Consider the following 72,089-nt stretch of genomic DNA (forward strand, 5'->3'; position numbering starts at 1 on the left):
ACTATCCACTACAGGGCCCTCTAGTCCTCTATCATGCACCTGGAGCACCTCGCTGAATGGCTGCTCTTCAGGACATTCTCAAGCACAGCTCAGCAGAATGTTGTTAGGATGCTGGTAAGGAGTGATGCTTATTTCAGGGTCCTCAGAAATGCAGTCTTTTCTGGGGCTGTTTCACTATTAGTGTTCTTTGAGTCAAGGTCATCAAAAATTTGCACACCAAAGTACTTAATGCTGTCTACTCTGCGTTTTGTGATGGGAGCTATAAGCTATAAGTAATTCTGACACCTTGTGGCTCAAATCGGTACAACAGCTTGCCAATCACAACAATCTAATGAGCCGTTTTTAAATGGTGTGAAACCCATGTGAAACCCACATGATTGGTCTGTGATGTTGTATGTTGTTCTGCTTCTCTGACTGGCTGCCATGTTTGCAGGCTGCAGCTCTTTTGCCAAAATAAATACCAAATGCCGCTCTCTGTTTTGGGAACCCTGGAAACTCTCATATGATTGGTTCAGGAACCAGGAAGTAAACACGGGATACACGTTGAACCGAAGTAGAACCAAACCATTTCTTTTCCAGCAGGCTCCCACCACCCACCTGTCAGTGAGAACAGAGAGGGACTGTGATGCCACACATCCTTGCGACCGCCTGCTTGGAGCAGCTCGGTGCATCAAGCTCGCTGTCACATAGAAAACAGTTTGATGTAAAGACTTCTTGCCTCTGAGAAGTTTATAGTGTCAGGCAGTCTTGTAGACTGCTCAGAGGTCCGATCAGGTAGTGACACAGTGTGCCGTAATGCTCAGAATATCCATTGAGCGGAACAGCGTACTTACACATTTTAACAGATTTTTGAGGGCATTGTTACCACATAAAATCGGTCAGTAAGCACTTTAATCATATATAAGGTACACCAGATTTTAAGACGGACCATGAATTTTGAGAAGATTTAAGGATTTTAAGTGTGCCTTATAGTCCAAAAAACAAGGTATTTAACCCAGTACATTGTGGTTTATAGAGACATAATGACAGTAGTTGTCATTACAATAGCAGCAAGCAACAGATGTAGCTGCCCAGAGGTGGTATAGCAAGAAAATGCTGTTTGATACATATATTGTGAGACCACCAAAAGGTAGCTTCTTTCTTTTAACTACTTTTACATTTAAACAGTCCCAAATGTGATCCAAAGACTTATACATTCAAATATCCAAGTCTGTTGGATAGACACCCTCTCACTCCTCTAATTTCACAGAACAACCCAGGCCAGCCTTAAAGGTGATGGGCTGAAGTTCCTTTGCCTGAGAAATTAAGAGATGGACAATTATCTTGCCTGGATGGCTAAGAACCTGACAACTAGAAAGCATGAGGCAGTTGTTTCCAATTGAACTACAGTGGGAGAATTCTTTATTAATCTGCTGACCTGGAAATTGAAAAGAACAGATGTAGGTCAGAGATCTGTAAACCCAATATCCTGCATTCTTGAGATTGAGCAGGTGCCTGTCCCCAGTGGTTATTTGGCAAGAGGCAGGGTACAAGAGGCAGGGAAAAGTTAGACTGGCCATCATAGGACAACACAGGACACACACGCACTAAAACCAGATGGCAATTTAGAGGGACCAATTAAAAAAACTAAAACAGTGCACATGAATTATAGGCAATGTTAAAGAACAAGATTTTTTTTGACAGTGTGTCATGGACGTTCATTTCAATGTTGGATTATTACATCTCTAATATTCTTGCTCCAATCTCATCCCTTTGAATTGTTCGGAATGTTTTGTTTCCAAAAAAAAAAATCCATATTCTTCCAACAATGTTTCTGATCTGGGATTCTCTCTGTATTTTACCACATGACTAGAGGGAGAATCCAGAGTTGGTATCCATCAAAGGCGTTGCTGCACAGCTGAACGCCTCATAGGCAGTAAAACATAAGAAGCCAGCAACTATCTCCTCTAGCTTTCCTGCTTGGGAGAAAAGAGTGATGTTGTAGGGAATGGTCATTATTTCTTTCACACTTTGGTAATCATGCAAACAGGCCAGAGGCTGGCAGCCCGGTGTTATCCTGAGGGCCCTCCAGCCAAGCCCACGAATTGTGACTAACAGCTCACTTTCATGGCTCCTTCTCTGTACAAATGTCACCGAAGTAACATTCCTTCATTCTTACAGCTGTGTTTCACTTGGATGAGAATAAAGGAGTATTGTTAGGATTCATAACAATATGAATGGACATAACATGTCCAAAGATAAAGAATGAGTTAGTTTCTACAGTCACCTTTACTCATAAGTAGAGTTTCATGGGCACAGCCCTGACTAAGAGCTTATTTGATAATAATTATTACTCCCCCTACAGCATGGGGATCTTATTTTGCCTTGGTATGTTGATGGGTCAAATTAAAACAGTGATTTACTTCTACTGCAGTCATGTCTTGATGACATCAAAAGCTGGATGACTTTAAATTTCCTGCATCTAAATTCTGACAAGACTGAAGTTGTAATCTCTGGGCCAGAGTCCTCAAAAAATAAACTTCTTAAGCAATCACTTAATCTGGGTGGCATTAACTTCTTGCCTCTGGTAATAAAGTAAAAAATCTTGGTGTTATTTTTGACCAAGAAATGTCATTTAAATCCCATATTAAACAGGTTTCCAGGGTTTCCTTTTTTCTCCTCAGGAATATCGCCAAAATTAGAAACATTCTGTCCAGGAGTGATGCTGAAAAACTAGTCCATGCATTTGTTACTTCAAGGCTGGACTATTGTAATGTGTTTACTATCAGGAAGTCCACAAAATGCAGTTCAAAGCCTTCAGCTGATCCAAAATGCTGCAGCAAGAGTTCTGATGAAAATCAACAAGCTGGATCATATTTCTCCAATTTTAGCTTCCCTTCATTGGCTTCCTGTTAAATCAAGAATAGAATTTAAAATTCTTCTTCTAACGTATAAAGCCCTTAATAATCAAGCTCCATCATATATCAGAGCTCTGATTACCCCGTATGTTCCTAACAGAGCACTTCGCTCTCAGACTGCAGGTCTGCTGGTAGTTCCTAGAGTCTCTAAAAGTAGAATGGGAGGTAGATCCTTTAGCTATCAGGCTCCTCTCCTGTGGAACCAACTCCCAGTTTTGGTCCATGAGGCAGACACCCTGTCTAATTTTAAGACTAATCTTAAAACTTTCCTTTTTGACAAAGCTTATAACTAGAGTGGCTCATGTTACCCTGAGCTACCTCTATAGTTTTACTGCTATAGGCTTAGGCTACTGGAGGACATCAGGGTCTAATTTTCTCACTCTATAGAGTTCTACTGTTCTTCAATTATGCATTACGTGTTGTCATTTCTGCTTTACCTTTCTGTTCTCTCTCTTTTATCTTCATAGTAGGTACACCTGGTCTGGCGTTCTGTTAACTGTGACATCATCCAGAGAAGACGGCTCACCCGCTATTACCATCTAATGTAGAACAGATTACTGGATCAATGTGTGCTTCTGTGCTTTTTGTCTCTCTTGTTGTGTCTCTGCTCTGTCTTCTGTAACTCCCAGTCGGTCGAGGCAGATGACCGTTCATACTGAGCCCGGTTCTGCCGGAGGTTTTCCTTCCCGTTAATGGGGAGTTTTTCTTCCCACTGTCGCTTCATGCTTGCTCAGTATGAGGGATTTCAGCAAAGCCATGTACAATGCAGACGACTCTCCCTGTGGCTCTACGCTTCCCCGGGAGTGAATACTGCTTGTCAGGACTTTGATGCAATCAACTGGTTTCCTTATATAGGACATTTTTGACCAATCTGTATAATCTGACCCAATCTGTATAATATGATTGAACTTGATTTTGTAAAGTGCCTTGAGATGACATGTTTCATGATTTGGCGCTATATAAATAAAATTGAATTGAATTGAATTGAATATTATTGAACCGTTAATTTATGTCAGAAACTTAATTCACTAAGGGAAACACATTATATAGATTATTACTGACTGATGAAGCTTTAAAGCCTTTATTTCAGTTAATCCTGATTTTTTTTTCACCTCCAGCTAAAACACGGCATTTAAGATTAGAATATTCCATGATCAGACTAATACAAAACAGCATTTTTCATGCAGAAATGGGGGTTTAAAGAAATGTCAGTTCACTACCAGCTTAAAGTTGTTGCTTTTTTTCAAAAGGTACTTTTAATTTGAGAAACGAGCCTCGCAGAAACGTATATTTGAATTTATTAAATAAGACTGTAGTATTAAATAAAACTATTCATATTTGAATGCATGTTTAAACTGACTTTTATAATAACCAGTTCAACTCTAAAGCATTGTGAAACATAACCCTATTTATTTTTTCGTTAATAATTGCTATTTAAGATATAGCCTTTTTGCACTGGGGAAATCTTGCTTGTATTAGCAGTGATTCTTGTTTTTTTCCTGAAGGTCATCATATGTTATCAGGGTTAGTTACCTGTTTTACATACAGTGAAACTATGAGCATACTAAGGTCAGCATAGGACTGTATATGTCAGCCTCATTATTTTCTAGATTCACAACTTGATATTTGGACCTGATCCTGGCCCAACGTTTACAGGAACCACACTGCCAGTTACCACAGCTCCAACAAATGCAGCTTGTTTTCTCTACAAGTGTACATCTGCAAGTCTGTCTTTGAAATCACTGGAATTTCACCTAACTTTAGATGTTGTGAGGAGGTGGAAGGTGAGCTTACCTTATGATGTTTAGGGGCCGGTGTCCCTGCCTGTGTGTTTGTGCATCATCGCCGCACTTTCACTGCTAGCTGAGAATTTTCCTTTAGCTCCTCCTGTGGTGGTGTTTAGCTCTACCTCACATTGCAATCAGCAGACGTGCAGTTCCTAATGAAATCTCAGAGCAAAAACAGCAAGCTCGAAGCTCTTTGAAATCTTTTTATAGTCCACACTGCTTTGTAGACTTCAGTTGGAGCTTCTGTTTTCAAATGTTCTAAAATGCCAGCGAATTCTGGGAGTCTGGAATCATCAGGAGCTCACATTTCCTAATGATTATTCTCAACCTGCTCCACAGATAATGAAGAGCTGAAAATACATTTATAAAGCTGCAAAACTTTCTCACGTGCCACTGATTAGTTTTGTTTGTTTCTTTGTTTATCACTTTTCAGTGGCGTAATAAGTATTCAAATCTTTGACTTACATTAATTTGCAGCCACCTCAGTGACAACTCTGAATTTTATTCTACTTACTCAGACTTTCCAGTATTTTTAAATGGGCTCTGGCTAAATTCTAAAAGTCTTTTACAGTTTTTCTATGTACTTTACTTTCTTGTCTCATTTTGGGCCTCTTTACCAAGAACTTGTGAGGCAGGGTAAAAAAATAATAATATTGGAAACTGGGAGAAGTGTTGGACCAACTACAGGACCCTGTATATGCAGCCCATATAAAGAAAAGCATTTAAATGAATGGGGCTTTGATCAAATAATGTCACATTTGCCCGGAGACAGCTCGAGTTTGCAGGATGGTCGGACAAATTATGTACAAACTAGGATGACATTAACTGCAATACCAATAATTTTAGAAGATGACGACCAGCCAATTTTGCCGGGGCTTCAGCCCCGAATGTTTTGAGTCAAGCCCCGGATGTAATGACCACGCCCGCCGACAGGGGGGACAAACCGGTCAGTTGTCCCGGTCCCAGGACAGGGGGGGGGGGGGGGGCAAAACTGACACTGACAAATGGTCAGAGTGTCAGTCAGCGCGCGCGCGCGACTGCGGCAGCTTCACCAGTCCCCCAGCAGTCGTCACGGCACTCTGCTGCTCCCCCTCCCCTCTCATACATGGCTCAGCGGCGCCAGCCAATCAGCACGCAGGCTCAGCCTGGCCCGCCCACTCAGCTCTCACACAAACTCAACACACCAACAACCGCGCCTCGTGCTGCGTGTTGCGTGCTGCGTACTGCGCGCTGCTGCTCAGAGACTCGGACAGAGAGAGACACCGCAGCAGCGGAAAAACTTGAAGAGGGAAAGAAGCGCTGTTTGGCTTTATTTTAATACCGTAAATGAAATCAAGCTGTATGTTTTGTAAAAAGCCAGTTAAATTCAGTGGAAACACAACAATTTTATATAAGCACGTGAAAAACCATGAGCAAGAAAACATCGAGCCACAGAAACGGAGAGAGTAGACGAAACTTCGCTCATTGACCCTACAGACCCACAGACTGACGTCGCTGACTGAGGCGTTTCAGTCCTCCGCAAGACATCCAGGTAGATCAGAGTGGTCATCTTCAGCAGCAGTTCATGTTAACTTTCAAAGTAGATATTATCTATCATATGTTACTGGAGCCCACACAGAAAATGTAATTAAAACCTTGAAAGAACCCAGTACATATATCCTATTAAAAAGTGTTATTTAAGATAAGATAACATTAGCTAATCCTTTATTTATCCCACGATGGGGAAATAAATAGGATTAAAGCAATAGGCAGGTGCACACAACACAGACAAAATTATATAAGGTTGAAAGATATAAGAGGTGGATTAGGGAAAAAACACTGAACATAACATTATTATTATTATTTAATTGTAATAATAAAATAAAAATCACAAAACCCGAAAGGTCAACAGTTTCATGATACATCAAGCTTAAGGACTGGCTAATATACAGCAGGTCAAAAAAGGCCATATTTTGGCTGCAGTGCTGCTGTTCTCTTATGAAGAAAAGATCAATCAGTGCACTAAATGCAATAGATGGGTTGAAAATATCCAGTATAAAATACAAAGATTTCCAGGGCATGAAGTATACCGTTAAGTTGACTTTGTTTTGGTGTGTGTGTGTGTGTGTGTGTGTGCGTGCGTGCGTGCGTGCGTGCGTGCGTGCGTGCGTGCGTGCGTGCGTGCGTGCGTGTGTGTGTGTGCTCAGAGTGAGGATAATTTTTCCGATTTCACCATCAAAGGGAGGACAGCGTAAATTGACTATAGGTTAAGGATAGGGTTAGGTATGCATTGGTAATGGTTAGGTTTAGGGTTATTCAGAGTTAGGACATAAAAAGGGTTGAAATGACTGAAAATAACTTTGTAGTGAGGACCAACACATGGTCCTCAAGACGAGGTTGTGTGTCTGTGTGTGTGTGTGTGTGTGTGCGTGTGTGTGTGTGTGTGTGTGTGTGTGTGTGTGTGTGTGTGTGTGTGTGTGTGTGTGTGTGTGTGTGTGTGTGTGTGTATTGAGAGAGAGAGAGAGAGAGAGAGAGAGAGAGAGAGAGTATGTGTTTGTGCATTATGTTAAAGTTGTATTTTGACTAAAAGTAAATTGTTACTTTAATAATAATAAAAAAAACACTTTGAGTGATCCTTTATTTACATAAAATGGTCTGGGCTAAGCCCCGGATGTCCTTCAAAGCTGGAAACGCCCCTGATGACGACGTCCAACGAGCCTCATTTCAATATGCTTTAATCGAGAGACACGGCAAAGAACAGCTGAAATGTTGGTGTAAATGTAGAGCCCCCAAAATTAGTGGAATAAAAGCAGTATTAGTAGAAAGGTAGGAGAGGCTGTCTGTTCCTCTCTCATAACAGATCAAACATGAGGACTGAATATACGTAGAATTACAGCCAATACAAATAAAATATATATTATTACACGCCTATGTTTTAAAGTATAACAGGGCTTAGTGCAAAAAATAGACTTCCTATAGTTGCAAAGTCAATCATCCCGCTGTAATCACTCAGATCCCATCTCACCTTCACACACACACTCCTCCTCAGACACACAAACAAAATCACCATTCTTCTTAGAGAAACAAGCAACTTGATCTATTAAAACTAGACCAAAAGAACCCCAACAAGCAAAGCACCACACAGCAATACAGAGGCTGCTTCTAATCATTAATTACTTTTTTAATTTTTTTTTTTTTTACATGTTACGGCTGTAAGTGTCTGTAAGTGCCAAAGCCCCCAGGAACTGCAGCGACAAGTCCACGGGCTCCGCCAGCAGCGGCCCGGAGATGGGGCCAACATGAACCAAACAGACCAGCTGAACAGAGCCCACCTCACGGACCCTGAGGAGCTGCCGCCCCCACACCCTGCCCTCCATACTTAAACCCTACCCCCATATTCCAGGGGAGAGCAGAAGTCTCAGCCCACCCCCAGCCGAGACCCCGGCCAGGCGGCCCAACCCTCCTCTAGGCCCCAATCTCCAGATGACAATCGGAGAACAGGGGTGTGAGAAAGACCCAGAGCCTGCCTCTGTGTTTTCAAATGTCTTGTTATCATTACTTCCTTTTTCTATACCTGATTCCTCCTTGCAGAGTTGTGAAGAGTGTGGTACCTAAATGGCATAGAGGTAGGGTACACTGTGAACAAGTCACCTATCCATCTCAGGACAAAAACCCATGAACACCCTCACACCTACACTCACTTCAGAGTGACCAACAAACACAATATGCATTTATTTGGACAATGAGACAGGAGTGCCCCGAGAGAACATCAAGTCTCTGTGCATGCAGGGCCTCGCTGGGACTTGAACCCGAGGCTGTCCTGCCACAGGGCAACTGCGCTAACAGCTGCCCTACTGTGCAGCAACCACAGAAACGTGGAAAAGAAAGCAAGAAAATGTTAGAGCCACAAGAACCATTCAGATTACTACCTTTATGTTTAGATATATGACTGTTTGAAGCAAAATAAAGGATTTACATTTTCATTGCAGAATGTGGTTTTATTGCAGCATAAAAACACAATCCAAGCCCTGTTAAAATGTCCCTATGTGAAAGCAGCCAGCACTGGCTGCAGAAAATTGTTCAACCAATAACGCACAAGAATAAGCCAAGATGCTCTGAAGATACAGTAAACCAGATAATACAGAATATAGAACATTATGTTGCCATTAATAATGAGGCACCAGAATGAAAGCAGCATATCTGAAAGACCTCAGATCCATGTCCCACCCAGGGAAGGAAGATAATACTCAGGTGTTCTGTGATAATCAAAGGGAGGAAAAACACTGATCCTAAGTTACTGACTTACCTCTAACCTCGCCCTGCTTTGTATTCCTGATGCCTTTGATCCTGATTTATTCAGAAGAAACTAGGTGAGACGTTTATAAGGATAAAAAGTGCATTTTGGTGCGCTAACATTTACTCAGACACCTTGACTTGGACTTTACTGCACTCTGTGGACCAACGGGAGGCATGAAGGTGGAAACAACGGATTTAATCCACATCATGTTATCTGTGGAGTTTTTTTTTTTTAAATCATTCTTCTGGAAGGATGCCCAGTCAGTGCAAAAGGACATGGTTTACATGATTCCAAGTGTGAGAACTGCAAGCATGCTTTTATTAAGTCTCAGGTTTTCATTTTGAAATTAAACGTTTTCATACATGGTTCAACACTGACATCTTGTGGGATTATTCATCCATTACATGGAACCAACTTGTCCTTTTCAGAGTTTCAAGAACTGGAAGAAACATATACAGACTGGATAGACTGATATGAGATCAAGCAAATTACACACAGGAAAACAGACATCAATGCAAGACCTCTTTCCTAAAGACAGAAAAATGAAGGAATGCTTCAAGCACCACCATGAAGCAGCAAACAACATCTGGAGGTGAGTTTGTGGTGTGCAGGAAACCTGGAACCTTGAACAGAAGTTTGTCCACCAGCTAAATTCATCATGTCAGAAAAAGAAAGTCACACTGCCACCTGCACAGCGGAGCTTTGAGCTGCATGAGGATCCCCTCGCTGGACAGAGGATGATGGAGTCCTGCAGGCAATCCCTCTCCTGTGTGAAAAGGTTTTCTCTTTGTACAAAAGCAAGACCCAAGGGGAAGGAAAGGTCTCAGCTTCTGATGTTTATAAAACACAGCATAAATGAGTCTGACTGAATCTTTCAGATTACCTAAACAACACAATCCCCTGTTGGCATAAAATGATCGTATCAGATGGAAAGGCTTCAAGGACAACTATCAGAACCTATTTATCCCTGATGTTTGTAAAGCCTTTAAAACAAAAAATGAAGAATTGTACTAAAAACGTCTTTGTTTTGAACATGAAAGACGTTTAGGAGTAAGACACACACTGAAAGCTACTTTATATGTAGAGACACGTATATATTCAATTTTAATTAAATTGAAAATATAAAACCTTATATGCATGTGCAAATTCTCAGTCATCCAGGTCATGGCAACCACAAAACAGGCTTAAATCGGAGGCCACCAGACTTTGACTCAGTTTTTCTAAAAGCAAATGGACACCTATCTATCATGATTTAGTTTTAGTCTGGCTTTTTGTTAGTTTTCAGTTCCTCCTCCTCCTCTCACTCAGCTTACCCTCCACTCCCTCGGCAATCAGTCTCACCTGTTGGACATTAATCTTAATCAGTCAGAACTCACTCCACCTGCCAGCCTCCCTACATAAGCCTCCCTCGGTTTCTCTTCCCTGTCGGTTCGTCATCAGTCTCCACTCATTTCACGTCTGTCAGCCTGGTTTGCCCCTGCTTGCTGCTGGAACCCTGCCACCTCTGTGTCTCTACCTCTGCCTGCTGTTGGATTTACCTGCCTCATCTGCGCTTCAGCTGCTGGATTTACCTGCCACTTCTCTGCTTCTAGTGAGGCCTCTGTTTGCTGCTGGATCCTGCCCGCATCCGGGGAAGTCCGGTCAAGAAGAAAAAATCAGTGGATCACTAGCTATAACTAAAACTAATACGTCTGTGGTGATTTAATGAATTTGGAGTTAATCAGTAAAGAAATAAAAACATAAATTGTCGTCGCGATCACTGATACTGGGGGCGGCCATTATTGCCCAAATCTGGGCAAAAATGTCCGCCGGACATCACATCCTGTGAAGTAACATCGCGGTGAGCCGAGGGCAGTTCTCAGCGCTTTACAAGCAAACTCAATAGGAACCGTTCTACACAGCTGCGATCAACAACAATTATTTCGGATTTCGAGAGGGCTTCACCATTGAAATTCATGAGAGCTATTGTTGAAGCAACAATGCCCACGTGCATGGCATTTGGATGTTCCAATACATCGGGTAAAAGTGGAAAAAACATTACTTATTTCAACTCTGCTCCTATGGCAAGATGAGCTTCAGTGCGTTATGAGGGAGAGGGATATCTCCGCTGGTGTCTGAAGTGTGGCAGTGTCACTTAGTTTAGAGCCGAAACAATCCACTTCACTTTCTCAAACAAGCCCAAAATTGCAACTGGTGAAATTAACAAGCGGCTTTAGAAAAAGAAGACCAAAGTTGCATAAAATAAGTGGGCTTCGCAACAGTGAGCACGGGTCTGTTATGCAAGTCTCTAGCAATTTTGGAACAACGTAAGCCGAGGAAAAAAAAAACAGCAAACACAGGGTGTGGTGGGGGAAAAAACAATAATGCTGTTAACATGCATTAAAAAAGGCGCTGTTATGGTCAAACAAAGTTAACACGTTAAAACTGTGTTAGGATATCAACAAGGTCAAGTGGAACGAGCTGTTTATCCCGACACATATCTATCAGATACCACCCCGGAGGTGACACAGCTTCCCTGCTGATGTCACAGTTTGGATGTGTACTGCCCTTGTATGGGTGTGTCCCGAGATCCCTTTGTAATGTTTGTGTGATGAGCACTCGGGGCCTCCTGCCGATCAGGGGCCCATCAGCGCTGGTGTGACTGTAACTATTTCTCTGTCTTTACCTAGATAAAATATAACTAAAAGCATACTTGTCTGTTTCATGCGTCCTACATTCAGGGTAGTAAAGTAAGTGGGGGTCGCCTGACTGGGTAAAACGAACTGGGTCCACCGAGGGTGCTTCACCGTAGACACGGCACGGTGAAACAGTAACAACTGACAGCACTAATTTTAATTGATATTGACACTGAGATATTTCATTGGCAAGAAGAACAATCTGAGAAGAATAACACAAAAATAAGGAGACGGCTGCGGCAGCACACAGATTCAACTCCCATTGTCCCTTTTTGGTCTCCTTGGCTCAAACTGGTACGGCTGGAGTCCGTCAAAAGTCCGGTTGCTGTCAAGAAATGGCCATCTTGGATAATAGCGCGTAGTGACACACAACAAATAGAGCCTTGGGACTTGCTCAACAGCCGGTCCCGCAATGTGATGTCACAAACTGGGAGGTGACAGTACTATTCTTGACCAAAATGGACGCCTCCACATAAACATGATTAAATGAAAATTACTCTTAATTAAAAAAACGCATTATTTATTGAACAGTATGTAATAGTTTTATATTTAAAGTACTTTTAGCAGTTTGAATTCTGATTTTGCCTGGACTTTTTCTTTAAGTAGGCCTCTGCTGACTGCTGAATTATCCTGCCTTCATCTGTGCCTCAAGTGAAGCCTGTGCCAGATGCTGGGTTTTCTGTCTCCTCTGGGTCTCAGGTCAAGCCACTGTTAGCTGCTGGGTTTCAGGCCTCCTCTGTGCTTCAGCAGCCCAGCTATCTAGAACTCTCTCCAGTCTGTCAGCTCCTGCTCACATCTACACCCCTGTTCCAGTCCAGTCCTGCCTTTCTGGTTTCACCATTCACTACTCCTCTTCCTTTCAATTAATTCTCAGTAAATAGCTCTGTGTGTGTGGTGTGCATTCTGGGTTCATCAAAGAAAAATCATGACACTATCGAGGAGGCTTTGTCAATTCTGTGAGCCTGTTTAGTGATAGATTTTTATACACAACATTTACTTATATCATGCCTCTTCTCGCTAATGTATTTTTTCATGGTGGCATGCCTGTTCATTGTTTTACAGGGTGTGAAACCAGGCTGTGTACGCGACATAGTTTTTGTCTCTGCAAGGCCAAAACAGTGCACAGTTGGAAATTGAGTAAGATCATTCTTGTCAATGTATTTGATTACAGTGACTTACAAAAGTATTCATCCCCCATGAACTTTTCCACATTTTGTTACATTACCACCACGAACATAAATATACACTCACCAGCCACTTTATTAGGTACACTTGTCCAACTGCTCATTAACGCAAATTTCTAATCAGCGGCAACTAAATGCATTTAGGCATGTAGACATGGTCAAGACGATCTGCAGCAGTTCAAACCAAGCATCAGAATGGGGAAGAAAGGTGATTTAAGTGACTTTGAATGTGGGATGGCTGTCGGAGCCAGACGGGCTGGTCTGAGTAATTCAGAAACTGCTGATCTACTGGGATTTTCATGCACAAACATCTCTAGGGTTTACAGAGAATGGTCCGAAAAAGAGAGAATATCCATTGAGCGACAGTTCTGTGGGCGCAAATGCATTGTTGATGCTAAAGGTCAGAGGAGAATGTCCAGGTTCGAGCTGATAGAAAGGCAACAGTAACTCAAATAACCACTCATTACAACCAAGGTATGCAGAAGACCATCTCTCACAACACGTTGAACCTTGAGGCGGATGGACTACAGCAGCAGAAAACCACACCGGGTGCCTCTCCTGTCAGCTAAGAACAGGAAATTGAGGCTACAATTCGCACTGGCTCACCAAAACTGGACAATAGAAGATTGGAAAAACGTTTCCTGGTCTGAGTCTCAATTTCTACTGCAATATTCGGATGGTAGGGTAAGAATTTGGTGTTAACAACATGAAACCATGGATCCATCCTGCCTTGTATCAACTGTTCAGGCTGTTGGTGGTGGTGTTTTGGTGTGCGGGATATTTTCTTGGCACACTTTGGGCCCCTTAGTACCAATTGAGCATCATGTCAATGCCACAGCCTACCTGAGTATAGTTGCTGACCATGTCCATCCCTTTATTACCACAGTGTACACATCTTCTGATGGCTACTTCCATCACGCCATGTCATAAAGCACAAATCAACTCAGACTGGTTTCTTGAACATGAAAATTAGTTCACTGTACTCAAATGGCCTCCACAGTCACCAGATCTCAATCCAGTAGAGCACCTTTGGGATGTGGTAGAACAACAGTTTTTTTCCCAGATTGCCCTGTGCTTGGCTCCATCCATCTTCCCATCCATGCTGAAGAGAAGCACCCCCAGAGTGTGATGCTGCCACCACCATGTTTGACAGTGAGAATGGTGTGTCCAATGTGATATGCAGTTTTAGTTACACATAGCGTTTTGCAGACCGCACTTTTCAGTTTATTTGTAAAAATGTTTTAATTATGTATAATTTCTTTTTTACTTCACAGTTGTAAACTACTTTGTGTTGGTCTTTCACAGAAAATTACAAAAAAACATATTTGTTTGTAATGTGACAAAATGTGGGGTTTAAATACTTTTGCAAGCCACTGTATGTAGTAACCTTGAAATTAAAGGATTCAAAAAGGATTCAGAGTCTTTATTGTCACTGCGTGTTACCGTGGCAAAAGTTCTCTTTGGCCACTCTGGTTACAGTGTTTTTGTTTGGTTTTTTTCCCTTGTAGTGTTCAACAGAGATTAAAAGATAAAATGGTGATTTAAAGGTTTTTTGAACTGGTTGTACTTCACAAATTACAGATAACAGATAATGAGGTAATGATGCTTTGAGGCTTTATTTACAGAAAACGTGCATTTAGAAATTCTGAGATGATAGAGTGCAGGTAGCCAATTACATTAAGGTGATTGTAACGTATGATGGGCTAGTAACAGTGGGGGGGGGGGGGGGGGTTTAAAGCGTTGGACTACAGTCTCCCATCAGGGTCAATCGCCTTCATAGCTCTTGGGAAGAAGCTGTTCCTGAGTTTATTTCTTTTGGCTTTGAGACTTCTGGAGCGTTTACCTGATGGGGAGAGGGACAAACAGCGCATCGCCTGCGAAAGGGGGGGGGGGTAGGATCAGTAGAGATGCGTCTGGCACTTCTTTGGACTCATTCTGCATAAATTGAATAAACTGAATTGTTATCACCACCCATGATAGGTCCTTCCTCTCCTGAACTGTGCAGCTCCCATACATACAGTTGTGCTGAGACATAAAACACTTTATGGTAGCTCTATAGAAGTTCTTTAGTGGTTTAGTGGGAAGTCCGGACCTTTTCAGTTTCCTGAGGTAGAAGAGCCGTTGTTGGGCCTTCTTCACCAGGTGGGAGGTGTTTGCAGTCCAAGAGAGGTCGGAGGAGATATGAATGCCCAGGAACCTAATGCTACCACTCCAACACCTCCCCCTGTATGTAGAGAGGAGAGTGTTCAGTCCTCCTGGACCTCCTGTAGTCTATTATTACTTTCTTGGTCTTACTGGTCTTCAGGATCAGGTTGTTCCTGGATCACCACTGTGTGAGATTGCTGACCTCATCAATGTAGTGGGACTCATCATTGTTGGAGATGAGACCCACTACAGTGGTGTCATCCACAGACTTCACCACTGTGTTTGTGGGGTGGACAGCAGAACAGTCCTGGGTAAAAAGGGTGAAGAGATCAGGACTGAGGACACAGCCCTGAGGCGTTCCTGTGAGAGATCAGGGGAGCAGATTTGTGTGTTTCCCTATCCTCACCACCTGGTGCCTGTTGGTGAGGAAGTCACTGCTTGGAGAAAGTGTGCGAAGAAGCTGCTTAAGGTGTCAGGGAGAGCCGGGTTATTGCTCAGCACACACAGTATGTTAACACAGCTTAATTAGGCCCCAAAAATACAAACTTACCCGGAATAGAACCAGATTCCACTGTCTGAGCCTGCAAAGTGCTCCAGACCAAAACAAGTCCACAGCTGCAGCCTCTCAACATGACTCTGTAGCAGCTCGATTCTTTCTGTAACTCGTTGGCCATTACTCCAGTTGGCAATGAAACACAGTAATCGTGGTCCGGAGCAACAAACGCCATCTCCGATTCTGAAGGGTCCACATACAGACCTGCAGCAGCAGATTCCTCTCAAAGCCTACGTTCCCACACCCTGGGTCTTTTCTCTACTCAAATAACATGGGAATAGCACCCTTTATCACCACATCCTCCAGCTATAAAAGCTAACTTTTAAATTACAGCATGAAGAACATCGAGGTACACAACAATATAGCATCGATCTGCCAACTCGCTGATGGCATATTCTCTTCTTCTGGACACTTGACAAGCTCATCTTCTTCTTTATGCAATTTTATTGGCAGTTGGCAACAAGGATTTCATACTAAAACAAACCAAATCGACAAACTAGAACAGACAAATCAACACAGCAAACATAACAACCAGATTCTCTTAGATTGTTCTAAGATAATGAAAAACAGTTTCATAGCACTTATGTCTTGAATTCATTCTAAGAATACCCCCTAAATTAAATCGCATTCTTTCCTTTCTCATGTTTTGTATAATTTCCCTCCTTTCCTCATACTTCTTACAATGGAACATGTTTACCTATTTTAAATAAAGTGTTGTTTAATCCTGTGTGCCCAAATCTAAGTCTTGATATTGTCTCGTCTCCTGTTCGTTCCTGCGCTTCTCATTTCCCTCACTGTCCTTTAAATTTTGTAAAACCACCATCAATTCCTCTCTTCCTCCCATTGCTTTTGCCACCTTTTCTTCAACCTCTGTTTAATCATGCTTTTTATTTCCATCTTGCTGATGTTAACTGCCAGATCAATGTCGTCTCCTTTTGTGGACTCTTTTGCAGCCTTATCTGCTATTTCGTTCCTCTGATCCCAATATATGCCGGTACCCACAAAAATATTACTGCAATCCCCATCAGTTGAATTCTATATAATGTTTGCTGTATTTCTATCATAATGTCTGCTCTGCTGTCTGAGTAACTTCTCTGTAAACTAATTAATGATGATGTTGAATCTGAACAAATAATTACACTCAATGGTCTTATTTCCTCCACCCACTGACAAAATTGCTATCATTTCTCCTGTGTGTACTGATATAGTATCACTAATCCTCTTCATTACTGTAATATTAAACTATGGACCTGTAATAGCTGCTCCTATCTTACTCACTAAATTATTTGATACATCTGTATAAATCTGGAAGTAACTCTGGTAACTGTTAATATGTGCCTGTATAATGTGTAAATTCAAAACAAACCCCCATGTTCTTGTTCTTCTTTTTTTTAGTATTGAAAGATCTACTTTTGCTTCAGGTAGTAGCTACCCAAGATGATACTGTTGTCAATGGCACTGTTGGACTAAATTAATTCAATTAATGTTTTTTTGTATAACTGTCCACCCACAGCTTTTTGTCTCCTTTCTCTCCTTTTCCCAACAAGGTTTTAATGTGCTTTGTGCAGGATGGTCTTCACAATGGCGCTGTAAATTAACCTGGTAATTCAGAGATAGTTGTACTCTTCTCAACTCCTGTGACATTTCTCCCATTTCTACCTGCGGTGTTGCCATTGGCGTTGCCCCCGTGCATAATCTTAAAGCCTTGACCTGCTCATTTTTCCCACCGTTTCCTATCAAAACAGTCCAACGTGGATGACCGTGACGTTTACCCGGAAGTTCTCGACCTCACAATTTTTGACCAGAAAGTTAGCGGACGCCTATTGTGCAGGCTGGCACGTGGAGTTCAATCAGCAGACGAGCTGCACGGGCAGAGTGTTGCCAGATTAGGTGGGGTTCTTCTTTTGAACACATTAAGCCAGAAAAAATAGCTTTGGGCAGGTTGCTAAAATGTGGCTAAAATAGTTGTCATTGTGAGACCAAAAAGCAAAAACTTATACGTTTCAATGAAATGTGACCTTGCACTCACATCAGTTGTTGATTTACTTTGAAATGTAGATAATCTGTTGAACATCCCACCATGGGTTAAAGTGGCGCTGTGAATAATGTCGGCCAATGTCAATTAAAAACGCCTCAAACTGGGCGAAAAGTAGCCTACCGGAGATACACTGAGGTGCGTTGGCCTGGAGGCCTTTACTCTTAGGCTTTTTGTGTTAGTTTGGTTGCCCAGTTGCATATTTGTTGCTGAGTTTGTCTGTGTAAGCTCTTCAGTTTTATTTGGGCTGGCTTTTAATGTGGGCGGGTTTCACGCTATGTTTGGGCTGGAATGTGTCCGATCTGGCAACTCGGGCTGGAGCGCAGGAGGACAGGTGGCGTAGGGATTCAAATGAGCAGCGTGAACGGCGAAACACTGCAGGAAAATGGAAGACATGCGGACTCAGGTGAGTTTCGGCGTTCTGTACGAGGCAGTTGTAGGTCAGTTTGCGACTGCTAAAGCCCGCAAACTTAGTGGACATGAAACTGCTGTTGGACGCGACGGCTGTAAATGGCGCCTGGTTGACTTGTTAATTGGGAGCTGGAACACCCCAAGCGGACCTGGTAGAGTGACATTGATGCTACATAAAACAACAACAAACCTGTGTTTGTGCGCTGTTAAAATGTGTGGGGTTTTCTTTTGCTGCTCTAATCTAAATACACACCCCGCAGATACTTTGGGTTTGTTACTCTAGCAGAACATTCGTGGATAATTTTCCAGAAACATCCACTTCTGGGTTTTTTTCTAACATTTAGACCACATTGTTACATTTGAATAGACATAAATTAAAGTTTTTGTTTTGTTTTTGTTGCACATTTATCTAAAAATCACATGAACCGTTTGTTTTGTGTTTTGTCCGTGGTTTTTCATAATATTTAAGGCTTTTATTATTAAACATGTAATTGTTACGGTTTGTAGCTTAGCTCAGGCTGGTTAGGGCTACCAGAAGTGCTGTTTGTGCCTGGACATGTCCACTGCTCATGTTCTGTTCAGGACTTTGGGGGTTCATAATGTCTGCTTTTTCACGGGACCGGCGGTCGGGTCAGCGCTGGGGTGGTGTGAGCAATCGCCCTGAGCACAGTGGGACTTCTGTGAGCATATCTCTGTCCGAACAAACGATATCTGATGTACTACAGTTCAAACGGTCGCGCGCTCGCTCAATAGGTGTCTCGCACGTGCTCAACTCTGACAAACTCCTCCTGTGCAGGACCAAAACCTGAATGTTAAATGAAACGCACTGCCAGTCAATCATAGAGGGGCGTTTTCATCCAAACAGATTATTCCTTCCAAGCACCACGTTCAGATAGATGGAAAATAACCAGTCAAAACCAGCAAATCTATGCTGTGCCTGCCGGCAGAAGTTCTTTACTGCTGAGGGGCTGTTTTACAAAAGCCTGCCTGATTCGGTGTAATTGTTTAAAGCAGCAGTTGAATTCCCACCCCTGAACCAAACCTCCTTAGCAGCCATCATGGGCTGCAGAGGCCAGTCAATCAGCAATTTATTTAGGTCAGATGGGTCAGGGAAACTCCTAAGACGTACAGGACAGTGGCCTTAGGAATCAGGGTTGAAGCAGAGCCCTGCTTTTAAAGAATTGAAGTCATTACTTTGATGCAACTTGTATCTTAAAAAGCCATGCTAACCAGCTTGTGGTCAGTCTGTTATGGGATTTGTTTTGGCATCAACTTCATACGACATCCATAGGTGCCACACTGACAGTTTTGTGGTTCTAGTCTTTGCTTTAGACATATTTTGTAACAGACACAGGTAATTTATTCAGACTGGTTACTGTGGCCCGATGGTTGCAGAGGTGTTGTGAATGTCTTCTTGCTGTGTTTTCAGTGTCAGGTGAGCATTCAGCAAGTGCAGGCTCTGGAAGCCTGGCTGAAGACAACCAACATTAAGCTGACCCAGGTCAATGGCCAGAGGAAATACGGAGGACCACCTGAAGGTGAGACGCACAGTGACACTGGAGAAATTGAATTATACAACTGTTTTTTGTTTTGTTTTTTATGTGTCACCTCTGTTTCATTTCAGGGTTCTTCCACCCTGGTCCTCAGAGCCCATTGTCCTGCATGTTTTAAGTGTTTCCCTGCCTCCACACACCTGACTTAAATGAATGGGCAATTAACAGTCCCTGCAGCCTTTGATGGCTGCCGAGGACATCAATTGATTCAGGTGTGGTGGAGCAGGCACACCTTAAACGTGCAGTGGGTCCTGAGGACCAGGGCTGAAGACCCCTGTTTCAAATGATAAAGCAAACTTTACTTAAACTAAGAGAACTTGAGTAAATGTCAGAGGTAATTTAAGAAGGATTTAATTCATTAAAGGTATACTATGCAACCGGGGTTGATTTTTTTTTCCCAGCGAGGCTCCCCCCAGAGGGCGAAAGTAAAAGTGCACTGTCATAAAGATGCTCAGCTGTTCTGGTTTCTCCGTCAAGCCAGGCGCGGTTGTTTTGAGCTTAGCAGACAGGCGAACGCAACGAAAAGTCGAAAAAACGGCAGTACAAACAATGACTAACACAGTGAAAGTATGAACATCAGGGTTTCCAGCAGCGCTATCTTGGCGAGGCATCCGCCACGCCAAACTATCGCTACCGCCTCGCCAACATTAAAAAAAAAAAAAAAAACTATATGCTTGCATGTGTATTTGACGTTAACACGCGGTTCTTTGTTGTTGCTTTCGCGCGTGCATATAGTGAATGGCAGGGCAAAAACACATGGAGTTCTCGCCGTAAAGAGTTTGTGATGAGTGTTTAGCATCATCACTGTGGAAATTTCACTCGCTGGGCTTTTGTTGAAATGTTTTCATCCCGCCACATTGGAGGGTTTTCAACTGTTGATGTCATCTTTAAGGCCACACTATATTTGAATTGGATTTAAGTCCAGACTTGGGCTAGACCACTCCAAAACATTTTGGATCATGCTACATGGTGCATGGTCCTGCTACACCAGAAGCAAAGTGGTATTGTGCTGAAGGGCCTTTACTGATGGCTGGACTTCCTCTGTCATGATGTTCTGGTAAAGAGCAAAAGTTCTTGGCTGCATCAGAAAGGGTCTAATTGGTAAGGACTTTTCAGCCAAAGCCAAAGAGTGTCAGTGTTCACCATGATTAGGAGCCTGTAAGCTTCCTTTCTTAGCTCCTTTAGAATAGGAACCTGACAATGTCCCTTAATGCCACTAATGAGCTATAAGGAATCCTACAATTCTTTGTGTGACATGACATATAAGCTCATAGATTAAAGTTTTCCATTGCTGCGATGAATCTCCATCAATTGGAACATTGGAGAAAAAATAGATCCACTTGATTTTGTTGTGGTTCCATTTAGACTATTTATTCAAGGTTTCAAACTGAAGCTGCTCTCAACCAATGAAATCTAGCAGAGCTGAGACATTAGCCAATCAGAAGAGAGTAGGGCGGGTCTTTTCAAAGCGGGCACCTGCCAGTCTGAGGTTTGCTGGTGTTCCATCATTTTAACTTTTGGTAGAACATCATAAACGGACCACAGATGGCATGAATGAAAGTGGTGGTCAGATGTTTTCTTTGGATTTATGCAAACCAGCAGGTCAGAAAGATCAGACGATCGTTCTGAGACCAACTCCCTGGATAAGTGTCTATCGCTGCTTGTCCCTCTGGCTGTTACATCAATGGGCGGCATTTCCACCTGTGGTCAGGTTGTTTGAACACTTGCCATTGTCATCAGTGTTTATTCCCCCACCTCCTGCCCCTCACCATGTCTCAGTCTCTTCTTGACCTGATCAAGTCTGTTGCTGAAGATCAGAGAGAACTTTAAATATCAGATGCACATCCCTCTTATCTCTGCAACCACACCATTGCTGCCCAGTATAAAAGAGAAATGTCGGCCAAACTGCAGAGTAAGATTATTTGTTCAAGTGCAGATGAGTCAGCAAATGCAGACAGAATTATTAATGCACCAATGCCATACTGTGATGATGACTTGGGTAGCGTGTTGACTCAGCATCTGGCTTCCAGAAAGGTCAATGTTGGAGATACAGATCCCCAGACCATCATACTACCACTGCCATGTTTGTCCATCAGTATGATGGAATGCCTTTAGTTTTACAATAGAGATGCACGACTTCCATTCACATAATTTATTTCCAGATGTCTTGGGGATCATCAAGATATTGTTTTTGGTCAATTTGAGAGAGATCATTGTGTTCTTTTTGGTGAGCAGTGGTTTTGGCCTTGGAACTCACGCACGGAGCCCATTTTTTTTCCCGGTCTCATTGTTAAATCTTGAATTCTGACCTTAGCTGAGGCAGTGAGGGTTGCAGACCCTTAGATGTTCTTCTGAGTTGTTTAGTGACTTCTTGGTTGAATCATTGATGAGCTTTTGTTAGTAAATTTAATTGTTTGGCGGCCTCTCCTGGGAAAGTTCCCTGCTGCGTGTTTTTCTCCAGCTATGGTTGGTGGCTCTCTCTGGGGGTCACTAGAGCATGGGTTAAAGTACTCCGTCGTTGCGATGGATTTTCGTCAATTGGAAAATGAGTGGAAAAAAATAGATCCACTTGGTTCCATTCAGATAATTCCACCTGCGTTTTTCTGAAAGAACGCAGAGCTGCAGTCATCGTCAGTGAGGGCTGCGTCGGCTGTCAGTGAACATGCAGCAGTACTCCATGTCATGAGCAGCTACGCACCAGGACACTCGTTAAATTAAATGACAAGAATTTTGATGCATACAGATTAAGGAAATTATGTCAAAAACAAACTGCAGCTACAACATAGAGGAATGGAATGGAGGAAGGAAGAAATAATACGGTAATAATCAGCTATCATCAATTGAGGTATGGACCAAAACATGTTTCTCATGCCATTTGCAGGGGATATTGTTCCTTCCTTTGCATGGGGACTGAAGGTAAACAACTAAAGTGTGTACATCTTTACCATCTATTAAATTAATACAAAAATATCTGAAGTGACGTTTACACTTCTGAAAAAAATTTATGTAAAAGTGAGGACTGTATAATGTAAAAAAAAAATAAAAAATAAATGTACAGTTAATCATACAAATAAGGTAAACATGTCAATAAGGAAGAATATTCTATTGTCTGTCATAGGTTTTCTTTTTTTTTTCCATGTAACAGAGTGGGTTTACAAGCCTGGGGGTTGGCAAGAGTGGGGTCGGGACTAAATCCCTCCTACTTCCACGACCCCCACATCAAAGACTTCTGTTTTAGATGGAAAACCTCAAGGAGTAATTAACATTTTTACTTCTGGACTTGGATGATATTTGACTTGTTTTGCAGTAAACATACCAAATGCATATTGATTAATCTTTATAATGAAAATTAACCAAGTCCTGTTGAAGTCACAGCATCATATTGAATTCCCTTGGTTAGTGGTGAATATCTGCTGTGATGAACTTATAAATCCAAGGCATTCTGGTACTTTTTTATATGTATTCTCTAACAGACACACTGTTTCTCATACTGGCTTTAATTTAACCTCTGAAAAACTAGCTAGAATTGGTATATCGGAAAAGGGCCAGTTTGCTTGTTCCTCTGTCATCAGGAGTGTGGTTGCACAATATACTGTGTATATGTCAGCTGGTGTAATGATATTGTCACAGGATGTTTTGCAGTGTGATAATTATTGGTCAATATCTTACTATTGTAATGAATTAGCTTCTTGCCTGTCAATATAATATTCAGCCTGTTAAACTGTTCAACAAGTCAAACTACAGTCGATGGCCACACCTGATACAGATGGTGTCCACAAAGCTAAAGGTCGCAATATTTACCAGTAGCGTTATCCTAACATTTTCTAATACTGTGCACTGTAGTCAGGAGTGATCCTCTGCCATGAACTGTTCTAAAAATTAATTTAACTTGGATCACATTCTCCACTCTGTGTAACCTCCTTTAGTTAACCCAACTTTTATGGATTCTTCAAGTATGTGCAGCTCCACCTGTAATGTAGCTAAATGATTCTAATCTTAATGTTTAGCCTGGGCAGAGAAAGTGCATCAGTCAATCTACAGCTACCCATTGAGCTTCATAAACTCCTCCTGTCTTGTCTTCATGATTTAGTGTGGGATGGTCCCACCCCAGGTGAACGCTGTGAGGTCTTCATCGGCCACATCCCACGGGACACCTATGAGGATGTGCTCATCCCCCTGTTCAGCTCTGTGGGACCTCTCTGGGAGTTCCGCCTCATGATGAACTTCAGCGGCCAGAACCGGGGCTTTGCCTATGCCAAATATGGCACACCGGCCCTTGCCTCTGAGGCCATCAGCAAGCTGAATGGGTACACGCTGGAACCCAATTGGAACATCTGTGTCCGCCAGAGCACAGAGAAGCGATGCCTTTGTATTCAAAATTTGCCACCCACCAGTGACCAGGAAGTCCTGATGCAGGTAGGGTTGGTCTGTGCCATGTTTGTTAAGAATTAAATGGTTTATATTAACTGACTGAGGAGGAGGATGAGAAGCTCTCAAGTATTGCTAGAAGAGACTGCTTCACATATACAGTTTGACTCATTGTGATCGTTGTTTAAAATGTCCAGCTTTTCCTACATTGCTAGTTGTGCTTTTACAACTGAACAGCAGGGATGCAGTGATCAAAAATCTTCATTCAAATTGTTGTGCAGTTAATGATTAGGACAACAGTTGAAAGAGGGATTCAAACTGTAGCATTCTGTAACAGCAAATTCTGCACACATGGAATAAATGACAACTTTTTTATAAATGTAAGAATTTATTAAAAGTAATTATGATGTGGTCAAACACATTTAAGCAAAATTAGGGTTAAGGGAAGCTAATCAGAACAAAAGGAGAAATAAATGTAAATGTGTTTTAATGATTTTAAAGTTCTGTGGGGAGGTTTAATTTAGAGAATCAATGGTTACCTTGAAGGATTTGGAATAAGGTCAAATTTGCTTAATTAACAATATTTGGTATGTGTTCAACTAGGCCTGGACAAAAAACAGAAAATTTACTACCACCAAAATTTACGACTGAAAATACCGACATGGACATTTAGCCCATGTTGGCATTTTTGGTATTAATTTTTTTTTAATGAAAAGTTGTTCTTAGAGGTAATTAACAGCCACTTAGACCAGTCATGGCCACTCGTTTTCCAGGACAGAGAGGGGCTGCTGCTCAGAAAGCAGAATTCGCAAGGATTACTTAGACATGCATCAATCAAGTAAAATACCACTTTGGGTGTTATTTTGATGAAGGAATAGTATCATAACATAGTTAAAAGCTCAAAGTTGATTTCTCATTATATAGGCCCCTTAAAAGATTAGCAAATATGAGAATCATTATCCTAGTATATCATAATGCTCGTCAGAAATCGTCTCCCCATTATTGATAAACAGTAGGATAATTGCCCATCCTACTGTCCAGATGTGATAAAAATATAGAACATTTCAACTTGTCTTGATTAACTGCATGATCTTTGCAAGTATTAATGTCAGTATGCGTATCAATATTGATTAAAAATAATTTAACATGATTCTGATTTCAACAAAGGAACACAAACTAATGAAGCTCAAAGCAGTTAACAAACATTAGATGAAAAGCATTGCTATTACTTGAGACAGTGAACTCCAACCAGCAAACCTGCTCAGCTTATAGTAGTAGGCGATGGTAACAGAGTGATTAAAAAATGTTGATGTGTTGCATGTACAAGGTGCTGCGAAGGCTGGTGGACTGTGTGGAAAGGGTGTCTCTGAAGGCCGGGTCTAGAATCAAGGGGGTGTCTGCCGTTGTTGCCTTCTCATCCCATTATACTGCATCCATGGCCAAGAAGGAACTGGAGAGTGGTAAGGAATGTTGAATGGAGCTGACTGATGAATAAAGTAGAAATTCTTGTCTTTTTTATGATTTAAAATTGAACATATCCACTGTCTCTTTCCTGCCACAACATGCAATGTGTTTTTTGTGGAAGGTTAAGTGATAAACTAAAGTTGTGTAGAGCTGCAACGACTAGTTGCCATAATCAGCAATGTATTACGAATGACGTATCAGCACAGCCTCCTCATGGAAATCAACGAAAATGTCCGGAGAGAAGTGGTTGCGCACTTTGTAGTTCATTTTCGGAAGGCTGTAGGCCCGGACTTGACTCGCATCATCCTTGTGTGTTATCATCACGTAATGACGGAGTTAAAGGCTGTCCGAATTCGGCACAGCAGTTTGAAGCTCCTTTCCTTCCCACGATGGAGTTCTTACTGTTGACCCAATGAAAGATCAAGGAGCAGGAGTTAAAAGCTTTTATTGAGGGTATTCAGATTGATCTTGCGGCTCTAAGCAGTTAAGGCCGAAAGCAGAGCACAAAAAAGTTTTATAAATTAGATTTTCTTTGATACAAAATTAAGTTTTAGATGAGTGAGACTGCAAAGAAATATTGCTATCGAGAAGTAAGAAGTAAGCGAGGCAGGTAGCCTTCAAAATATAACCATGTATAAAATACAACCATGTAAAAGATACATGATGGACAGAAACATTAAAAGAGACAGAAAAATTGATAAATAAGAGAAAGATGAAGAGAGACCAAAGCTGAGTGCTCATATAAAACTGTATTCTGTGATATTAATGGAAAGATAAGTGGATGAAAAATCTTTGCAACCGCCCAACTGCACTGACTATACTCCTTGTGTTTTCCGTCTTTTCATCGCAAAATGTCGCGCAGCAATCCAAACTTTATCTGTTCATGCATACAGACAGCCACACCCCCCTCCCTCCTTGTTATGAAATTACACTGGATCCACTTTGCACTTCCTGCATACGACTTCCTGTCTGGCTCGTCTGGTTTTTAGAAATTGACGCGTTTCGCTCTGTCACCCATCACAAATAGACTTGATCTGTATTTTGGAGGAGGGTTAACTGTAAAGTCGCAGAACCACGGAGCCTGTGGGAAATGCCCGATTGATTACATCTTTTATTTGTAATGTAACGGAGAATGCACGGACGGAGTATGTGTGAATAGGGGAAGTTGGTTTTGATTCTACTGCAACACTGTTGCAACACAAGTTGAACACAGTTATAATTCAGTCAGATATTATTTAAGTTATCATTCAGCTTATTTTAGTGTTTCATTTATTAATATGAAGCTACATAAGGCAGGGTTCTCCTCAGAGGATGGAATAAGGGCGCAGCACCGCTATACATATTGCTCAGCGCGGCTATACTGATTTTCAAATCTAGGGTGTTTCTATTTTCCCCCATCAAATTCCACAGCCTGTTTGTCATTCGACATGGCTACCATTGTTTTCCAGCGAAATCTTGGAGTACGGTCATCTGGCACGAGACTTACTTCTCATTGGTCAGTTGTTCTGTGACCCGTTCAAATTAAGCGTGGTTATTGGTGGAAAACCACGTGCAAACCTTTAAAGAGCCATTTTCAATCAATCAATCTTTATTGTCAACTACAATTTGCATTGTAATCGAAATTACAGTTCCAGTACAACTCTCCAACACATACATTTGGGGGGAATGGTTGACTTAGGTGTTGTGTTGCCAAAGAATGCAGCCGTTTGGCGCATTCTTCCAAACTGCCCAGGACCCTTAAAGAAAGAGTACAGATTGAGATATCGAAGAACCTCAGCACGAGAAAAGCAACATATGACAAGACAACATTTCAGCAGAGGGTTTACATTTGAGGCGTGGTTGTCGCCGTGTGAGTCACGGCGACAACTACGCCATTTCACGAGAACGTGAGTACACTCACCGAACTGTGAGTACACCCACAGTTCTTTTGCGTTTCTTTTAACATTCAAAACTATTATATACACTACATATATAATACACTACACCAGGGTTTCCCAAAGTGTGGTGCGTGCGAGCTGCCACTAGGGGGTGCGCGAGGCGAAAACTGTAATGGCGTCTGACCGTGTTCCCCCCCCACACACAATAAGGATGTGTAAATAAGCATTTCTTTTGTAAAACTCAAAACACTGTTAATTAAATAAAAAATGTATTGTAATGATCCTTATTAGACTTTATTGCTAAATGCTGTTGCACACTTACTGTTCCTTACTGTTCCACACTTGCGCTTTGGGGTCATACCGGAAGAAATGTGTGGCTTCCAGGGAGAGGAGTCGTGATTCGGGGGACCGGCGGAGTGAAAGCTGTCCCGTCCTGTTCGTCCTAAAATAAAGTGTTAGCAGCAAAACATTGTCTGGTGCTTGGGTGTCATAACGGAACGATACAGTATTAACACGAAAATGGTAATAAACTGTATTTATTTAGAAGAAATCTTCTACGCGGGGTTGCTAGTGTCTCCAGCATTCACCGGGCATGTGTGTGTGTATGTATGTATGTTATTGCAATGCACACAACATTATGGGTGACATACCAGAGTTCAAAAGAGGGCAAATTGTTGGTGCACGTCTTGCTGGCGCATCTGTGACCAAGACAGCAAGTCTTTGTGATGTATCAAGAGCCAGGGTAATGTTAGCATACCACCAAGACGGACGAACTACATCCAACAGGATTAACTGTGGACGCAAGAGGAAGCTGTCTGAAAGGGATGTTCGGGTGCTATCCCGGATTGTGTCCTAAAAACATAAAACCACGGCTCCCCATATCACGGCAGAATTAAATGTGCACCTCAACTTCCTTTTTCCACCAAAACTGTCCGTTGGGAGCTCCACAGGGTCAATATCCACGGCTGGGCTGCTATAGCCAAACCTTTGGTCACTCGTGCCAATGCCAAACGTCTGTTTCAATGGTACAAGGAGTGCAAATCTTGGGCTGTGGACAATTTGAAACATGTATTGTTCTCTGAGTCCACCTTTACTGTTTCCCCACATCTGGGAGAGTTACGGTGTGGAGAAGCCCCAAAGAAGCGTACCACCCAGACTGTTGCGTGCCCAGAGTGAAGCATGGGGGTGGATCAGTGATGGTTTGGGCTGCCATATCATGGCATTCCCTTGGCCCCATACTTGTGCTAGATGGGCGCGTCACTGCCAAGGACTACCGAACCATTCTGGAGGACCATGTGCCTCCAATGGTTCAAACATTGTATCCTGAAGGAGGTGCTGTGTATCAGAATGACAATGCACCAATACACACAGCAAGACTGGTGAAAGATTGGTTTGATGAACATGAAAGGGAAGTTGAACATCTCCCATGGCCTGCACAGTCACCAAATCTAAATATTGAGCCACTTAGGGGTGTTTTGGAGGAGCGAGTCAGGAAACATCTTCCTCCACTAGCATTACGTCGTGACCTGGCCACAATCCTGCAAGAATGGCTTAAAATCGCTCTGACCACTGTGCAGGACTTGTATATGTCATTCCCAAGACAAATTGACGCTGTATTGGCCGCAAAAGGAGGCCCTACACCATACTAATAAATTATTGTGGTCTAGAACCAGGTGTTTTCAGTTTCATTGTCCAACCCGCGTGTGTGTGTGTGTGTAAAAAAAAAAAAAAAAAAATCTGGGGGGGGGGGGGTCATTTCAAGTGTTTTATAAATGAGCATAAGTGGCCTGCGTGCTATCTGGCTCGAGACAGCATGCAACCTGTCCTGGGCGGGAGGGTGGAGAATCGGCTGCTGCTGCTTCTTGTCTTGTGACGCTGCCTGCAAATCTTCATCATCCACAAAAAGTTTGTACTCTAACATTACCATGGCTGTTTGTCCCGTCATCTACTCTTGACCTTTTCTGTTGATTTTTCGGGCCGAAATATAACAAAATACTTGTCATATGTTGACGTTCATGCTGCCACACGTTCTCATTCATTACTTGGTTAGCTAGCAGCTGCTCTTTCAGGTAGCTAGCTAGATCCAGTAGGTTAGACTATTGTTTTTAAACTTGCGCCATCTACTGTTTGGACTCGGGAGTGGGTATTAGTTTACTTCAATCGCTTCAAGCAGTAAACGTATTAATACTCTTTAAAAACAGACAAATTTAATTAACAAATGTGAAGGACGCTTGACATGCATTTATATTAGGGCTGTCAAAAGATTAAAAATTTTAATTTGAATCGATTAATCACATAATTTCGATAGTTAACTCGAGATTAATTGCAAATTAATCGCACGTTTTATCCTTTTATTTCTGAAAGTGTAGTAGCCTGTTTGGGCATTTCAATATGCAATTTTGCAATAAATGACACTAATAAAATAAATGCTTGTACAAAAAATATTTTTATTTTGTTACTTTTCAAGCACTTTTGAGAATTGGAATGAAAACATCCTAGTGCCAAATGTTAAACTCTGGACTATAATGGCTAAATGACTAATCATGACGCCCTGATATTTACATAATGTGTAATTAAATTTGTAAATGCCTATTTTCATGCCGATATATTTTTTTTTGCCTCTTAAACAAAGATAGACATGGTATTAAGCATATACATATAAATTAATAAAAATTTTACATTTCAATAAAATCATACGTTTTCATTGTTTGTGCTGTGGATGCTTTCACACCAACAACAATAATTTCTTTGAATATTTTTGCTTGCTGTTTATATCCATATTTATACAGTTTAAGCCTGGAAAAAGGTTTTTAAATTTCCAGGTCATTCCAGTCTTACACTTTGCTTGCAACTGGGCAGGAGCTTAGTACCCTGAAAGAGACTGTTTAGTAACTCCAGGAACTTCTTTTGGCAACGTAATCCAGCCTTAGTTTGTCAAATACAGAGAAAACAAATTCATAAGCATTAAAGTACGGTTTATGGGTTGGGTTTCTGCAATGTTATCAGCATGTTTAAAAACTTATCTTCAGAACCAATCTCTACTTGGTGCAGATCACCATTTTGAGCAATCTACTTTCAGCAGTTATCACCACTTATTGCACTGTAAACTGCAGAAAATACGTGCAGAGTTGCTCTGCCTTTACTACCGTCGGCTCCTATGGAGGAGGGATATTTCAGCTGGATACAAAGTGTCTAGTGCAGGCAGGTCTCTTAATAACTGCTGTTTCATCACTTATTTTAGAGCCCAAATAAGCGATTTCACTTTCGGAAACGTGCGCAAAAAAACCGCAACCCGTGACTCATAAAATTTACAAGCGCCTTTAGAATAAAACAAGCCCAAAGTCGCATGAAATAAACAGCCTGTGCAACAGTGAGGGCGGGTCTGTTTTGCTAGGGCTTTTGAAACTACGGAAAGCGCCGAGGATAAAAGTAACACAGTGCGGAGAGCGCTGCGGGGAAAAAACATTAGGGAACGGTGTGTGTGTTTTGACGCGCAATTAACGACGACAACAAAAATAAATGTCGGCGTTGTGGTCTAACAAAGTTAACGCGTTAAAACTGACAGCCCTAATTTATATACATTCTTAAAAATCCATAATATTACTTATTCAGACCAGAGGGGGGTAGGAATACGTATCCCCCCCAGGGATAAAACATGAATGACCAGAGGGGGGGACGTCACAAACAGAGGGGGGGTAAATCCCCCCCAGCAAATCGCACCCAGTATATAATCAATCTTGGGGGTGCGTCAAACTAACCTGACTCTAGCCAGATTCATATCGCTCCGCCTAGCTTCACTCACATCCATCTGGGACAGCTCCCATAGAGAGTGATTTCTCCAACCAATTTTATTGTCAAGCCAATCAGGACGCAGGGCTGGAGTTTCATAGATGTGATGTAGTGGAGAAGCAATCGTGACGTGAGACTGTTTTGATTCAGAAAGCAATGGCGGCTCACATCCAGGAAGCAAGCATGATGCTGCTATTTCTTCCGTGTTGTCCAATCTACCTAATATTGTTTTATTGAAAGAACATCAAAGAACGGCTCTGAAGGCTTTTGTTGGTGGAAACGATGTTTTTCCCCTTCTCCCGACAGGATTTGGCAAGCTTTGTTTTCCGGGGCGCGCCCGCGGTGGCGCCCAGTTAGCGCGAACCATATTAGGAGGCCTTTAGTCCTTGACGCGGTCGGCCTGGGATCGACTCCGACCGGCGAAGCTTTGTGGCTCTAGAGCCACAAACACATTTAAAAAAATAAAAATAAAAATAAAAGTTTTTTCCTGCGTCGCTCTCACAGCGTCACGGGTTAGCTTCGTGTGAGTGGTTATAATAGCGCGTCGATAAAGATGACAGACAAGTGGCATATCCAATCATATGCAAGGATTTTCGATAAGGCCCAGCCTTCAAAAAAGGCAATTCCTATGGAGAGGTCCCAGATGGATGTGAGTGGAGCTAGGTGGAGCGAAATACATCTGGCTAGAGTCAGGTTAGCGTCAACCCGGCTGGGACATGGAAGGGGGTGCGCGGCTAAAAAAGTTTGGGAACCCCTGCACTACACCATCATACCTTTTATTGAAAACATTTAAAAAATACATTTTTAATTTCTAAAAAGCCTAAAAAATTACAGAACTGATGGTATAAGACCGGCAATAGCGGGAATTTCTTTGTTGGGAGTTGTACTGGTCGTAGTTATAGAGGCGATTAAATCTTTTAGAAAAAAATCAGCACTTTGTAGAAGCAAAATGAGCAATATTGCTGTTGCTTCGATCATTAGTCAGCTTTACCAGCAGGCTGAAGAGGAGGTGGTGCAATAAAGGAGGCAAAGCCGAGCAAGGAGAAGATTGGTGCAGCAGGAGGCTCAGAAGGCAGGCTTTGCTCGCCCATCTATGCCAACTGGTAGGCATTTTAAGATTTTAAGAAGACTGTGTTCTACTTTTATCTTAAAAAAAAAAAACTTTGAGGATGGTATTAAACATGTGATCAGGTTGAAATTGTGACTATTTTACTATAAATAATTATAAATAATTCGATCCTTGGCTGCGTGGATCACCTTTCAAAAAGTCACGGGCGACTTCGACTGGCGACTACGCCAGGTTTGTATACGACAATGTGTTCGTCTCTAGAATCCTCACTGATATATCGTGTTTGTGATGAGTGCAAGTGAAATTAAACTGAGATAAGAGATTTCAACAGCGATATGACTGAAATAAATTCAACATGTAAATGCAATTTCAAATTCAAACCTTGTATTTTTATCATAAAATTCGACTTTGTTCGTGAAGAAATGTTACGATCGTTTTTAGAGCAGAACTGTGATTAATAGTAATAAGATGAATTGACCTATATGTATTGATCGTGTTGATTTCAAGCTTGATTTTTCCAATAATGATTATCCTCTGAGTTCAGCCACCGCAGCCAACTTACGGTTCTGTTCGTTCACAGCCTTAGTTAGCGCATTAAATGCGGCCGGCAGCCTGATTATGGCCATAATTGCCACCAACATCCTCTGAACTTGCAGATACATCAAATAACCTCCGTATCCAAATAGAGAAAATCCGGGTATCATGAATCCAAACATGTATATATGTTTTCAACGTCCTTGACTGACAAAATTAAGAGGCACAACATTTTCCACCTGTTCCAGGAATCTAGGGTGTATCCCACGAAGTGTGTCCCGTCAGGACAGGTCCCCTTTTCCTGGTTTTCCATTCATTTTTGCAGGTGAATTTCATAAACAACTTTTCCTGACGGAGAGATGTATCATGTTTAATCATGCTCAAATGACCAGAACACGCATACCAAAAAAATTTAAGTTGCAGTTACAATAACACAACCATCATAAAGGTTATGGAAATAAAATTCACAACAGGATCCTGAGGATTTTCAGGTGCATCGGTGGCTCAGCCTGGAGCCAGAGAAAAGGGAAAAACTCAGATGGGTCAAACCTTCACAGACAACCTGAAATGTCTCTGAAGCAGAGACCATCCAGGTAGACTAAGTGTCAAACCTGGTAGAAAATGATACATGGTTTTTAGGAGTTTTTATTGACAAACAAATCAGTAAATTTTTCTCTGTTCTGTCCCCCTGACACAATACTTTGTAGAATCACCTTTTGTTGCAAGGGGTTTTGCAGCTGCAAGTCTTTTGGCTTATGTCTTTGCTAGGTTCTGTCCATTCTTCTTTGCAAAATAGGGGAATGGATGGGCAGCATCTTTGAATGGTCATTCATTTATGTTTTTAATGAATGAATGAATAATAATTAACGCATAAAGATGCTTTGATCTAATCCATTGTAGCTCTGGCTGCATGTTTAGGTTTGTTGTCCTGCTCGAAGGTGGACATCCACCTAGCCCCAAGTCTTCTCTACAGAATTACGGCCGCTATCTTGGGGCGGTCGACCTGCTACCCTAACCTGCTGATTCAAGCTGAACACACTGATATCTCAGCACTGGGCGGCGTATTTTTGTTTAAATCGACGGACTATTGACGTCAGGGCTCGAGGGATAACTTTTCACAAGTAAGATTAAAAGATATTGTTTATATTAGAATGTGATTTTTCTAATATTAGACAGAGAGATACAGGTCTACACGTCCAAGTTTTTGTGACTTAGTCTCCAAAATTGCATCTAGTCCATAAAGGCATCAGAGCTTTAGACATTGGTGAATAAAATATTCACCAATGAATATATTATTCTATATATATATATATATATATATATAGATATATATATATATATATAGATATATATATATATATGTATGTATATGTGTATGTATATGTGTATATATATGTATATATATATATGTATATATATATATATATATGTATATATATGTATATGAAGTGGCGGCAGCTGGCCAGACTGACGGCAGCAAGCTTCCTCACTTGACAGCGCAAGCACAAACTCCGCTCCAGCCCAAGCACCAGATGATCAACCCCAGCTGGAGGCAGCTCGGAGGAGCTCAGCTCATTCTTTCTCTCTCTCTGCCACCTACTTCTCTCTTTCCCTCTCTTCTCCAACCAGTTATGATTTTTGTTAAATAAATCCCGTTTTAAGTTATCCCATGCGGGGCTTCCCTTTGACTTATTATCTATCTATCTATCTATCTATCTATCGCTCTGTGAAGGCATCAGAGCTTTGTTAGACATTAGCGAAAAAAAAATATATATATATTTTAACCACTTTTAACCACACTAAGAATATTTAAATGCACTGAACCGTTTGTTATGATAGCTATAGCTTTAAAGTAAAAAAAAACAACGTGAAAATTAGTTCAATAATCAGCGAGTAAAACATTACACTGAGCGGAGTTGTTGACCGCCCCAAGGTGGCGCCCCTAAATCTCGTCAGCGCCTATAGGCGAGAGCGGCCGATGCGGGGTCTACTCTTTATATATGTCTATAATGGTGGTGCATACAGGATGATGGTGTTTAGTTCTCCAATACAGGTTTTGCCAATGTGTAAAGCAAACTGCTTCATGTCTACAGTGCCCCCTGCAGGATGTGTGGCAAACTTTACATGTGTTATACTCTTGCCACAAATCCAACTAATAATTTAACTGTCAACACATTCTCTCACCAGAGCTGTGGATCTATGAGGCTCCTCCACTGAGCAACCATTGATATTATTTGTAAAACTAAAACAATATCATTTGCCTTCAACTTTCTAATTATCGCTTACTTTGGGTTGGTCTATCACGTAAAATCCTAACAAAATACAATAAAAGTTTGTGATTTTAACAAGTTAAAGGCATATAAATACTTTTTAAGGAATTCTAGGTGTTTTTCTTAATGAGATGGAGAGGTCTCTTTTCAGCTTTAAATATGTATTTTGTCTAGAATTCAGAAAGCGATTTTCACTGGAGGTGACCGTCATTTGGGATCCAGAAGAGAACCTGAAGCGAAAACTGACATGGGTTTCTCGAAAAGCTCCAAGGATTCTGCCGCAGCCGTGCTTTATGCCCGATCGCCAGCATATGACACAGCCTTCAGCCCTGAGGCAGCACCTGCCCGTCCCACCACGCGTATCCCAGGGGTTTTGCAGAGCAGTTGGGGAACCACTCTTCCCCAGGCACCCACAGTCGCCTTTCCCCCTCTCTTCCTCCCCGAACTCCCAGCAACACATGGTGTGTGCAGCGTCTACGGGGACCCTCTCTTCCCTAAGGTATGTGAGGTGAACGGGTTTGGCCAGCTGTTCTATGAGCTGCATTGGTCTGTCCACACCACATGACTACAGTCATTTTTCCTACAGGTTCCACAACCTGTGGGATCAGCACAACCTTCAGATGGAGGGTCGTCCTGCCAGGATCCAGCATAAGCAGGCTCAGATGGCTGCTGCCCAGCAGCTGCTGGAGATCTTTTAAAACCAGCAGGCTGCCTAAATAGTAAAGGTGGCGTTGTGTTTTGGTTAAAAAAAAAAAAGTTTCCATTTGTTCCTCTCTGCATGTTTGTTTTCTTCTGCATGTTAGTTGTTTGCTGAATGTTTTTATTAGTGGCAGTTGACGTGAGTCTGAGTTTAACTTGAGTTGTTTGCATGCTTTTTAATGTGTTCTGAGTTCTCATTTCAATTAAAATGTGATTTGTTTGAGAAAATTAGTTGCCGTTATTTTAAATGTACAATGAAGGATTAGGTCTTAAGTTGGACCTTAATAGTTCAACAGAGGATTCAAGATGTAAGTATCCAACAATTCACTGTTCTTGCTTTACGCCAAGGTGGCCCAAATCCAGTCCTCAGAGCAACGATCCATCAACTTTTAGATGCACCCCTTCTCCAAAATAACTTGAATCAAATGGCTAAATTCCATCATCAGTATTCAAACTGATCTGTGCACACTTGTTAGAGAAAGGATGCATCCAACAGTTACTGGATAGTAGCTCTTGAGGAGTGAAGATGGAGACCCTTGCTTTAGATGAACCATAAAGCGGTGGTTAGTACATGATCTTCCGTAACATACAGTGGAACCGCACAGCTGTCTTCTTGAATCTACAGGGGTTGGACAATGAATATGAAACACCTGGTTTTAGACCACAATAATTTATTAGTATGGTGTAGGGCCTCCTTTTGCGGCCAATACAGCGTCAATTCCTCTTGGTAATGACATATACAAGTCCTGCACAGTGGTCAGAAGGATTTTAAGCCATTGTTCTTGCAGGATTGTGGCCAGGTCACGACGTGATGCTAGTGGAGGAAAATGTTTCCTGACTCGCTCCTCCAAAACACCCCTAAGTGGCTCAATATTTAGATTTGGTGACTGTGCAGGCCATGGGAGATGTTCAACTTCACTTTCATGTTCATCAAACCAATCTTTCACCAGTCTTGCTGTGTGTATTGGTGCATTGTCATCCTGATACACGGCACCTCCTTCAGGATACAATGTTTGAACCATTGGATGCACATGGTCCTCCAGAATGGTTCGGTAGTCCTTGGCAGTGACGCGCCCATCTAGCACAAGTATGGGGCCAAGGGAATGCCATGATATGGCAGCCCAAACCATCACTGATCCACCCCCATGCTTCACTCTGGGCACGCAACAGTCTGGGTGGTACGCTTCTTTGGGTCTTCTCCACACCGTAACTCTCCCGGATGTGGGGAAAACAGTAAAGGTGGACTCATCAGAGAACAATACATGTTTCAAATTGTCCACAGCCCAAGATTTGCGCTCCTTGCACCATTGAAACCGACGTTTGGCATTGACACGAGTGACCAAAGGTTTGGCTATAGCAGCCCGGCCCTGTGAAGCTCCCGACGGACAGTTTTGGTGGAAATAGGAGAGTTGAGGTGCACATTTAATTCTGCCGTGATTTAGGGAGCCGTGGTTTTGTTTTTTGGATACAATCCGGGTTAGCACCCGAACATCCCTTTCAGACAGCTTCCTCTTATGTCCACAGTTAATCCTGTTGGATGAAGTTCGTTCTTCTTGGTGGTATGCTGACATTACCCTGGATACCGTGGCTCTTGATACATCACAAAGACTTGCTGTCTTGGTCACAGATGCGCCAGCAAGACGTGTACCAACAATTTGTCCTCTTTTGAACTCTGGTATGTCACCCATAATGTTGTGCGCATTGCAATATTTTGAGCAACACTGTGCTCTTACCCTGCTAATTGGACCTTCACACTCTGCTCTTAATGGTTCAATGTGCAATTAATGAAGATTGGCCACCAGGCTGGTCTAATTTAGCCATGAAACCTCCCACACTAAAATGAGAGGTGATTCATTGTCCAACCCCTGTACGTTAAGGTTTAGCCCCAAGAAGGAATGCTGATTTGAAGGTATTTGGCAGATAAAGTTGTGCCAAATTGAGAGCTGTCCAACATCCACGAACAAATTCACCACTGTATTTGATAGAAATTCTATTTCTACAGGGCAAATAATTTACTAGTAGGTGCAGTAGAAGAAATGAAAAAACAGTCATGACAGACATGCTAATCATTCTGCATAACAGAATAATTCATTAAAATGCGTATGTTCAAAATAATAGTGTGGGGTTCAGTCCTGTTTGTGTAATCCTATTTGAAAAATCCAAGTAAAATTGGTCGATCCAGAAAAAACATGGTGTACACCTCCAGGACTCTGAGGCGTCCTGGAAGTTGATTTGTGGGGGGGGGGGTAAACAAATGGTAAATAAAGTTACAGCCTGCTCAGCTAATTGATCTTAGAGGATTTCAAATTAGAATTGAAAAAACACAAAAACCTTTCATGTTAGAGAATACCCAGGATGAAAAAGACTCTGCAAATGATCCCCTCCAGTGGGATCAGAGGAGGCCAACAGTTACATGTGAGTCCTGTACCAACAAGAACCCAAGCTGTTGGCAACAACACATTCTCTCACTTCTGTGTGTCACACCCACATTCAAGAAATTGAAAAGGGTAACTTGAATTATGGAGAATAACCTTAAACAGTATTCTTGCCAATCTTCTGAAACGCATCTCTTAAAGTTAAAAGTGTAGAGATGACTCGAGTTCAACTTATGTAGTATTTCAAAACACTGCATCGTACTAAGATTTATTCAACTTATTTTAACCTAATTGGTGTTCTGCTTATGTGAGCTAGCATGGTATCAAAAAGATTTGAATCTAGTAAGAATTAAGTCTTCCAGTGGAGAAAGGTGGTTGCTTAAACTGTCTTCAGCTTATTTCTTTAGCATGAGAACCCTGATAAGAAATATCTGCTATAAGGATGCAGATCCAGTCTGATATTTTAAGGTGCTGATGGAGACCCTAATTACCCCAGAGGAAAATATATCTCAATGACGCATGAGGCTGAACCTGGGTCTACCTAATATTCTTGGAAGGGAGTTATTTGAGCCAAGAAGGGTTTGATCATTTACTGTTTACTTTTTTAATAAATTTGCTTTGTGTCAGAAACTGAGTTTGTTTAACCCGGATTCAACCCCCCACAGAGATACGATTAAGAATTTTATTGAAAGATGATTTGTTGTGGATAATGGAAACCAGAGGGCTGTACCAGACTGGAGCAGGAGAACCGTGAGTGCTGTGCTGTGGAGCCGGGGGGGGGGGGGGGGGGGAAAAAATAGGCAGGTGGACAGAGTCTAGCTTAATTAGAGGTGGCAGTGATCAGGCTTGGAGTGGAGACTGGTGGCAACTGGGCTGGAAAAGTCTAGAAGTTGTTCAAGCCAAAACAGAACCCTGACACTTTGTAAAATTATGATCTAGAGTTTTAACTGTTGAATTTGTTTAGAAAGAATTGTTTCTGCTCGTGTTAGGTTTTCTGTGTTGGACATGTGCTCAGGTAGTTAAGTTCAATTTTATTTATATAGTGCCAATTCACAACACATCATCTCAAGGCACTTTACAAAGTTAAATTCAATCAAATCAGATGGATTGGTCAAAAAGTTTCCTATCTGAGCAAACCCAGTAGATTGCATCAAGTCTTGACAAGCAGCATTCACTCCTCCTGAAAGAACGTAGAGCCACAGGGACAGTCTTCTGCATTGTTGATGGCTTTGCAGCAATCCCTCACACTGAGCATGCATGAAGTGACAGTGGAGAGGAAAACTCCCCTTTAGCAAGGAGGAAAACCACCAGCAGAACCAGGCTCAGTGTGACCGGTCATCTGCTTCGACCGATTGGGGGTTAGGGAAAACAGAGTAGAGACAAGAAGAAGCACACATTGATCCAGGAATCCTTTCTATATTTGAGGTTAGTGGTAGATGATCTGCCTCCCCTGGATGTTGTCACGCTAACAGAACGCCAGACCAGGTATACCTACTATGAAGAGAAAAAAATAACTAAAAGTTGAAATGACAAACAATTCAAATTGGAGAAGAGTAGGAGAACTCAGCAGAGTGAGGAAAATAGACCCACATGTCATCCAGCAGCCTAAGCCTATAGCAGCATAACTACAGTGATAGCTCAAAGGAACCTAAGCCACTCCAACTACAAGCTTTGTCAAAAAGGAACGTTTTGAGCCTAGTCTTAAAAGTAGATTGTGTGTCTGCCTCACGGACCGAATCTGGGAGCTTGTTCCACAGGAGAGGAGACTGATAACTAAAAGATCTGCCTCCCATTCTACTTCTAGAGACTCTAGGAACCACCAGTAGACCTGCAGTCTGAGAGCGAAGTGCTCTGTTAGGAACATATGGGGTAATTCAATTCAATTCAATTTTATTTATATAGCGCCAAATCATGAAACATGTCATCTCAAGGCACTTTACAAAATCAAGTTCAATCATATTATACAGATTGGGTCAGATTATACAGATTGGTCAAAAATGTCCTATATAAGGAAACCAGTTGATTGCATCAAAGTCCCGACAAGCAGCATTCACTCCTGGGGAACCGTAGAGCCACAGGGAGAGTCGTCTGCATTGTACATGGCTTTGCTGCAATCCCTCATACTGAGCAAGCATGAAGCGACAGTGGGAAGAAAAACTCCCCATTAACGGGAAGGAAAACCTCCGGCAGAACCGGGCTCAGTATGAACGGTCATCGGCCTCGACCGACTGGGGTTACAGAAGACAAAGCAGAGACACAACAAGAGAGACAAAAAAGCACAGAAGCACACATTGATCTAGTAATCTGTTCTACATTAGATGGTAGTAGCGGGTGAGCCGTCTTCTCTGGATGATGTCACAGTTAACAGAACGCCAGACCAGGTGTACCTACTATGAAGAAAAAGAGAGAGAGCAAAAAGTTAAAAGCTGAAATGACGACAGTGCAAAACTGGAGAACAGTAGACTGAAGAACAGTAGAAATCAGTAGAGTGAGAAAATTAGACCCTGATGTCCTCCAGCAGCCTAGGCCTATCACAGCACAACTATAGAGGTAGCTCAGGGTATGAGCCACTCTAACTATAAGCTTTGTCAAAAAGGAAAGTTTTAACATTAGTCTTAAAAATAGATAGGGTGTCTGCCTCACGGACCAAAACTGGGAATTGGTTCCACAGGAGAGGAGCCTGATGGCTAAAGGATCTGCCTCCCATTCTACTTTTAGAGACTCTAGGAACCACCAGCAGACCTGCAGTCTGAGAGCGAAGTGCTCTGTTAGGAACATACGGGGTAATCAGAGCTCTGATATATGATGGAGCTTGATTATTAAGGGCTTTATACGTTAGGAGAATTTTAAATTCTATTCTTGATTTAACAGGAAGCCAATGAAGGGAAGCTAAAATTGGAGAAATATGATCCCTCTTGTTAATTTTCATCAGAACTCTTGCCGCAGCATTTTGAATCAGCTGAAGACTTCGAACTGCATTTTGTGGACTTCCTGATAGTAAAGAATTACAATAGTCCAGCCTTGAAGTAACAAATGCATGGACTAGTTTTTCAGCATCACTCCTGGTCAGAATGTTTCTAATTTTGGCGATATTCCGGAGGTGAAAAAAGGAAACTCTGGAAATCTGTTTAATATGGGACTTAAATGACATGTCTTGGTCGAAAACAACACCAAGATTTTTAACTTTATTACCAGAGGCCAAGTTAATGCCATCCATATTAAGTGATTGATTAAGAACTTTATTTTTTGAAGACTCTGGCCCAAAGATTACAACTTCTGTCTTGTCAGAATTTAAATGCAGGAAATTTAAAGTCATCCAGCTTTTGATGTCATCAAGACATGACTGCAGTCGAAGTAACTGATTGGATTCATCAGGATTTATGGATAAATATAGCTGAGTGTCATCAGCATAACAGTGGAAATTAATCCCATGCTGTCTGATAATTTTGCCAATCGGAAGCATATATATATAGTAAATAGAATTGGTCCAAGGACTGAACCCTGTGGTACTCCACAAGTGACCCTAGAGTTTGAGGAAGATTTATTATTAACATGAACAAACTGGAATCTGTCCGACAGATAAGATTTAAACCAGCCTAATGCTTTTCCCTTAATCCCTACAGTATGCTCAAGTCTTTGTAGGAGAATATTGTGATCAACTGTATCAAATGCAGCACTGAGATCTAACAGGACAAGTATAGACACAAGTCCATTATCTGAGGCCATGAGAATATCATTGGTGACCTTCACCAGAGCTGTTTCAGTGCTATGATGAGCTCTGAAGCCTGACTGAAACTCCTCAAAGCTCAAAGTAATCAAAGCTCTGATATATGATGGAGGTTTATTAAGGGCTTTATATGTTGGAAGAAGAATTTTAAATTCTATTCTTGATTTAACAGTGTTGTGCCATCTAGCCATGGACTAGAATTCAGATTGAATTGGGAACATGGACCATGGGGGAGACGTCGGGATGGGTTGTAAGCAAAGGAATTCCACGCAGAGACAGCCTCTCTTAGCAGGGTGCCTGCTATGAGCCTAGACCACTCCTCATATTCTTCCCACTTCTTCCTGGGACTCTGAAGGTCAGCCATGCGGCCTCATGGGGCTCAAAAGACTCACAAGCTGGGTAAAAGGTGCCTTCTGTGAAACTCATCTCCCCTCGCTTCAATGGAGCAACAAGGGGAAATTCTTGTCGTACGCAGAGCGGAGGACCTGACTGGCATCGGCAAAACTGCTGGCCGAATCAGAGTTAAGTCTTAATTTCTGCGTCAGATGCCGGAGCAAAGAATCCCTATGCCAAAACCAGCTTTGTTTATTCCTCTCAGCTGTTGCAGGAAGCTGGTTCCAGACAACGTGTAGCGGCCAAAAGCCAACACAGGACTCAGTATCCCAAGCTGAGAGCAAGAGCCGATCTGGAGTCGCTGCTGCGATAAAAAAGGAATAAAATTAATAAAACTATGCCAGTCCTAAAGAAAATCCTAAACCACAAAATATAGGATTTAACCAGCAAATAACACAAGCTTAATCAAGGTAAGCCTGAAGACCAAGACAGGACCAAACCAGGCAATAATTTAGACTTAACTGGAATTATCCAGGCCCAAACAGTGACAGTGCAGGACCAAATCAGATAAAACCTTTCTTCTTAAAACCAGTTAACCTCCACTCGAACTGTAAAAGACCCTTATGCTCCACCACAATATTTAAGATTATTTTTCAGTTCTCCTGTCTCCAAAGCATTCTTACCAATATTGACAAATGTAAACGAGTTGTAAACACATCACACACAAAAAAATACAAAACACTATGTAGGAATGTTTCGTCTAAATGATCTAACTTTTGTGAGCATCATTGTAAGCTCTTGTTGCCTTCTTTGAGGCCATGATAATATCAATGTTTGGTTCCCACTTGAAACAGAGCTCCAGACTAGCCATCTTTATAGCCATTATTGAGGAGAGTGTTCCCTCTAGAGCCAAGTTGTTCCTGGTGTTGGTCTTGTTTAGCCCCACCAGAGAAAACACCCTCTCTGCATCTGCATTAGAAGGTGGTAGCACAAGAACCAGCTTTGGAGTGGTGGAAAGCCTTTGGAACAGGCTTACCCCTGTCACCTGTAAAGAGTGAACCAAGAAAACATATGAAATAAGCTCAGAATTATACTTTTCTAAAATTTGAATATATTAAAAGTCATAAAATTAAATAAATATCTAATAGAGCTTAGTTCCATTGTGTTTTTGGTTATTGTTACCTTGTGTTTTTCAGCCCAGACGTTTTCCATGTCTAGGTTATGCAGTGGTGGCAAAGGCATCATTTGGTACTCCAGGAACTCTTCCAATAAGCTGTCATGCTCCTGTGGCCCATTGTAGGGGAGCAGGTTGGGGGAACATATTGTAAGAAATTACAGTTGAAATAATTTATCGTAAACAGACAGATGGATTGGACCTACAGAAGGCTTCTGTGGTGCCCTGTGGGGGGTGGGGGGGGTGCTCTAGGAGTATGTAGTCGGGGGGTCCTCTACGAGGGGCAGTCTGATCTCCGTACAAACGGAGCAGGAGTTTGGTCCACATTAAGTCGGACCTATTCCCGGTGCGTGTTGGACTCCGACAGGGCTGCCCTTTGTCACTGGTCCTGTTAATGACTTTTTTGGACAGGATTTCTAGGCGTAGCCAAGGGCCGGAGGGCATCTGGTTTGGGGACCGGTGGATTTCGCAGCCAGAATTAGAATCAGCTCCTCCAAGTTCGAGGCCATGGTTCTCAACCAGAAAAAGGTGGCCTGTTTCCTTCAGGTTGGAGGAGAGATTCTGCTTCAAGTGGAGGAGTTCTGGTATCATGGGCTCCCGTTAATGAGTAAGGGGAGAATAGACGGATCGGTGCGGCTGCTGCTATATTGCAGACGCTGCACCGACCTGTTGAAGAGTGACAAGGCAAGGCTCTCGATATACCGGTCGGTCTATGTTCCTACCCTCACCTATGGTCATGAAATCTTGATCATGACTGAAAGAACACAAGAATACAAGCGGTTGAAACTTAGCTTTCTCTGCAGGGTGACTGGGTGCTCCCTTAGTGAGTGTCAGGGTTTTGTTTACCGATGAACTCAGGACGCACACACGGGACTAAAAGTTTGAGTTTTTATTGAAGGAAGTATGCTGGGTGGTGAGTGATGAAGACCGGAGGTTCAGGACTGCAGAAGGTCAGGGATGAATGTGATGACAGGAGCTGACGGCCCGGAGACAGAGAGTCCACACTTGCTAGGTGCTGCTCCGCTAGCAAGCCTCATAGCACTCAGGTTAGCAGTTCATTGGAGACACCAGGGCACAGAGCTGAGCTTCACCAGGGCGGCTAGTCAGGTTAGCAGAACTTGAGAGACACCAGGGCACAGAGCTGAGCTTCTCCAGGGCGGCTAGTCAGGTTAGCAGAACTTGAGAGACACCAGGGCACAGAGCTGAGCTTCTCCAGGGCGGCTAGTCAGGTTAGCAGAACTTGAGAGACACCAGGGCACAGAGCAGAGCCTTTCCAGGATGGCTAGTCCAGTTAGCAGTTCTCTGGAGACACCAGGACACAGAGCAGAACCTCTCCAGGAACAAACAGTGAACGAACAGTCTTTAGAGTGACTGGCAGGACTAACCTTAACAACAGGAGCAAAACAAAGCTTCCAAGGCAAAACGGGGACTGGCATGGAGAGGTGTGGAATGATGACGGCCCAGTGCTGAACTGAAGGCAGAGGGAGGTTTAAATAGAGTACTTCACAGGTGGAACAAGGGTCTGGCTAATTGACTGGTAAATGATTATCAGGTGTGACTGACTGCTGAGGAGGTGAAGTGAAAATTGACAGAAAATAACTGATGACTGAAAACTAACAATAAATAAAGTCAAACCTAACCCAAAAGAGATGAAAAATGAAAATAACAGAAAAACAAAGCCAAACCAAAACTCAACCATGACAGTGAGGAGCTTGGTTATCCGGTAGAGGCTCAGATTAAAGCCGCTTCTCCTCCACATCGAGAGGAGCCAGCTGAGGTTGCTCGGACATCTATTCCGGATGACCCTTGGACGCCTCTCTTGCGAGGTGTTCCTGGCATGTCCCACCGGGAGGAGGCCAAAGGGACGACCCAGGACTCGCTGGAGAGATTATGTCTCTCGACTGGGTTTCCCCCAGTAGAGCTGCAGAAGGTGTCTGGGGAGAGAGAAGTCTGGGAGTCTCTGCATTGGAGATACTGCTGCCCCCGCGCCCCGGTCCCGGATAAAGCAGAAGACAAGTACGAGTAAAAATGGAGTAAACCAGTGCTTGTTATCCGAACTTTTAGGATTACCACCTAGGATTAATCCAGATCCATAAACAAAACTAAAGTAGATTTTACTCAAGTGTAATCTAGGACTAAACAAGGTCCAATCATGCCTTAACTTGAAGACAAACAAATCAGTTCCAAACCAGTTCTAAACCACGACTAAGGAGGAGAAAACCAGGTCCAAGTAATTTTACAGGATAAGTCATAAAATATTAATTATGATCTCAATATGGTATTAGTGTAGTGTAGAAATGCATCTCTAAAAAATTGTAACCTCTCAAGAAAATAGAGGGCATCATCTATGTCACAATCCAGCCTCTGTCTAACAAACTTTTCATGCTTGGAGAGGCAGCTTATTCAGTGCACAGTCTACAGCACTGATGAGGAAGGCCAAGGCAGCTTCACGAAACTTGTCAACTTGCTGTGGAGTAATGTCCCCACCATCCAAGAGCCTGTTGATTTTGGCCCTGGTGGTGAAGCCAACATTCAGCTTCACGCCTGCAACAAAAAGGCAAATATCTTAAGTACTCATCATCATTATCATCATCATCATTATTTTGATCACTTTATTTATAAAGCGCTTTAAACCAGCCACAGATGAAACAAAGTGCTGAACATACCAAAAAATAAAAGCCCAAAGATCTAAAATAAGGCGTAACAGATCTGTAAAAAAAAAAAAAAAACAATAAAATCCAAGATAAATAAACAAGGTAACATCAACCAAGTACAACCAGTTCTAAAAGCCAATGAATAAAAATATGTCTTAGGCCGCGTTTTAAAATTTGGCAGTGAAAGAATCAGAATCAGGTTTATTGTCAAGTAAGGTTGCCCTTACAAGGAATTTGACTTGGTGTTGATGGTGCAGACAAACAAAAAAAAAATTATATATATATATCCATCCATTTTCCAAACCGCTTATCCCTCATGGGGTCGCGGGGGTTGCTGGTGCCTATCTCCAGCGTTCACTGGGCGAGAGGCGGGGTACACCCTGTACAGGTCGCCAGTCTGTCACAGGGCAACACAGAGGGACAAACAACCATTCACGCACACCTAAGGACAATTTGGAGAGGCCAATTAACCTAACAGTCACGTTTTTGGTCTGTGGGAGGAAGCCGGAGTACCCGGAGAGAACCCACGCATGCACAGGGAGAACATGCAAACTCCATGCAGAAAGACCCAGGGGTGTACTCGAACCCAGGACCTTCTTGCTGCAAGGCAAGCTATATATATATATATATATATATATATATATATATATATATATATATATATATATATATATATATATATATATATATATATATATATATATATACGGCAGACTGTGCGTTAATGTAATGCAGATGGTCTGGAGATGCTACGTTGGTGTAGCTTGTAGGTTCTGAATGGGGGAGGGAGAGAGGCAGTGTGATGGACCGAGCAGCAAGGACAGTCAGGCACTGGTATATTTTCAAAACAGGGTTCTTTTATTTAACCCAAAAAGGATAAAATGTACAAAAATGGATCCAGAAAAGAGGTCAAAGGAACAAAACTACTCAAAATAACTAATAACAGAAATAACTCAAACAAACTGACCTCCCTCAATAGGACAAAGAGGAACTTAAATAATGGCTGAGCAGTCCACAAAAGAAACACATCGGGGTAAAACATACACAAACCTAACTAAACCAAATGAAGCAAAACCCCCAGTTCCCCCCCATAGACTGATTTGGTATGGTCCAAATCAGCTCAGCCCCTTGGCCACCTGCTGGTTCCTCAGCCAAGGGAACTAGAGCAACTGAAAACTCAAACAATCATAACAAAACGGGGTAAAGCAAAATGTGCACACTAATTTTGAAATACAGTGTTAGGATGATAAATAAATTCCAAATAATGAAATGGCTCTGTAAATGAAGCCCTATATAAAAAAGAAACTAAGTTACATAAATTGTATTTTTACCACATCTGTGTGGCTGTAAATGCAGCCATCACACACTCCCCCTCTTCAGAAATCTCGCTGGAACAGCGAGAGAGACAGTCCGCAGTACAGTTGTCTTTGCCGGGAATGTGGTTTACTATGAACCGGAATGGCTGGATTGCGAGGTACCACCGTGTGATCCTCCCATTTGTGTCTTTCATCTTCTCAATCCATTGAAGAGCTTTGTGGTCCGTCTCCAAAATGAACTCCCGTCCGAGCAGATAATACCTGAAGGAATCCAGGGCCCACTTAATGGCCAGTGCTTCCTTCTCCACTGTTGAATAACGCACTTCTCTTGGAAACAGCTTGCGGCTAATGAAGGCAACCGGATGGCGTTCTCCAGGTGGTCCCTGCAACAGAACTGCTCCCAATCCTCTTTGTGAGGCATCAGTCTGCAGAATAAACAGTTTATCAAACTCAGGGCTATGTAAAACTGGGCTCTTACTGAGTGATCTTTGCAGGTCCTGAAAAGCTGCTACAGCCTCCTCAGTCCACTGGATTTTGGTTGGACTCCGGGAGCCAGTCAGATCCGTCAAAGCAGCGGCCCTGGCAGAGAAATTAGGAATAAAGCGGTGATAGAACCCTGCCATCCCTAAGAATGATCTTAATTGCCTTCTTGTCCCTGGCAGGGGACAGGACTCAATGGCAGCAATTTTATCCACCTGAGGCTTTATCACTCCATTTCCAATTACAAATCCAAGATATTGAGTTTCTGCTTTGGCAAACACACACTTTGATGGATTAACAGTCAAACCAGCAGACTGGAGACGCTCCAACACTTTCTCCAGATGTTGAAGATGTTCTTCCCAGGTTAAACTGAAAATGACAATGTCATCCAAGTAAGCTGCTGCAAAAGCAGACACGTCAGCTAGTACCTGATCCATCAGTCTCTGGAATGTAGCCGGGGCACCATGCAGCCCAAAAGGCATTGCTGTAAACTGAAAGAGGCCCCAAGGGGTCCGGAAGGCCGTCAGGTCCCTTGAGCGCTCTGTGAGTGGTACCTGCCAGTATCCCTTACAGAGATCTATGGTGGTTAGATATTTGGCCTTGCCCAGCCGCTCAACCATGTCGTCGATGCGGGGTGTTGGATAAGAGTCAAACTGGGATATTGTATTCAGGTGCCTAAAATCTATGCAAAAACGTATGCTGCCATCCTTTTTCGGAACCAGGACCACCGGGTTGCACCACTCGCTCCTTGATGGTTCAATGATTCCCAGTGACAGCATCAAGTCAACCTCCTCCCTCAGCGAAACCAGCAGACGCTCAGGTATTCTGTAACTCATTCGTCTCACAGCAGCTCCATCTTTTAGCACAATATCATGCTTTACAATGTCAGTTCTACCAGGGTTCTGCTGGAATACTTCTGAATTACACAGATTTCTCACCTGAGTCTGCTCTACTTCAGAGAGGTGGTTGAGGTCCAGGTCTTGAGGGATGGGTGCTGGCAGATACTGCTCCTCCACTTCCTCATCCTCCTGAACATCTTGGATCAATAAGACTTCTGCCGTTTTTGGCCTCTCCACCCACTCCTTTAGCAGGTTGATGTGTAATACTCTGCTGGAGCGGGGCTGATCTGGAATGGCCACCTGGTATGTTGTCTGTCCCAGTTTCTTTTGGATCTCATATGGCCCCTGCCACTTTGCTAGCAGTTTGCTGTCATCACTTGGAAGGAGCACCAGCACTCTTTGGCCAGGACTAAAGGACCTCTGCCTGGCTGACTGATCATACCAAGCCTTCTGGTGCTGTTGTGCTTCTGCCATATGAGCTTGCGCCAGTTCTGTCATCTTTTCCAGCCGCTCACGCATCTGGACAACATAAGATGCCACATTAACAGTTTTGGACTGTTCCTTGTCACCATCCCAAGTTCTCCTCAGCAGAGAAAGGGGACCCCTTACTTCATGGCTGTATAGCAGTTCAAAAGGTGAAAAACCTGTTGAGGCCTGTGGTACTTCTCTATAAGCAAAGAGAAGGTAAGGTAGCCATTGATCCCAGTCGGTGCCCGTTTCATTGACAAACTTACGCAGCATCTGCTTCAAAGTCTGGTTGAATCTCTCAGTGAGGCCATCAGTCTGAGGATGATATGGAGTCGTCTTTAAGCTTTTGATTCCAAGAAGCCGGTACACCTGTTTTAACAGACTGGACATGAAGTTAGTTCCACGATCAGTTAAAATTTCATCTGGGAACCCAACCCTCGAGAATAGCTGCACCAGACAGAAAGCAACTGCTTTAGCTTTTATGCCCCTCAAAGGAAAGACTTCAGGATATTTTGTGGCGTAGTCCGTAATAACCAACATGTAACGATTGCCTGCTTTACTTCTTTCCAGGGGGCCTACAATGTCCATTCCTAGCCGTTCAAATGGAGTGCTGATGATTGGTAAAGGCTGGAGAGGAGCTCTGGAGGGGAGTTTCAGAGAGGATTTTTGGCACTGAGGGCAGCTTTTACAAAACATGGCCACATCCGCCTGCAATCCAGGCCAGTAAAAGTATTTTTTGATGCGGGCAATGGTCTTATGTTTTCCAAGGTGGCCAGCCCATGGAACGGAGTGCCCAAGAGACAGCACTATCTCCTGGACTGCTTTGGGAACCACCAGCTGCAATGCTGGCCCTTGCTGACGGTAAAGAATGCCATTCTTTAGGAAAAACTCCTCCTTGTTGCTGAAATCTTGCGCAGACCTTTGTTTTCCTGCTCTCTGAAAAAGACATGCTAGCGTTGGATCATCATGTTGCATTTCAATAATGTTGTTGGGGATTTTAAAACCCAAAGGCAACTCTGGCTCAGTAGAGGATAATTTAGGAGTGTTTTGGAATTTCTCCTGCCTCTTGTCTACGTGACTTGCGAGATTTTCCCGGTTCTGTCTCCAAGTCTACATTATAAAAAGGCAGGGCACTAAGTGTATGTGAAAGTTCCTCTTTTCTCGTGGCTTGAGCTCTGGTTACTACAACATTACATGTCTGACTAGAATTGAGTAAGTCGAACACAGGTAGATCTCGACCCAGTATAGCAGGAAATGGCAGATTCTCTGCAACGCCAATATTTAAAAGGTAACTTTGTCCTTGTACCTTAATATATACATCTGCCGTTGGATATGGCTTCTCATCCCCATGAACACAACGAACAGGGATGGTCTCAAAGACATTGACTTTATTTGGTGGCACAAAATTTCTGTGCACAAGTGTTTGGGTACTTCCTGAATCAATAAGAGCTTTCAGTGTTTTACCATTAAGCTCCACTGATGTCATTTTCAAATCGTTCTGAAACTCCACTTTAGGTTCAGTCTGTCTAGGCACAAAACACATTTGAGTTATTTTTGCAGAGCTCCTAGGACACTTTGGTTTTGTATGACCCTCCATTCCACACAAATAACAAATCACAGTTTTGGCTGAGGCTCCTGTGGGCATATTGAGTGGCTGGTTCCTTAGATGTCTACTCACACCAGTTCTCGGGTAATCCGGTGTAGATTTCTGACCATCCCTCATTTTCCATGCCGTTTGGCTCCAGGGCTGCCCTTTTCTCCTTGCTGCCACAAACACATCAGCCAAGTCTGCAGCCTTCTCAGCACAATCTGTGTCATGTTCTTTTATCCAGACCTGTAACTCAGGAGACAACATTCTCAAGTATTGTTCCAAAATCACAATTTCACCAATCTCTTGAACAGTTTTTCCTTTTGGTTTGATCCACTTCCCATACAACTCCTTCAAACGGGCATACAGTTCTCTTGGACTCTCATCTGGCTGTACATCCAAGGAGCGAAATCTTTGTCTGTATGTCTCAGGGTTGATATCATATTTCTGAAGGATTGCTGCTTTAACTTTATCATATTCTAGAGAGTCATCCATGTCCATATGAACATACGCACCTCTTGCTTGACCAGTGAGCAATGGAATGAGACGAAAAGTCCAATCTTGTTTAGGCCACCGGCAAGCCAGAGCAATGCGCTCAAAAGTTGTCAGGAAGTGTTCAACATCATCATTATCGGTCAACTTCTCCAGTCTGGGTTCATGAAAATGAGACTGACCTGGTTGAGCATGCATTTGGCTGTTACTGGGGCCAGCAGAGGGAGGATCATGTAATTCTATGTGCTCTTCTTCTGGTGGTCCAGACGTAGTCAACTGAGGCTCAGAGATGGGGGAGGTGCGAGCTTGAACTTCCACCTGTAACATCTGAAACTGATGCTGCAGAGCTCTAAAACGCTGTTCTTGGCGAGAAGAGTCTTCCCTCCTTCTTGCTTCCTGGGCCTCCTGCTGACCCATATGAGAACGAAGAATGGAGATCAGTTCTGACATTGTCGGCTCCTTACCTTGGCCCTCAGTGCTATCCACCCCTCCAGAGGCTCCATTTTCCTCTCCTCCATTTTGTCCATCTGCTCCAACTGGTTGGTTTTGACCATCTCCTTTTGCTCCTTTGCCACTCCTTCCAGTTTTATGCATGGCTCACACAATGAAAGAATTTGGGGAAGAAAAAAAAAAAATCCTGTGCCTTCAACTGCTTGATCCCACTCCTGACACCACTGTGATGGACCGAGCAGCAAGGACAGTCAGGCACTGGTATATTTTCAAAACAGGGTTCTTTTATTTAACCCAAAAAGGATAAAATGTACAAAAATGGATCCAGAAAAGAGGTCAAAGGAACAAAACTACTCAAAATAACTAATAACAGAAATAACTCAAACAAACTGACCTCCCTCAATAGGACAAAGAGGAACTTAAATAATGGCTGAGCAGTCCACAAAAGAAACACATCGGGGTAAAACATACACAAACCTAACTAAACCAAATGAAGCAAAACCCCCAGTTCCCCCCCATAGACTGATTTGGTATGGTCCAAATCAGCTCAGCCCCTTGGCCACCTGCTGGTTCCTCAGCCAAGGGAACTAGAGCAACTGAAAACTCAAACAATCATAACAAAACGGGGTAAAGCAAAATGTGCACACTAATTTTGAAATACAGTGTTAGGATGATAAATAAATTCCAAATAATGAAATGGCTCTGTAAATGAAGCCCTATATGAAAAAGAAACTAAGTTACATAAATTGTATTTTTACCACATCTGTGTGGCTGTAAATGCAGCCATCACAGGCAGTGTCAAGTGTCACGGGCCTTGTTGATAAGGCTGGTAGCAGATCTGGTAGCGGGAGAAACTGTTCTTGTGGCGTGAGGTTTTGGTCCTCCTGATGGACCGCAGCCTCCTGCCAGAGGGAAGTGTCTGAAATAGTTTGACTGAGGTGCGAGGGATCAGCCACAATCTTACCTGCACGCCTCAGAGTCCTGGAGGTGTACAGGTCCTTGAGAGAAGGAAGATTGCAGCCAATCACCTTCTCTAAAGACCGGATGACACGCTGCAGCCTGCCCTTGTCCTTGGCGGTGGCACCAGCGTACCAGATGGTGATGAAGGAGGTGAGGATGGACTCAATTACGGAGGAGTAGAAGATTTAGATGATTAGATTCAACTTTATTGTCATTAAACAGGTACAGGTACAAGACAACGAAATGCAGTTTAGGTCTAACCAGAAGTGCAATAGCAGCAGGTGCAGGATAAACAATGGTTCCATAAGTACAGGACATGGGTTTTTACCAAATAAATATAGAGATGGACAGAATTTTAATAGATTTGTCCTATGAATATAATATATAGATAACTAGTATTGTGAACTAAATTTACCGCTGGAAATGTACCGAATATAATATACAGGTGGATATTACTATAGAGTTTTACAGATATTTACAATAGCATAATATACAGATGTTTGTTGTTATAACAGAGTTTACATGTACAATAAATATATGTACAGATGGCTATTACTATAAGCAGAATTGTGAGCATGATATACAGGTAGCCATTACTATAAAATGAATAAATAAAGTTTGGACAGAAGCTATTTAAATTAAAGTGCAGTGGAAGGTAATTGCATATTACAGTTAAAGTACGGTATTGCAAATGTATATGTAAACAATTGGTACTGTGAATAAACAGTCGGCAGTGCAAATCAATATTTAGTCAAGTAGTGAGTAGTGCAAGATGCATGTAAACAGTTACAATAGTAACAGTCAGGAGTGCAGGTGAACATTGTAAATAACAGAATAAAAAAATGGAGGTAGGTGTGAGGAGGGAGAGGAGAGTCTGTCAGTGAGGATTAGAGTTCAATAAAGAGACAGCTCTGGGGAAAAAGCTGTTCTTTAGTCTGCTGGTTCTGGTCCGGAGACACCTGAAACGCCTGCCGGACGGCAGAAGAGAAAACAGTGTGTGGGCTGGGTGAGAAGAGTCCTTAAGGATGCTGCGAGCTCGATGTAGGCAGCGTTTCTTCTGGATGTGCTCAATGGTGGGTAGTGGAATCCCAGTGATGTGCTGGGCGGCTTTCACCACCCGCTGCAGTGCCTTGCGCTCTATGGCAAGCCGAAGGGGCCAATTATCGTCTGTACAATAACGCGCAGTTCCAACCCATATTTTAAGCGAGCGCTCGTTTTTTACATCACCGCGTGTTTCCAGCCAGAACGCGTGGTGACGTAAAAAACATGCGCTCCCGTAAAATACGTGCGGTGGCGTTAATAACGTTTGGTGGCGTTTTTTGCATATTATATTATCAGGAGGTTGTCTTTTATGTGCTCAGCCACTAGATTTAAAGGTGTTTTACCCAATAAGAACACTGCAGCACCAGACACAACCAGGAGGTCCCTGATCGTTGGGGAAAGGCTGAAAGAAGATGCACCTTTCTTTCTGATCCTGTCTAAATCCTGCTTAGTTCAATAATAAAGTCTGATATTACACAAAACTCACTCTGCTTGTTCTCCCTACTTATGCCCTTGGTGCATAAATTAAATCTTTAACAGAAATGTTATTATTAATTCTGAAAATATTATCATGTGAATATAAATACAAAGCATACAGAAAATGCAGCTTTATTAAGTGACCTGGTTTATTTTATTTAGCTTTTAATTTCTTTTCAACATTTAGTTCTACTACTTGACTTGTGCTTTGGTAGTTTCATGTTTAAAATGACAAAAGAAATATGAAAAAGCTTATGGTCGTCAAGTTGTAGTTACTCTCATATGACAGCAGGTGGCAGTGATAGCCCAAATTCATGAGATTAAATGTTTGAAGTCAATTTTTAAACATCTGTCTACCACTTTTTTGTGATTTGAATCATCAGTGGCCGGTCTAAACATATTAAATTTCCAAAAATGCAAAGTGAGCATGAAACTATACCATTTTCCAGGGAATAAACAGTATTATGTGATGCTATGCTTCATTTATTTTGTCTGTATGTACTGTTTTATTATCTTCGTGTCTTTCTTTAAATGCCTCAGTACTATTGTTTGTATTATAACCTAATTTTACAGACTGTAAATTAGTCTAGACTAATTACTGTTTTCCTAACACACTCCGGGTCCTTCACATCATGTGTTCCACCAACCAGCTTTCTTAAGGCCATTTTTGTTCAGGTTGCAATCGAAAGCTTCATTTATTTTTTTTTCACCAATATGATTGTTACAATTTGTCAAAAAAAATGTATTAGATTTACTCCATTTAACGTATTTAATGTATTACTATGCAAGAAGGATCTGTGTCTATCATCACAGTGTTGCTCCAAAATCAGACTGATGCAAACTTGCAAAGCATGTTGCTGTGTGAGCAAAAATAAATCTGCACTGCTCTATACTTGATGTTTTTTTCTTGCTTTGGTGCTCATAACCTGTGGGTCAGCCTCAGTTATATTGTAGAGTATGCTTAATTTGCACCAATTTTTGTAATAAGTAAACCAAGAAATCAGTTAGTTTTACGGGAGAGCGCGTTTTTTATAAATATTTATAAACAAACTTTAAACACAATTAACAACAAAAGGCCAGTAGATGAGGCTGCAAGTTATAGAAAGATGCTGGATCTATTTTTTTTTCAATCTCGTTATAGAATTAATTACAGTTTAATGCTAATATGACATTATTCTTGGCTCACCATTAATTTAATCAATGTATGTATGCGTAATGGCAGGAGCAACAAGGGTCAGGGGGATCTTTACAATAACTAATCCCTGGTATAGTGACACCTAGCATCAAAAGTGCACTTTTGATGCTAGGTGTCACTGCACATCTCCCTAAGTCAAAGTAGCCTACGTCACAATTGACAAAATGTATATTTTGCTTACGAAGCTTTATTTAAAAAATAATTAATACCAGTACAACAATCGTGCAAAACAATTTGTGAAATGTCAGTAATATTAATTTTGCAGAAATTAAATCCAACCCGTTTTAAAGTTACATTTGTCACATCCTATGTTTAATAAATGTACTTACCTTTCCATGACAGAAGGTACCCTATCAGTTGTCTCACCTTCTTCGTTTAAAATGCAATCAAAATTAGCATTTAGATGATCTCTTATGTCGCTCAACCTTCTCCTGTAATCCACCATAATTTGAAAGGTAGGTGTTGGCGGGAGGTAATGGGTTAAATAGCAAACGGAACTACTTAATTCAGCGCAATAAAATATTTTACCAAGTTCTTGGTGCGTGCGCACTGCGCATTTATACCTTTTTAGTAAAGAATTTTTAGTAAAGGATATAATTAATGAACGCGGTAGTTACTCTGCCGATACACTTTGGCAAGTTATAAAAACTACTTCTCACTGCAACGCTAGAAGAACTATGCCTCGAAGAGATTTTATTTTGCGTTGCAAGAATGTCTTCAATGACTGCATAAGGCGTGTGGAAATGAACAACGGACCCAAAGTGTGATATGTGGTGATGCTCAGGTAATCCTACACTACCTTTTGCTTTGCTCATTGTTAATCTCAAGATATTGAAATGAGCAATTATAATGGTCAACGCTGCTATATCAAGAGACTAGGTGAAGATTTGTCTTACTGCTTAGCACATAGGACCAAAAACTAGTTTGTTTTATTTTGGTAGGCTTGAGGCAATACAGAGAAGCCTACAGTGGGCCCGGGGGAGATGGGTTAACGAGACATGCGCTGATCGTACTTTGACTGACTTGGCAGAACTAATGGAAGTTATCAGAACCTCATCTCACTCAGCTCAACAAGCAGGGGCGTGCATACATAGACACTAGGTGGTGCTAAAGCACTAGGAAGTTTGCCCTTTATCAACGAAAATGCCCTTTTGAAATTCTTTTTTTTTATTATTATTAATATTCAGGGCAGTCAAAAGTAGCCGGTCAACGGCGGCAAATTGCCGTCTATAGCAGCTCTTGCCGCCGCCTACATTTCCCCGATTATATAATGGAGCGAGCCTTCTGGTTGAGCGCGGAGCAGACCCTGGACTAGAAGCCGTCTTCTTTTTTTTTTTTTTTTCTTTTTTTTACCTCGGAGTGGCCATCGTCTTTTTAGTACTGTCTTTGATGTGTCAATCATACAATTTAACCAATCAAATCAACGACTGAAGGCAACATGCTAGCCAATCACAGCTGGAGAGGGGCGGGACACCGAGTCACGCCTTCAGTCGCCGCCGCAGTTCGGCTGTGGTCACCATAGTCATATATAATATATATTTATATTATGTCTATGGTGGTCACCGTTGGTGTCGTTAGAGCGGGATGGAAATTTGGTCTGATTACCAAACAATTACAAGAAGTGACAACAAAGCAGAGAGCGAGCTGAAAGGAGCGCTATTAGTTTTTGTTTGAAATGTCAGCACTGAAGTCTAAACTGGAGTAAACATTCACGCTAGGGGGGTTAGCTAGGACAGTTAGCAGGGTGAGCTAGGACAGCTAGCAGCACAAGGAGCAGAATCAAGCACTAAAACTGCCAAACTTTACACTACACCCTTCTCTTTGTATTCACTGCCTTTTTGACTTTTTCTTTTTATAGGGCAATAAATAAATAAATCAAGAAGCAAATTAAAAAATTAATAAATTCAATTAAATAAATTAATAAATATATACTGTCCTTGTACCTAAAAACACTGCATATTCTGGATATTTTCCTACAGACAGCTATGGCTTTGAGGCTCTAGTAGTCACTAGTGGATCCAGGGGACGACCAAGCTAACAGTATCGCCAGGGAACAGATGACCTTTTTAATATCCTGTGGATTCACAGCATCACAAATGGCAGCTGCTATGAATGTCTCTGTACGAACTGTCAAGCGACGCCTAAGGTAATGCTTTCCTTTCTGAAAAATAGTACTTTAATCAGTAAATAATGGAAATTCCCCTTCAAGACAATGCAATGTATATTTTTGTGTTTTTGAATTACTTCCCAGCATTCTGTCTACCACCTTAAAATTTTGTTCTGTCATTTGCTTGCAGAGAGACGCTGTGAGAAACAACCATTTAACATGACATTTAACATTTTCCACAGATATTAGGTTGATTAGAACATGTACATTATGTTCCAAAGATAAAAGTAAAATAATTGGGCCTTTTTTGGGGTATCAGAGGTGTTATTGTCCTGTTTAATTAAAAAATGTTCACCCCATCTCGCATTTAGACATTGAGGGTTCTGGGTAGTTGCTTGGAGGGGGTGCACTGGCACCAGCTTCCTTCCGGAGGGGGGGTGGGCTGTGCCGTGCACCCCCTTCGGTGCTCCCAGTTTTAAACACACCTGAGATCAACATGCAACAACACAACATCTGAGCGGGCGTAGGGAGGATCGGGGGTCTTTTGCACTCCCCCGATCTCCGATCGCGGCACGGAGTCTGGGGCCTGGAGGAGGTGCGGGCCACTGGTCTTGGCGGGGGGCTGCTGCGGGTAGCCAGCTGCTTACCGGATCTGGGGCTGACGCCTCTGCTCTCCCCAGGAAGGGATGGGGGGCAGGGGTGGCTAGGGTAAGGTCGGGGTGGGAGGGGGTTTATTAGTGGGTGAGGGGGGGGGCTCTGGTCGGGTGGCCCGTACGGGTCATGTCGGCCCCCCCTCTTTGGGGGGCCTGATCCGGGGGGCGTCTGGTCCGGGGGCGTGGCCGGGGGTCAGGCACAGGCAGTCGTATTGTTGAATTGTGGTGACCCCCCCCCCCCCCCACTTGGGATTTTTGGATGTGAATGCTATGTGGGAATGTGTGTACAGCGTCCTTTTTTATTTTTTTATTTATTTTTGTGTCTGTGTGTGGCGAGTGGGGCACAAGTGAGGGATGGTGTGAATGAGTTTTTTTTTTTTTTTGTTTTTCAGGTTCGGGTTCGGTCCGCTCCCTCTCCCAAGAACATCTCAAGTCTCCGATAGGTGCGGAGCCCATCCCCCCACGTCCTGCCCTCCTCCGTTGCGGTGGCAGGCGCCTTGGCCCTCTGGCGCGTTGACGGTCCTCGGGTTTGGGGCGGGTTCCCGGGTGGGCGCCGGCCCATTCCCAGCGGTGGCTTCGCGGGGCCTGGCCCCCCGGGGGGCGGCCGAGGCCCCTGCCGCAGGGGCGGGGCGCCCCTGGGGCCTCTGGCCCACAGGGCCCATGGCCAGGACCCCTTCAGCGCGGCCGGCTGCCGGCGGAGCCCACGGGCTCGTCCCCGCGGCTCTTGGGGGCGTCGGCATTGCGGTGGCTGGGGGATTTCCTCGGGGTCGTCTCTCCTCTTCCCTCGGGGGGGGGGGGGGGGGGGGGGTTGCAGATTTCCTGTGAGGGCCCTTCTCGGGCGCATTGCTTTGGGGGCCCCTTTGGGAGTCCGGGGTTACGGGTCCCCTGACTCCTACCTCTGTGCTCGGGGAAGGTGGGTCTTCGGTTCTCCACAATCACTATAGAACTATTTCCTTCTGGATAATTTTCACCTAAACTAGTGCACTTTCACAAACCCCTACAGGTGCTGGGTCCCAGGTATTAAATGTTCACTTACATACAGAAAGGCTATAATCTATTTATTTATTTTCTTTTACTTTCTTTTTTAGGTATCACATTACACATGTCAGCTTAAATAATAATACATATGATTTAGCAATGGTATCAAGGTGTTACTCGATTGTATCTGTTGCTTTATGTCTGTTGGTTGTGCTGTTCTTTTTGCGTCTCTTTCCAGGTGATGGAGCAGACAAAGGACGTTTTATCATTCTCTTCCTTTTATCTCTTCTTTCTTTCACCTCTTCTCTTTCTTTTTTTTCTCTTCTCGTTCTTCCTTCACTCTCCTACTTTCCCATTGTAGTGTCCATATAATTTGAAATTCTCCCTGCAGGAATCACAATAAAGCTATTTACATGCACAAATCAAGCGGAGCATTATGGCGAAAGCTGTTTGCTCCACTTGTGAAAGTAAAATCTGTCGAGCTCTATTTGGCATTAAGATATCAATTCTTATTGCCACATTGCTAGACAAGACACTGGGGAAAAAAAATGTTAAAGAGTTCAGCTCTTGATCACATCAATCTGGTACCTCTTTTTAGATATGCTTGAGTCTGTTTCAGCATAATATATAAACGTCGGCCCGTCCATCCGTCTATCCATTATCCATCCCTCCATTCATCCATCTTATGCTTATCCGAGGTAGGGTCGCGGGGATAGCAGCTCTCCTCAACACCTTAGCTGCCCCTAGAAATTCTGTCTATAGAAGTTATAAATACAATCTGTGATAAAGAGGAACCTTGTCGGAGTCCAACTGTCACCTAAAACAAGTCTTACTTACAGCGGACCAAGCTCTGATTTTGGTGATAAAGAGACCTAACAGCCCTTTTTAGAGGGCCCAGTACTCTATACTCCAGGAGTACGGCCCACAGGACACCCCACAAGGGACACTCAGAAAAAGTCTTATCCACCCCTGGAGCCTTGCCAACAAGGAGCTTTTTGACCACCTGGGTGACCTCAGCACTAGAAATGTAAGAACTCCAGGCTCTGCTTCCTTAATGTAAGACGTTTTGGTGGCATTAAAGAGGTCTTTGAATCATTCCGCCCACCGCCACACGAGGTCTCGAGTCGAGGTCAGCAGCACGCAGTTAGCACAATAAACAGTGTTGATACTGCACTGCTTTCCCTTCCTGAGACGCCAGATAGTGGACCAGAATATCCTCAAAGCCGTAAGGATGTCTGCCTCTTCAAACTCTTCCCACGCACAAGTTTTTGCCTCAGCGACCAGCAGAGCTAACCTGACAACAGCCAGCTGCATGTATCGCTCCGCCTAGCTCCACTCACATACATCTGGGACACGGCTCATTGAAAATGATTTCCCCAACCAAATTTTTGGTCTGGCCAATCAGGACGCAGGGCGGGTGTTTCATGGATGTGACGTAGTGGAGAAGCCACCGTGAGATTCCAACAACAATGGCGGCTCGCATCGAGGAAGCAAGCGTTAGCATTGATGCTGCTATTTCTTCCGTGTTGTCCAATCTACCTAATATTGTTTCATTAAAAGAACATCAGAGAACGGCTCGGGCGGTCAGCCCGGGATCGACTCCGACCCGCGGCGCTTTGCCGTCTGTCTTCCCCCCTCTTCTTAGCGCCTCGGCTCGCGGAGCGGGGGGGGGGGGGGTGGACGACACGTTTTCCGCGGACCGGCTCGCGGAGCGGGGGGGGTGGACGACACGTTTTCCGCGGCCGCCTCGCCAAGATAGCGCTGCGGGAAACCCTGCACTACAGCCGCAAACACATAAAAAAAAAAAAAAAAAGTTTTTTTTTTTTCCGCGTTTAGCACGTCGATAAAGATGACAGACAAGTGGCTTATCCAATCATATGCAAGGAGTTTTGATAAGGCCCAGCCTTCAGTAAAGGCAATGCCTATGGCGGTGTCCCAGATGTATGTGAGTGGAGCTAGGCGGAGCGATACATGCAACTGGCTGTTGTCAGGTTACAGCAGAGCTGCCTGCCACTTTGACTGCAGGTATATATCAGCTGCTTCCAGAGTCCCACAGGCCAAGAAAGCCCGATTGGACTCCTTTATCAGGTTGACAGCTTCCCTCTCCGCTCAACACAATGGTTGCATTCTCTATAATCACCCTTGACAATTTTGTTAAGGGAAAACAGTAAAAATACCAGGTTTCCTTCAAAAACAGTATAAAAATAGACAATGAAAGAGAAGTCACTGAGCTATCTTTTTATGCTGAGCAAAGGAGAGGGGCTTTGATTTGCTGACCTAATACACAGGACATACAGATGCTGCACCTCAGAAAAGGTGTACACCCCTTAAAGGATTTAAATAAAGAATAATTATTAAGCTAACTTTGAAAGGGAAATCTTACAAAGTGGATCTTGTCATTCAATAGATTGGAAGACACAGTAAGAAGATTGGGTATCATGAATGTTTTGACCAAACTTATCACTATTAACAATAAAACTACAAAGATACTGCAATGGTGAAGGGGCAAAAAGCATGACCCATATACAGATGCCTCAGACCGCAACAACCATCCTGGGTTTTGTTCCCAACTGCTTTCTGGTACCGTGTGTCTTTCGTCTTCAAATTTTTCTCTAAGGAAGACTAATAAAGAATTAAATTTAATTATGAGCTTTATTAGCCATTTAATAACTATTACATATGCTAATCATCTCTTCCCCCACACGTTGGTAACAATCAGGCCTAACACTGTGAGGTTTTTATTGACATCTGTAACAACTTTATTTTCATTTCTGATGCAGTTTTGACTCACATTTTTGTTCACATTTGAAGTAAAATTTAGTAATTACATGTTTTACAATATCTTCATGTGATCCTGCATTTTTTCACTCAGCAACTTGCTTTGCGCATTTGAAGTCTGACCGGTTTTAAGCCATAGCCTTGATCTCCACTACAATAAAACAGTTCATAAACAAGTTTATGAATGCTATGTTTATGATGTTTAAAATGGATATAAAGGAGGCAGAACTGAAATTCTCATTGAAACCACCGGAAACAAAATAAAGTTATTTGGACAAATTGAAACATTGAAACTATAATTTCATCATGCAAATAAAGTGTGTAAATTAAGCATACAAGTGTAATTAAGGTGTAATCTGGACAAAAATGGCCTCAAGGAAGTGTTCGATAGGTGAGGAGCAGCAGAGCTGGTTGGAGGAACACAGGAGGGAAGATCTTGATGACCTGGGGTGTGTGAAGGATTAGGGAACCAAATATTTGAGCTAGTGCTTACTCCTTGTCAACTTGTAAAACTTAAATTAGTTGGAAATTGTATTTTTTGAATATCAGCAAGCCATACAGTATTTAGTGTGACAATTTAATTCAGGATTCTGGCTTCCGGAGCTTTGTTAGACTAACGTACAGTCTGTAAAATTAGGTTACAATACAAACAATAGTACTGAGGCATTTAAAGAAAGACACAAAGATAATAAAACAGTACATACAGACAAAAAAATGAAGCATAGCGTCACATAATACTGTTTATTCCCTGGAAAATGGTATAGTTTCATGCTCACTTTGCATTCTTGAAAATTTTATATGTTTAGACCGGCCACTGATGATTCAAATCACAAAAAAGTGGTAGACAGATGTTTAAAAATTGACTTCAAACATTTAATCTCATGAATTTGGGCTATCACTGCCACCTGCTGTCATATGAGAGTAACTACAACTTGACGACAATAAGCTTACAAGCCAAGTAGTAGAACTAAATGTTGAAAAGAAATTAAAAGCTAAATAAAATAAACCAGGTCACTTAATAAAACTGCTTTTTCTGTATGCTTTGTATTTATATTCACATGATAATATTTTTAGAATTAATAACATTTCTGTTAAAGATTTAATTTATCTTCTGCGCCAAGGGCATAAGTAGAGAGAACAAGCAGAGTGAGTTTTGTGTAATATCAGACTTTATTATCGAACTAAGCAGGATTTAGACAGGATCAGAAAGGAAGGTGCATCTTCTTTCTGCCTTTCCCAAACGATCAGGGACCTCCTGGTTGTGTCTGGTGCTGCAGTGTTCTTATTGGGTAAAACACCTTTAAAAGACAACCTCCTGATAATATAATATGCAAAAACACCTTTAAATCTAGTGGCTGGGCACATAAAAGACAACCTCCTAATAATACAATATGCAAAAAACGCCACCAAACGTTATTAACGCCACCGCACGTATTTTACGCGAGACAATAATTAGCCCTTTCGGCTTGCCATAGGGATTCTTGCTGACGCGCTCGCTATTCAACACTTCAGTCCAAGCTGCGGTTAAGATCCTTTTATTGTTGATCTTCAAAACACCAGTTGCAATGAAGCAAAATAATTAATCCACAGGTTCAAGCCGTGATCAAAGGCAAAAGGTACAAAAGGCATCCAAAGCTTAAAGCAGTCAGCAAAAAGTAGACATCCCCCATCACCCACTCACTGACAACTACCCAGGTGAGCAAAACAGGTGATCTTACAATCACTGCTGACACCACGTGATCAATACCACACCCATCCACCACAATAACTAAGATCAAATGCAGACATGGACGAATGCTCAGGATATGCATTGAATGGATGAATGAGCATCTGTATGTAAACACGACAGAACTTTCAACAAAAGGAGAGAGAGAGAGAGAGAGAGAGAGATTTTGATTGATCGAGCAGCACTTAACTACGTCAGGTTAATTGGAGCCCAGGTAGGGCTAATTAACCGAGGCCCCGCCATTTGTTAATTCATGATAGTTCAGAACAGATGTTATATAATATCCCAGTGAGGAAGAATGTTCATTACCTAGGAATATGGCTAACGACTCTAAAGCAAGTAATAATAAAAATATCCAAATGCCGATTGACAAATCCAAAAAGTATCTTAATTGGTTGCAGAGACTTAACTTTATTTGGAAGATGGTTAGTAACTAAATCTGAATTAATTTCTAGACTAACATACTTTGCTTTTTCAACACACCTATATAGCTATAACAGTATAAAACTATAACAGTAATAAACAGCCTCATCTTTAATTTCATTTGGAATAATAAACATCATTATACCTGAAAAGTTGACATGATTAAAAGTTTTGAAGAGGGTGGATCAAAAGCCATAGAACTTGATGCAATGAATGGTGCACTAAAGCTAAAATGGCTTCAATCATTCTTAAAACTTTAACCAGGATCCATGGTTCAGTGTTCCCACTTGAATTTTAAGAAATTAGGAGGAATAGGTTTCCTTTTAAGGTGTGATTTTGAGCTTTCCAAATTACCTGTGAAAGTCATCTTCCAAAAGAACAGGATCTGTTCTTTTGGAAGATGTTGTTCCCTAATGGGACATTATGCAGACTAAAATTATGTTTAAATCATCTTTTAAACATTCTAAAAAGAAAATCAATACTTATTGATGACTTACCTGGATGGATGGGAAAAAATCTGGTCTATTGTTCATTTGTTAAAAAACAAAGGGGAAACATTAAAATGTGAATTTACTAATAGATATAGCAGTCGGTTTCCCTGAGGATTACAAAAATGTGGTTAATATTCCAATTGCTGATAAATATAATTAGAAATAATTTAGTTCAATTTCATTCTCCTAAAGTGCACAAAATAAAAATCAATGATACATTTTGTTGACAAAAAGTGGAGTATACTAGTTTTGAGAAAACCTAATTGATGCAATGTGTCCTGGGTCTTCTAAATGTAAGTTTATTAAAAAAAACTTTAACAAATTCATTCAATCCGAACTAAAATCTTGAAATTTCCAATTCCCCAGGAAATTTATCCTTCACAAGAAGTGAAATAATATTCAAATTTTTAAGACAATTTTTATCTATGTTCCTCTTTGGAGACAACAGAACATCTATTTTTTGAATGCGAGGCTGTACAAAACTTATGGAAGGAAATTCATGACTGGTTGGTTTCAAAGTCTCTGAAATGTGATCCTTTCTCCTGGAAAGATGTCAAATATAGCACAATATTAAGAGACAAAAAAGTTGAATATAAAATGAATAATATAATTGTATTTGTTAAATTTCACATTCATAAATGTCACTTCACAAAATCCCCACCAAATTTGATTGCGATGGAAAATTTGTCTTAAGAGTTAATACAGCCCCTGCAATTAAACGTTTCCCTTTAATATCAGATTTTAGATTATAAACCCTAATAATTCTTTTGTTTACCTTTTTTCAATATATACTCATGGTTTACAGCTGTTGAAGAATGGTATTAGAAGTAATATTTATACTTCTATGGTGTAATCTTGCATTTATATCATGGTTGCAGAATGATGTACAAAACTCTGATTCTCTGGTTATTTTTCAGCCCTATTCTACTTTAGCATAATTTGTTAGGGAGGCATAGTGTTTGACGACATATGCTGAAAGTTTTACATATTTGAAGCTGTCGTCTGTAAATATGTTTGTCTGCCACTATGTATGCTGTCTTTTTTTTTAATAAACAAAAAAACAAAGCTCCTTTCCTACCCACGAAAGAGTTCTTACTGCTGACCCCGTGAAACGTCAGGGAGCAGGAGCTAGAATTAGATGTATTCATATGAAGCCCACGACGGCTGCTGAGGGCCTGCAATCACTTGATTCCAGTGTGCAGAAGCAGAGACACATCTACAACACGCAGGGCAATGGGTCCTGGGGACCAGGGTTGACGAGCCCTGCTCTAGGGAGTCTAAACTGGCAGATGAGCCAGTCTTCATCGTTAGCCTGGAAATCTTTGATCCCTGAACCGCCTTCTCTCATAATTATCCCACTGGCAATTTTCAAGCAGTGCCAATGCATCCACCATGGAGCGTTATGCACCAGTGTATTTGCCTGCTTTTTACAGCAATAGTCATTTCCTCACACCTTGTCACAAAGTACCTGTTCATCTGGGGGACACGTCACCCTGGTGATCATCTGTGAGGAGACTGTGATAGTAGAAAACCCTGATGAAATGTGTGGATTTTGGGCTTTTTTTTTTTTATAAATTTGAAAGGTTATGTATAGCTATGCGTCACCAGAACAAACATGAATAACAATGAGGCATGGCTGTAATTCACCACTTCACCATCTGCTTCAGCGATTTTAGGTTTGCAAAACGAGCATACCGTCAAGGTTTTTATAGATCACAACCTTTGGTGTGGAAAGTGATGTACTGTCCCTTTTTATGCGTAGACAAGCTTTCTAAATTATCAGTCGGAGGCTCCTCTCCAACACCAGAGTAAGCTTCCCCAGGGAGGCTGAGAAGTGATTATTAGATCACTGTCTGGTCCGTTCTTAAACCAGGACTAGCACCCAAGTCGGCCACTCCAGCAGTGCTGTCCCGGTGAAGAGTTGTGTCAACCATGACAGCCCTACAATGTCAAGAGCCTTCAGAAACTCGGGGCGAATCCCATCCCCACCTGGCTCCTTTTTAACTACCTCAGCAACTTCTCTTAAAAAAAAAAAATGGAAGAACCCTTCTCCTTGGTCACAGAGAAAGCTAGTCATTGGAGTTTCCTCATGTAAAAATGATTAAGACCACAGTGACGTTTTAGACAAGACTGGTTTAATTCTCATGTGTTCGTCAGAGCACACAGCTGAACAATATACACATTGAAGGTGGGTAAATGTAGTCTGGGCAGAACCTGAAGTCGCTGTATGAAATGTAAGCTCCACTGGGACCTGAACACCACTCCCTGACAGCTTCACTTGCAGATGTCACAGCAGGCTGCAGAAACATGATAGCCAGAAGCTTCAGTGAGTTACACTAGTCTGTGTGGCGGCTGCCCAAATAAATCAGGCCATCATGCTCTATGGAGGCTCGTGTACAAAGCTCAGCAGAACCGTTGGTTAGGCTTTAGAAGTTCTTCTCTTGATCTCACTAATGAGATCAGCTCGGGAAATGTCAACCTGCGGAGAGATCCAGAAACAACAGCTATGAAACTGCTTAATTTAGTTACACAGACAGAATCTAACAACTTTGCAATTAAAAGACATTCATTAAAGTTTCAATCCATGTTAGTTTCTAAGCTTTAGCCTGTGGTTCTGAACATGGTAGGTAATTGATGGCTGTACCTCCTCTCTGGTGGCCACCACACGCAGCTTGACCACTCCATCCTTCAGCTCCTGTTCTCCCAGTATGGCCACCAGGGGGATCCCTGTCTCCTCGCACAGCTGCAGCTGACTCAGCAGTTTGGGGTTCTTCTTGTACATCACCTCAGCCTGAGTAGTAAAACATCATGTGAACATTAATCATGAGATTTACTCCCACAGGTTTAGCTGTGAAGACTGAACCACTCATTGAGTCCAGGTGAGCTTTTACTGGTTCATCTTTTCCTCCCAGGAGGAAATCCTGCTGCCATCACCTACTTTAAATGGCAGAAGGTCTGTGTTCATTTAGGCGTACGGGTTGGTACTCTGTGATGTTCTGGGTCACAAAACTCCCTCTGTAGATATCAGGCCTTTTGTGCTGGGCTAACAGCTCTGAAATGGTGGTTTTGCTGTAAAACTTTGCTTCCAAAATTTTAGAGGCAAAGTTTCAGAAAGCAGTAAAGCATGCCCTGAGATTATTTCTCAGGTTACATTAGATGGGCAGGTTGGAAGGCGCCTGATCACATGAAACATGCCTCAGGTTTTTGTCTGAAATGTGACTAAATGTGCAAAAGGAGTTTAATTTGCAATTTGAAAATCCATTAAGGATGCCACACCTTAACGCCAGCATTCCAGAGCTCAGTGACCAGTCTGAGTCTCTCCTCCAGCAGGTTCTTCTGAGCAGACGCCACTAGGACCTGCACCTCTGTAGTTCGGATCTTCTCCGCTGACACCTGAACAGTTCCAGCATCATTAGAACATCAGCGGGGGATCAACAGAGTAAAGAACGACACAGCTCCAGGTATCACCTCAGCCTTCTGCTCCATAATGGAGAAGATCCTCTCGATGCCGATGCTGACTCCCACACACGGCACCTTTCTGCCCTTTGGGTCGAACATGCCCACCAGGCCGTCGTATCGGCCCCCTCCGGCCACACTCCCCACGCTGACGCTCTCCTCCGCCCCATTCTGGGCGTCGTTGGACACGCCGGCCTGAGTCAGCACTGCCTCATAAATGACTCCAGTGTAATAATCCAGTCCACGGGCCAGACTGAGATCAAACTCTACCTGAAGACCACAGAGTAAAAACACTAGCCATGTTTACATGCACAAAATGTTACAGTCAAATTAAAATGTATTCGGATTAAATAATCAGATTGTACCAATTATATGGGCACGCAATCAATTAATCCGATCATAATGTGCGTTTCTAGGCACCTGGTTTTATTCATAATAGAACCACTGACATGCGCAGTGATCAAATTCACCAAAAAAAATAAAAAAAACAGAAGTCCTGCCGTGTTTGCTAACCTACAGAAATGGTAAACAAAGCAGTATTATACAAGCTTGTTTGTCTTCCCAGCACCACGCTGGACTTGCATGATGTTCTAAGTACGGCTAAAATGTTACTGAGTAAGCAACAATTTTGAGCTCTTATTTTTTAGAACAGGAGCCTACACGTCGTTATCACGTCGCTAACACAGAAATTCGTCACGTTTACGTTGGGTGCACATGCACACTCGGGTCAGTGTCGGCATAAACCACCCCTCTCGTTCGGAATACAATTTAATTCCAATTGCGCTTAATCCTATCATCATATTCCTATTGGCTCGTTTACATGACGCATTTTTATTCCGATCGGCCACTAATCCCGATTACTTTTGTCCATGTAAACGTAGCAATCAGAACAAAGACCAGGGGCACAGAACCAGGACCACTCCAGGGACGCCTCACCTTGTCTGTGACCTGGAACAGCTGCAGGTAGCTAAACAGAAGCTTGATGTCTGACAGGCCAGCGCAGGCCTGCTTACTCTGAGCCATTCTGGGGTCCAGTAGGAGGCGCTCTGCCAGGTCCATTCCCCCTGCAACACACAACCAGTCTGCATTCAGTCAGGAGTTCATGAGGGATGGAAAACCAGCAGAGCTCTCCTGCTTTCATCAGAGACCTCTAAGAGATATACCCAAAGCCTTAAAAAGAACCTGAATTACCCGTCTAGTACGAATTTGCTGTACCCGAGATATTATCTCTCAGAACAAAATGAGCAACACCATTTATTGTTCCTTTGTAAATGATATGATATGGTTATACCTAGGCTGGGCGACTTGGTCAAAAAATAAAATATCAGATTTTTTTCACAATACATCCAATTTACGATTTTAATCGATTTTGTTTTCTTTTGAAAACAAAAACAACTAGAAACAAAAAGGACCCTTTGTTTTTATTTCCATCCATCCATCCATTTTCTGACCCGCTTATTCCCTCATGGGATCGCGGGGGTGCTGGTACCTATCTCCAGTATTCACTGGGCGAGAAGCGAGGTACACCCTGGACACGTTGCCAGTCTGTTGCAGGGCAACACAGAGACAGACAAGACAAACAACCATTCACGCACACACTCACACCTAAGGACAATTTAGGGAAGCCAATTAACCTAACAGTCATGTTTTTGGTCTGTGGGAGGAAGCCGGAGTACCCGGAGAGAACCCACGCATGCACAGGGAGAACATGCAAACTCCATGCAGAAAGACCCAGGATTGGATATGACAAAAAAAAAAAAAAAAAATTAACAAACCAAGATGAATTTCCCTATTTGGGTTCAAGTGCAAACCTTGAAATAAAGCAAAATGAACAAAAGGCTCCACTTGAACAAAGATGAGTCCCTAATTGCGATTGAGTGCAATAACTTGCCTTTTCACAAAACTCACAGCAGATGCCAGTGAGACAGCGCTGAAGGAATAGGAGGACCTCACACAGCTCTAGCAGTTGTGAGACAGGAAGGGTGCTAAATCTGCAAAAACACATGAAGGGCTCTGAAAAGTCCCCAAATATGAGTCTCTAAGTAGGAAACACCGACTGTCATCTCTAGTTTTCCTTCTCTACTGAGAGCAGAGCAGCGGCCAGAAGCCACCAGCAGCTTCATTCACTAGCAGCTTAAAGGGCTGGGCGATAAACCGATTTTATGGATTAACTCGAGTGTGTTGTTCACGTCCACTTGTTTGAATGAAAATCAGTTTTCTCTTTAAAGTCTAACTGTTGGACTGAAAGTATTTTAACGCAGATGCATTCAAATAGTCACCAGAGTAAAGAAATGTGGGGGGCATTGTTACATGCCACCGGGGATATCTAAAGCCAGAGGTGGTAGATAGGCTTGTCTTCCTGGCTAAGAATGTTTAGAAATGTTTAGAAAAAAGCACCCTAAGCTGTCATGTACAGATAACTGATGCTGTTGAATGTTATGTTACACAAGGTTACATGTATATTACATTTTCACAGTTTACAAAAAAATCGGGGATTTTTTTAGGCCATATCGCCCAGCCCTAGCAGCTTTGCAGCGATACAGACGCAAGAGCCGGAGGAGTTGGTGTTTCAAAGCTAAATTCGAACATTTCACCATATTTAAATTCATTTTAAACTGTTTATGATGAGAATAAGTGCACAAATGTACAGTAGGTATGCCCTGTTGTATGCTTTACATTTATTAAGCATATTTTTTAATTGATTCTGAAGGTTTGGGGGCTTTTATTTTGGTGTGGCCTTGCGCCACGATGTAGCCAAAACCCTCATCTTTAGAGTATTTCCACAATATATTTTACTAAACATGTTTTCAACATTGCAAGCTTTTACCAAAACAATTTACCCTTTCAGGACTGATATATATATTTTTTTTTGCATTGTGGAAAAAAAATTTATCTCGATTTTCCACAAATTAAATCTTCATAAATTGCAAAAATGTAATTATTGCCCAGCTTTGTGTTGTTTTCTTCTGTCCTGTGCTGTCCCGCGGACGCCTTGTGTATGAATGGTGCTACATAATGACGGTATGGCAAAGTAAGCGATGTCACTGATGAGCATCTAACCAATTAATAACATCTATTGGTTGGTATCTTGAGTTTTATTCCTTGCCAACCACAGCAATAGAAGCTCCAGGATACTTGAGAAGACAGACCCCCCCTAACAACGTTAACAGGCGGGTGCCTCCTGCAGCTGACAGGGCGGCCAGCTTCCACGCTGAGGAGAGCCTGAAGGCTGTAGCTGGCTCACCATGCTGGCTGACGTACTCCCCAATCTGGTCTGCAGCCTCCTCAGACAGACCCTTTTCATTCACCATCTCCTTCTTCACCTCCTCCCAAGGCATCTGCAGGGGGGAGCAGCATGACAAGGACACGCATGAATAATGTGTGACTGGCTGGCCAGGGAGACAGAGGGAAGAACAATAAAGGATGGGACACCCTCAGCTATGTTAGGAGAGTCAACTAGGATTCAGCATCAGGTAAGCTTAGGAAATGGATAAATATTGAGCCAACTAGGAGTGATGAAGCTGGAAGCTTGTAACTCAGACCACGACATGAGAGCTGGCCTATACCTCTGCCAGTCGTCCAGTACACACAACTACATCCATCCTTGCTCAGTAGTCAAGCTGCATCAGCAGACGGCTTGTGGCAGTGTTTAGCTGATGCACAGCAGTCTGTCTTCCTGGTCTTCTCTGGCTGCACTTCTACAGCAAGAGGGACCCACCCCACAGCCTACATACAGGTAGGAGTGCCTTCATACCTTATCCAGTTTGTCCACGGTTGAACAGATGGTGCGGAACTTGTCGTCTGGAACGCCACACACAGCAAACATCCCATCCAGGATGCGCCTGTCGTTGACCTGGAAATGAGGCGGGTGTTCAGGAGAGACGTCTAGCAAGACGTCATTCTGGACGCTTCGCTGAGCGATGGCAGCCACTGACCTTGATGCGAAAGTCTCCCAGCTCCAGCTCACTGAGGATTTCGTGGACGATCTTCAGACACTCTGCGTCTGGGATCATGGCGTCGTACTGGCCGGCTATGTCGAAGTCCTGAAACACAGACACAGCCAGAGGTCACAGGCGCCACACGGCCCAGCCCAGAGCACGGCTCTCTGAAAGGACAACTTACACACTGATAGAACTCTCTGTAGCGGCCCCGGGTCATGGCCGGGTTGTCACGGCGATAGACCTTAGCGATGTGGTAGCGTTTGATGTTGGTTATCTTGTTCATGGCCAGGTAGCGGGCAAATGGCACCTGAAGGAGGGAATGTGAAGGACAACACGACGCTTCCCTGGATGGGTTATAGCCTACAGGCTCTTAATGCCAGA

General features: G+C 42.5%; 2 protein-coding genes across 4 annotated transcripts in view; one reads left to right on the plus strand and one right to left on the minus strand.

The window, feature by feature from the left end:
• The first annotated feature begins 17,388 nt into the window (after positions 1-17,388).
• On the plus strand, positions 17,389-35,656 carry dnd1 (DND microRNA-mediated repression inhibitor 1). 2 transcript variants are annotated; one of them, XM_021312412.2, is made up of 7 exons: positions 17,389-17,407; positions 17,879-17,958; positions 19,393-19,501; positions 23,607-23,932; positions 25,212-25,344; positions 35,062-35,386; positions 35,474-35,656. In XM_021312412.2, exons 2-7 carry the CDS (start codon positions 17,938-17,940, stop codon positions 35,583-35,585), a joined length of 1,026 nt encoding a protein of 341 aa, XP_021168087.2. In that variant the 5' UTR covers positions 17,389-17,407; positions 17,879-17,937; the 3' UTR covers positions 35,586-35,656. The 2 variants fall into 2 exon arrangements, with proteins under 2 accessions (XP_021168087.2, XP_021168086.2); XM_021312411.2 differs by lacking the exon at positions 17,389-17,407 and having other exon boundaries at positions 17,434-17,958.
• A 30,768-nt stretch (positions 35,657-66,424) lies between these two features.
• hars (histidyl-tRNA synthetase) overlaps positions 66,425-72,089 on the minus strand; it is an 11,210-nt gene continuing 5,545 nt past the window's right edge. For both annotated transcript variants that reach the window (XM_036130095.1, XM_021312414.2), the window contains 9 exons: positions 71,890-72,015; positions 71,703-71,810; positions 71,522-71,620; positions 71,012-71,105; positions 68,704-68,831; positions 67,780-68,037; positions 67,588-67,704; positions 66,956-67,102; positions 66,425-66,790 (listed from right to left, as the gene is read on the minus strand). In XM_036130095.1, the coding sequence (XP_035985988.1) occupies positions 66,731-66,790; positions 66,956-67,102; positions 67,588-67,704; positions 67,780-68,037; positions 68,704-68,831; positions 71,012-71,105; positions 71,522-71,620; positions 71,703-71,810; positions 71,890-72,015 (1,137 nt within the window). In that variant the 3' untranslated portion in view covers positions 66,425-66,730. The remainder of the gene's footprint in view (positions 66,791-66,955; positions 67,103-67,587; positions 67,705-67,779; positions 68,038-68,703; positions 68,832-71,011; positions 71,106-71,521; positions 71,621-71,702; positions 71,811-71,889; positions 72,016-72,089) is intronic.

This window comes from Fundulus heteroclitus, unplaced genomic scaffold, assembly GCF_011125445.2.
Source record: "Fundulus heteroclitus isolate FHET01 unplaced genomic scaffold, MU-UCD_Fhet_4.1 scaffold_28, whole genome shotgun sequence".
In the NCBI taxonomy this organism is placed as follows: domain Eukaryota; kingdom Metazoa; phylum Chordata; class Actinopteri; order Cyprinodontiformes; family Fundulidae; genus Fundulus; species Fundulus heteroclitus.

Excerpts from the sequence above, each read along its gene's own strand:
- dnd1 (XM_021312412.2), top strand. The coding sequence starts at position 17,938 with ATGGAAGACATGCGGACTCAG. Across the intron at positions 17,959-19,392 it reads TGGAAGACATGCGGACTCAG|TGTCAGGTGAGCATTCAGCA; the intron begins GTGAGTTTCGGC and ends CTGTGTTTTCAG. Across the intron at positions 35,387-35,473 it reads GGGACCCTCTCTTCCCTAAG|GTTCCACAACCTGTGGGATC; the intron begins GTATGTGAGGTG and ends TTTTTCCTACAG.